Consider the following 72,089-nt stretch of genomic DNA (forward strand, 5'->3'; position numbering starts at 1 on the left):
TATTATTACAGACTGTTCTGTTTTAGACAGATTCTGTTTTTGATGCATAGTTTGCTTGTTTTGATGAAACTACCGATTTATATCAGTGGATTAAGCCATGGAAAAGCTATATTACAGTGGACACAATTCAAAAACAAAATATGAATTGGTTTGCAACAGTACTTAGAGTAGTGATTTGCTTTATTATACTAACGGACCTTACCGAGTTTTCTGTTGAAGTTTTGTGTGGATGAAGTGTTCGATGATCGAGAAGGTCTCGATGTGAGAAGAAGGAAGAGAGGAAAGAGCTCAAGCTTGGGGATGCCCGAGGCACCCCAAGTAAATATTCAAGGAGACTCAAGCGTCTAAGCTTGGGGATGCCCCGGAAGGCATCCCCTCTTTCTTCAACAAGTATCGGTACGTTTTCGGATTCGTTTCATTCATGTGATATGTGCAGATCTTGGAGCGTCTTTTGCATTTAGTTATCATTTTTCTTTTATGCACCATGCTGGTATGAGATAGTCCTTGGTTGATTTATAGAATGCTATTTGCACTTCACTTATATCTTTTGAGTATGGCTTTATAGAATGCTTCATGTGCTTCACTTATATCATTTGAAGTTTGGATTGCCTATTTCTCTTCACATAGAAAACCGCCATTTGTAGAATGCTCTTTTGCTTCACTTATATTTGTTAGAGCGTGGGCATATCTTTTGTAGAAAGAATTAAACTCTCTTGCTTCACTTATATCTATTTAGAGAGTTGACAGGAATTGGTCATTCACATGGTTAGTCATAAAATCCTACATAAAACTTGTAGATCACTGAATATGATATGTTTGATTCCTTGCAATAGTTTTGCGATATAAAGGTGGTGATATTAGAGTCGTGCTAGTTGAGTAATTGTGAAATTGAGAAATACTTGTGTTGAGGATTGTGATTCCCGTAGCATGCACGTATGGTGAACCGTTATGTAACGAAGTTGGAGCATGAGGTATTTATTGATTGTCTTCCTTATGAGTGGCGGTCGGGGACGAGCGATGGTCTTTTCCTACCAATCTATCCCCCTAGGGGCATGCGTAGTAGTACTTTGCTTCGAGGGCTAATAAACTTTTGCAATAAGTATATGAGTTCTTTATGACTAATGTGAGCCCATGGATTATACGCACTCTCACCCTTCCATCATTGCTAGCCTCTTCGGCACCGTGCATTGCCCTTTCTCACCTCGAGAGTTGGTGCAAACTTCGCCGGTGCATCCAAACCCCGTGATACGATACGCTCTGTCACACATAAGCCTCATTCAGTCTTCCTCAAAACAGCCACCATACCTACCTATCATGGCATTTCCATAGCCATTCCGAGATATATTGCCATGCAACTTCCATCATCATCATATACATGACTTGAGCATTCATTGTCATATTGCTTTGCATGATCGTAAGATAGCTAGCATGATGTTTTCATGGCTTGTCCGTTTTTTTATGTCATTGCTACGCTAGATCGTTGCACATTTCGGTACACCGCCAGAGGCATTCATATAGAGACATATCTTTGTTCTAGTATCGAGTTGTAATATTGAGTTGTAAGTAAATAGAAGTGTTATGATCATCATTATTAGAGCATTGCCCCAGTGAGGAAAGGATGATGGAGACTGTGATTCCCCCACAAGTCGGGATGAGACTCCGGACGAAAAAAAAAAAAGAAAGAAAAAAGAAAAAAAAAGAGAAAGGCCAAAAAAAGAGAAGACCCAAAAAAACAAAAAAAGAGAGAAAAAGAGGGAAGGGGCAATGTTACTATCCTTTTACCACACTCGTGCTTCAAAGTAGCACCATGTTCTTCATATAGAGAGTCTCTTGAGTTATCACTTTCATATACTAGTGGGGATTTTCATTATAGAACTTGGCTTGTATATTCCAACGATGGGCTTCCTCAAATGCCCTAGGTCTTCATGAGCAAGCAAGTTGGATGCACACCCACTTAGTTTCAGTTTGAGCTTCCATATACTTATAGCTCTAGTGCATCCGTTGCATGGCAATCCCTACTACTTATATTGACATCAATTGTTGGGCATCTCCATAGCCCGTTGATTAGCCGCGTCGATATGAGACTTTCTCCTTTTTGTCTTCTCCACACAACCTCCATCATCATATTCTATTCCACCCATAGTGCTATGTCCATGGCTCACGCTCATGTATTGCGTGAGGGTTGAAAAGGCTGAAGCGCATTAAAAAGTATGAACCAATTGCTCGGCTTGTCATCGGGGTTGTGCATGATTTGAATGCTTTGTGTGGTGAAGATGGAGCATAGCCAGACTATATGATTCTATAGGGATAAGCTTTCTTTGGCTATGTTATTTCAATAAGACACAATTGCTTGCTTAGTATGCTTGAAGTATTATTGTTTTTATGTCAAAAGATAGACTATTGCTTTGAATCACTCGTGTCTTAATATTCATGCCATGATTAGATATGTGATCAAGATTATGCTAGGTAGCATTCCACATCAAAAATTATCTTTTTTATCATTTACCTACTCGAGGACGAGCAGGAATTAAGCTTGGGGATGCTGATACTTACTACCGTCGTTCTAAGCAAATAAGATGCATAACACGATAAACATCACATGCAATCAAATAGTGACATGATATGGCCAATATCATTTTGCTCCTTGGATCTCCATCTTCGGGGCACCATGATCATCTTTGTCACCGGCATGACACCATGATCTCCATCATCATGATCTCCATCATTGTGTCTTCATGAAGTTGTCACGCCAACGATTACTTCTACTTCTATGGCTAACGCGCTTAGCAATAAAGTAAAGTAATTTACATGGCGTTATTCAATGACACGCAGGTCATACAAAAAATAAAGACAACTCCTATGGCTCCTGCCGGTTGTCATACTCATCGACATGCAAGTCGTGATCCCTATTACAAGAATATGATCAATCTCATACATCACATATATAATTCATCATATCTTCTGGCCATATCATATCACATAGCACATGCTGCAAAAACAAGTTAGACGTCCTCTAATTGTTGTTGCAAGTTTTTACGTGGCTTGTATAGGTTTCTAGCAAGAACGTTTCTTACCTACGTAAAACCACAACGTGATATGCCAATTTCTATTTACCCTTCATAAGGACCCTTTTCATCGAATCCGTTCCGACTAAAGTGGGAGAGACAGACACCCGCTAGCCACCTTATGCAACTAGTGCATGTCAGTCGGTGGAACCTGTCTCACGTAAGTGTACGTGTAAGGTCGGTCCGGGCCGCTTCATCCCACAATGCCGCCGAAACAAGATAAGACTAGTAGCGGCAAGAAGAATTGACAACATCGACGCCCACAACTACTTTGTGTTCTACTCGTGCATAGAAACTACGCATAGACCTAGCTCATGATGCCACTGTTGGGGAACGTAGCAGAAATTCAAAATTTTCTACGCATCACCAAGATCAATCTATGGAGTAATCTAGCAACGAGGGGAAGGGGAGTGAATCTACATACCCTTGTAGATTGCGATGCGGAAGCGTTGCAAGAACGCGGATGAGGGAGTCGTACTCGTAGCGATTCAGATCGCGGTTGATTCCGATCTAAGCACCGAAAGAACGGTGCCTCCGCGTTCAACACACGTGCAGCCCGGTGACGTCTCCCACGCCTTGATCCAGCAAGGAGAGAGGGAGAGGTTGGGGAAGACTCCATCCAGCAGCAACACGACGGCATGGTGGTGGTGGAGGAGCGTGGCAATCCCGCAGGGCTTCGCCAAGCACCGCGGGAGAGGAGGAGGAGGAAGAGGGGTAGGGCTGCGCCAAAAAGAGAGATGTTCTCGTGTGTCTCGGGCAGCCCAAACCTCAACTATATATAGGGGGGGAGGGGGCTGCGCCCCCCTTAGGGTTTCCACCCCCAAGAGGAGGCGGCCAGCCATAGATCCCATCAAGGGGGGCGGCCAAGGGGAGGAGAGGGGGGCGCCCCACTAGATGGGCCCTAAGGCCCATCTGGACCTAGGGTTTGCCCCCTCCCACTCTCCCATGCGCCTTGGGCCTCCCCTCCCACACTTGGCCCACGCAGCCTTCTGGGGCTGGTGGCCCCACTTGGTGGACCCCCGGGACCCTCCCGGTGGTCCCGGTACATTACCGATTTCACCCGAAACTTTTCCGGTGACCAAAACAGGACTTCCCATATATAAATCTTTACCTCCGGACCATTCCGGAACTCCTCGTGACGTCCGAGATCTCATCCGGGACTCCGAACAACATTCGGTAACCACGTACATACTTTCCCTATAACCCTAGCGTCATCGAACCTTAAGCGTGTAGACCCTACGGGTTCGGGAACCATGCAGACACGACCGAGACGTTCTCCGGTCAATAACCAGCAGCGGGATCTGGATACCCATGTTGGCTCCCACATGTTCCACGATGATCTCATCGGATGAACCACGATGTCGGGGATTCAATCAATCCCGTATGCAATTCCCTTTGTCTAACGGTATGTTACTTGCCCGAGATTCGATCGTCGGTATCCCTATACCTTGTTCAATCTCGTTACCGGCAAGTCTCTTTACTCGTTCCGTAACTCACATCATCCCGTGATCAACTCCTTGGTCACACTGTGCACATTATGATGATGTCCTACCGAGTGGGCCCAGAGATACCTCTCCGTTTACACGGAGTGACAAATCCCAGTCTCGATTCGTGCCAACCCAACAGACACTTTCGAAGATACCTGTAGTGCACCTTTATAGTCACCCAGTTACGTTGTGACGTTTGGTACACCCAAAGCATTCCTACGGTATCCGGGAGTTGCACAATCTCATGGTCTAAGGAAGTGATACTTGACATTAGAAAAGCTCTGAGCAAACGAACTACACGATCTTGTGCTAGGCTTAGGATTGGGTCTTGTCCATCACATCATTCTCCTAATGATGTGATCCCGTTATCAACGACATCCAATGTCCATGGTCAGGAAACCGTAACCATCTATTGATCAACGAGCTAGTCAACTAGAGGCTTACTAGGGACATGGTGTTGTCTATGTATCCACACATGTATCTGAGTTTCCTATCAATGCAATTCTAGCATGGATAATAAACGATTATCATGAACAAGGAAATATAATAATAACCTATTTATTATTGCCTCTAGGGCATATTTCCAACACTTATATTGTATATATATGTAGCCAGTAGCGTCGGATAGATATACGAAAACTTGTTGTTCGACCAATCTCTCGGAGAAGGAGAGGTCGACATCACTTCTCTCTGTATGCATATGTTCATGACGATCTTCTGTACTTAATGGTTTCCTTCATTTTCTTACTAGCTAGCGTTTCGAGTCCTCTCTATACATATAGTACATAGCGTTGACCAAGCACGGAGATAAGAGAGGACACTTCTCTCTATTAATTAGCTAGATAACACAATATATGAAACACCTAAATTAACCCCCCAAAACCCACCCGCTTTCAAAAAAAACAAAAACCTCAGCTCCTGCCAGCTGCTGACGTGTGGATGCCTTTTGGTCCCGGTTGGTGCTACCAACCGGGACCAAAGGCCCTCCTGCCTGGGCTCGCCGCAGCGGCCACGTGGAGGCCCATCTGTCCTGGTTGGTGTAAGAACCGGGACTAAAGGTATAGGGCTTTAGTACCGACCCTTTAGTCCCGGTTCCTCAACCGGGACAAATGGGCCTTACGAACCGGGACAAATGGCCCTTTTTCTACTAGTGCCATGATTTCTTTTCAAAAGTCAACGATCGTTCGATCAATGATCAATGATTAACCGGTTAGCCGTGGACCGAGCGAAGGAACAAGGGGCCAGCCAGCGCAACGAACGAACGTTTGACCACCTAGCCAGCTGTCGGAGCTAAAACCGGCGAATCTCGAGTAGGGGGACCCTAGCTGGTAGTCTTGGCTAGATGGTAACAGGACGAACAAGAGACACAATGTTTACCCAGGTTTAGGCCCTCTCGAAGAGGTAAAACCTTATATCCCGCTTGTATTGTATTGCTTTTGGATGGGATATAATGTATTGGAGGCCTAGAATTTAGAAGAGTATTCGCCTTGTGCGCAATGTTTTGTGGAATCTTCCTTGTATATGTCATGAGTTGCCCAAAGAGACCCACTAATTAACCTCCACGGGGGTCCTCAGCCCGGCCCTTCTGGCCGGGAGACGACATGGAGGAGTACCCCTTAGTCCAGGACACCATCACCAATCAACGTACTTTGGGCCGGCCCACGCAAGCGCCACTTAGGAGCTCTCGTGTTAGTGAATCTTATTATGTGTGCCTTGCGCCAAATGTCATGGAAAAGGAAGGTAAAAGTGCTTCGATAGAAACATAACCCCCTCACATTCAAATTGGTCCAATTTGGACCCTCGAGTTAACAAAAAAATGGGTAAATCATGTTCCAAGATGTTTTTTGATTGATTGATGTAGGCAGTTTTGGAAAATACTGGCTCATTATGTTACATCACAGCCGAACCAAGTATAATTGAACAAAAATGTTCTTCTTGTACCTATTCAGCATGTCATGAAACACCTGCCAGACCGAAGAGTTAATCACCGTCGTGAGCTTAACACGAATGGATGAAATTGAGCCACCAAAGGAACGAAAGGAGGAGGGAGAGCCGCGCGGTCGTGGGAGGAGGCCGGACGACGGTGTCACTGTCAGCAATGGAGTGTCGTGGGACACTAGGCCGTCGCGCAGTAATGTACCCGTGTTGTCGTTGGTCGAGTATGACGTGTTGGCACAAGTAGAGACATGTGAGGGGGAGGTGCATGAGGAGGTTGGAGCTATGCAAGGTGGGATGCGAGAGTCTGCACGATGGCGTCGTTAGCGGGAGGCAGTGCCGACGGCATTGTGAGAGGGGGAGCATGTAGGAACGGAAACATCACGAACACAAAATTTTCCCAGGGTACAACCATAGTAATCTCTCTTTCTTTAAATATAAGATTAGACCTTAGCTTTAAAGTGTCGTTAAAATATTAGAGATAGATGAGGGTTTAGGAAATAAGACATGGTTATTTTTACCTCTCCCTTCATATTGCTAGAGTTTTTAAAGGTGTTAGGATTTATGGAATATGCTAGAGTTGCTCTATGTTTTCTTGTTTCCTTTTTTCCTTTATTGTTTATTTCTTCTTCTTCTTCTTCTTCTTCTTCTCTTGCAAATTACATAATTTATTTTTTGTCTCACTACTTTTCGAATTCATTTATTTTATAGATTTTATGAGTTATCTTTTCACATGAATCATTCATTACATTTTTATTCGTCATCACAGATATTCGTGAAACCATGAAGTTTATCGATGTCTTCTGTATTCTTTTTACCATCATATATTTAATCAAATATTCTTTCACAAATAATAATATTGAGAACATATTTTAAACTACCAAAACAGTTTTACGTGCTCAACATGAACACTTTCATTGCAGTAAATGATCATATCCATTAATTAAAATTGATTTTAAAATGAAAATGTCTCATGTATGATACTTTTTATGAACTGTCAATCTGGTCTTTGTGATACACCGAAATGTTTCTAGAAAAACTAGGTTCAAAAGCTTATTTGAAATTGATTAGTACTATTGAATTACTCTACTTTTCATCTGGTAGCTTTATTTTTGCTCATCTAGCAAAAATAACGTTTCGATTTGACCATCCTGAAGTTTTCAGAAACACGCGGAGGCATGGGCCAGAGAAAGCAACGCAACGGGAGAAGAAGAAAGAAAACTCCCGAGAAAGCACCGTTGATGGGCCGTGATCGCCAGCCCACCTGCACGGCCCGACGGCAAAGCCCGCAACGGAGCTCCTTAACCCTAAACCCTGACCCCTCTGGTAGCGCGCCTCCTCCCCGACCCCGACCCAGACGCCCCCTTCTCCCCCTTCTCGTCCCCGCGTCTCTCCGGCGGCCAGCGACCCTCTCCGGCGATGACGGTTCCCCGTAAGCAAGGTGAGCACCTGCCCCTCTCCTCTATCCAGTGGCGGAGGACGAATTATTCTTAAATAAGGTGCGGCGGAGCCTTCACCGGCAACAACAGCGGCGGCGCCGTGCCACCCAGCGCAGCCCACCAGCAGCGCCGTCAGGCCGCCGCTTACGCAAGCGCCTACGCCCGCGGCTGAGCTCTGTCTAGCCTTCGCTTCTCCCGTTGCCCGCCTGCTCGCCGCCCGCGGCGGCCACTAGCACTAGGGTTGGTCGCTCGCTCGCTTCCATGGCGTGCGTGATGGCTGGCTGCATTCTACGCCTCTTCGTTTCGTTCCTGGACAACTACTGTCAATCGATGATGCCTCGTTGCAGACTTGCAGTTCGGTCAATTAACGAATGATGCCCGAGCAAGTATGAGGACAGGTTCATGTAACAAAGCCCAAGCCTGAGCAGCGACCGAGCCCTCTTTTTCTTCTTTTTCTTTTCTTCCTAGCCGTCCAGCGATGTATGCTCGAGAGGAGGAGTCATTCGTATAGTGTACCGCCGCCTTATTTGTGCAGCCGCCAGAGTGGCTAGGCCAAACTGTAATCGAAGCCCCTCTTTTGAACCCGGGGTTGCGCCGTCGCATCCGCTGGAATTTTCTTATATGGTTCTGTGGATTAATATCATGTTTTCTTTGGTACAGCGAAAATGGTGGAGCTTGAAAAAGAAGAGGACCCCTTGGTCCACGACGAACCCATGCTGGATGATGATGATACCGACGAGGACTATGTGGAGTCAGAGGATGACGATTCAGAGGAAGAATTGCAGGCTGAACCTTCAAAGAAGGCCGTGTACAACAAGGAGGGGCTCCTTGAGAAGCTCGAGGACATCGCCTGGCCGGAGAATGTGGACTGGATGCACAAGCTCACCGTCGACCATGACCAAGGGGAGAAGGTCGATGTGAACGACGATCTTACCCGCGAGCTCGCTTTCTACACCCAGGCTTTGGATGGCACGAGGCAGGCCTTTGAGAAGTTGCAGTCCAGGAAGGTCCGGTTCCTCAGGCCGGCAGATTACTACGCGGAGATGGTCAAGACTGACACTCACATGCACAAGATCAAGGGGAAGCTCCTGTTTGAGAAGAAGAAGATTGAGGAGGCTGAGGAGAGGAAGAAGGCGCGAGAGTCGAAGAAGCGATCGAAGGAGGTGCAGGCAGAGAAGCTCAAGGAGAGGGCCAAGGAGAAGAAGGAGAGCATCGAGTCGGTCAAGAAGTGGAGGAAGCAGAGGCAGCAAGGGGGATTTTCCAAGGGGAAGGAGGACGGGCCAAACCTGAACTTTGAAGTTGAAGAGGGACTCAAGCAGCACAAGAAGCAGAGGCCTGGCGTTTCTCCTGGTGACAGGTCTGGTGGTCTTGCTAAGCGGGGTAAACAAGGAAAGAACCATAGGTCAAAGGATTCCAAGTTTGGTCATGGCGGTCGCAAAGGGATGAAGAAGCAAAACACTGCTGAGACGACGAATGACTTCAGAGGATTTAACAACCAGAAGGGCGAGTCAGGAAACAAGAAGAGGAAGATGTTTTGATACAGTGTTGTAAGAGTCTGTCCCTGCTTCCTTGTGACACTATTATATTCTTGTCTTTATGTTATTCCGCTGCAGTACTACTCTATCACTAGATGCAAAAATTAGCTGGATGTATGGAATTTGGGGAGGCAGCCCAAACACAAGACATTTATCTTTAGCTGTGCTATTCTCCATAAGATGCGGTGTCTTTTGCATTTAACTTGTGATTGCCCTTTTGGTTGTCGAATGCAGCTGAACCTTACTATCTATGCAATTATGTCAAACATTACAGTTTACAGCTTCTCTGTATGCCTTCCTGTTGTTTGTACTTTGTTCTGGAGCGTTTTATTGTACCAGCCTGCAAGCTAAAGTGAAAGGAGTAACACTTGGTAACTATGACTGCCAGTACAGTCAAGCCTTGGTTTCTTAAGTTATGTCTTTCTGTATATATCTTGCATTAGCTACAGACCTCAGTGCGTCACATTCGTCCTCCTGTTCTGCTGCTTTGATAGTGAATGGTTTGTTTTTTCGTACTCCATTTAGACTATACAGATTTGGTTGTGATGCATTGTTTTTTCTTATTGCTACACATGGCCAGATGCAGTTGGGATCATTTTCTTTTCTTGCTGATTTGGATCGTTGGAATAACTTTTGCATTAGCTACAGTGTTCTATATGGGCTGCACTGCTTGCGATGAATGCATATGCCTAAATTCTCCCAAGTTGCAGCTTGGCTGGTTATGCCCGTTCATGTTTTGTCGTTTTTATGCGATTGCCTGTTGTGATGTTACACTTTCTCTGGAAAATATGGGCACTATAACTTACAATGCCAGTATTTTCCAGTTTTTGTCTGTCTATATCGTGGTGGCGATGGCCATCCTGGTTGCTGGTACTTCTCCATGGAGTGGATCTAATCAAGGGGCCTGATTATGCTGAAAATACTTGTACAAGTTGGTAAAATAACAAAAAGAATGTGGAAAGATGGATGTTGGGCCAGAGGACACAGGATTGTTATCCCCACCATGGAAGTAAGATGGATGTGGTGGTTTATCGGATTCTAAAGAGAACCCTGCTTTGCTGAACCCCTGTTCAGATTATTTGAGTTCATGGCATCCTCCACAGGGAACCAATTTCCATGAGGTACTGCTGGAAGAGGTGGTGTAGGAGACTGGCCATGTTGTAATATGAGAAACCTTCTCCTTGTGTGTCAGGATCTATCCCAGACTCCACAACTTTGCCCTGTTCTCTAGTTGGAGAAGCTTGCAGTGGATCTAAGAGGCGGCTGAAGATGGAACAAAATTTTGACTAGGAGCTACTGGGAACAGTCCCGTAAGTGTAGCATTTTTGGGCTACTGGCGTCACAGAGTTAGCTATTGTTGGATTCAAAGCACTGCCAGTGCCAGATGCTTTCCTTGAAATAGGAGAGATGAATAAGCAATTAAAAACAGAGCAAAACAGGAAAAACCCAAAAAAAATACCCGCAAAGTAGCATGCAGTTAATTTTAGTTTCCGTTTTCTGTACAGAACGGCTCCATTAAACATGAAGCTACTCATGAATCAAGCTGAAACTTACTGTGCTACAGAACAATGCATGTCCTATGAACACCACCATCATGCCCCCCCACAAAAAATCCCTGGACAAAACAGCTTTACCTTTAGCCAAAATTTTAGCATTATAATTTGGCTATATTAGCAACAGAAATTGTAGAATACAAAAACTAGTCATGCAATGAACATAGTTCTTGTCATGAACTGATAGTTGTTCCAACTCGTCAGAAACATCATCACAGTCTCTTTATTGTTAAACACTGATTCCACCATAGCAGGTATCCTTAAAGGTTAAAAAAAGAGCATATATGTATAAAATTTAATTTGCTGAGTGATCTCATGTTGGAAACATCATCATCCACAGTAGCACAACCACCCTTTAGGCATTATCAAAAGCCAGTGAATCTCCCTTTCAAAAAAAAAAAAAGCCAGTGAATCTCGGTTCCCGTTAACCTATGTGGCCGGACGATTCATTTTGCTATGCCAGTCGCCAGTGCAAGGACAAATCTATAACATTCAGTAGCCATCAGCTAGAATGTTCTGGTTCCACAGTGCATGTATCGTAACTGTTGTCGCTTCGGTGAACTGTTTGATTCCAGTTTGAGCCTGTGCACTTGCGTGCATATGGTTTCTGGGGAATATCTTGCCTGTAGTGGTAACTAGGATGAACTTCGTGGCTGGAGGACAACAGTCGGTCGAGGTCAACAGCGGCGTCCTGCTGCACAGATAGACACAACCACGAAATGCAGAATCAGCTTTGTTGCTTTCTCACTTGGGCTTCATGCTACCTTGCCAAACAAATCTCACCGCTTATAGTATCCATGTGGTCCATTGCAACCAAGTTGGAAAATTGGTTACGCAGTCACACACCACATATGTATGTGGCTGTACATATGTGAATTTGGCTTCTCGCAATTTTCGGGAGCTTAGCAAGGCAGAACAAGCTCCCAAATCAGAGTATACAGTATATACAAATACAAATGACAAAGAAAGGAAGTCAGTAGATTTGTTCGCGAATTAGCAAACAGCGGCTACATATAAGAAAGATATCGTTTTTAGACTTCAGAATCAGCAGGAGCTCTCTCAAGCAAAATTTTACTCAAAGCCAGAGGGCTTCCAAGATACAAGCATCTCTTCACATGATAAGATCTTCTTAAGGAACATTATTCCAGATTGATACAAACTTGTGCCACAGCGAGAAACAACATCAAGAAGACTGCAAGCTTCGGCGGCTATAGTACCCACCCGCAAAACCCGTCACAGCTTCTTTATTGCTAAGCACTGACTGACTCCACCAAAGCATCTAAGGTTGAATGGTCTTGCCATTCGAATTATTCTAATTTACTGAATCTTCTATATAGCACGGAGCAGTAGGTGTGGTGACAAAATGAAAAACTGTGTTGCTAATCACGAGATACGCGGGAAGGCATCAGCTTGTTTTAGAGACACTTTCGTAGAAGAGTATGTAGCCATTGTCGGTGTTACCACTGAACTCCTGTGCTGAGCCGAAGAATGTCTGTACCATGGACTCATCGGTCATCTCAACAGTCTCATCGTCAAAGAACAACCAGTGGTTGTGGCTCTTTACCACACTGATGTAGTGGCCATGATTTGGCCCACTTCCGACGTGTACTAGTACAGCGAAGAGGGAATATTCCAAGTCTGAATTGTCGACCGTGTTCATGAGTTTAAGCTCCAGTGGGAAAACAACTCGGTATGTCAGCTTTTTGTAGCGGCCAAGCTGCTCGATGTACTTGAAGCGCTTGAGATGGATTACCAGGATGTTTGGCTGTTTCTTTATCTTCATTCTTTTCTGTGCTTCTTGTAAACTGAAATTAATGACAACTTCAATCAAGATCCAAGATAAACAGAGATAATCCAAACACACACAAAATGGACAGGCGATGCAACAATTTTGATACCTTGAATATCAGATCAAATTGTGATAGGCGAAATGAAAATGAATGCCCGTGCCATACACATTTTTTGCCAAATAACTGAATTTGGAAGTTTGATATGCTAGTGCATAGTCAATGAATGAACTTAAAGCACATAAGTCAAGCAAGCAGGCAGAGGTGATAAGTAACAACATTTCCACAAGCTCTTATGCTACTCTACCGAATCGTGATGTGGACCACGAGGAAATGGAGATACCAGATATCACATGAGGAAACAACAGGCAATCAAAAGAAATGGAATAACATACCTGCAGCATTTGTCACAGAAGAACTTATCCTCGGCGTTCAAAGTTTCTGTTGAGCTGAAGTTTTTAAGACAGCTGGTGATTGAACTATTTTGTTCTATATCCAGGCTCAAGTCAAGAAATGTTTCATCTCTATCAGTGACGGTTTCACATCTCAGACATTTTGTTTGATTAGTCAATATTCCCTAAAGAAATAAAATACTATGAGGCACATCTCCCAGACTGCAATCAGAGCATGATTCATACACAAACGATATAGGCAGAAATGGATGAAAACTCACCTGGAAGCATTTGTGGACCCATGTAGTCTCTGGTTCTTTATGACTACCATTGGGCTGACCATTAATAGGGCCATTAGAACTCTTATTTGAAGATGAATTTTGAGGAGTTTCTTTATTGGCTTTACATTCTTTCTCGAGAATGTCAACTAGCTCATTCAACAAAAAATTCAGAAATTCATGAGCATCCTGCAAAACAGAACAGTATAGCAGTCATGGTCATTTGGGATGATTGAGACGACATAACACGCTAGTAAATGTGTCATCATCACGTAATTTATTACCTGATGCATATAGCTGCGGAAAAGCTCATTCTGTTTCTTCAATCGTTGTATAAAACGCTTTGGAGCAATAACACCCGTTTTCTTCTTCTGATTGCTGATCTGTGTGCAGAGAAGAACAGGACAATTAGACTTTGCAATGTGCCATTGAGCCATTCATTCCTGCTTCCGTGTAATCCAGCATAGCTACTATTATCAAATCATACAACTGAAACTAGTAAAAGGCCTCCAGATAAAAGGCCCTACCCAAATGAACATTGATGTTCAGACTAAAAGATAAACGAGGAAAGCAATTGACTAGCACCTATGTATCATCTCACTGCTGAGTTAAACACAAACAAACCCTGAAACCATAGAGATCAACCAAGACAATAGCAAGTGTTATCCTGTGAATGTTCTCCATTTAACATGCATTATAGTTATAATCACTTCCAGGTTTATCAATTAATTACAAAGACTCCTGGTGTTGCTCCACAGTCCAAATTCTTGAATTTGGCACTAGCAATACTCCAGGGGGGTTACTAGATACTGCCGAATGCAGAATTCTTCAAGAAACATATGCATTAAACTATAGGCCTCTGATGAGGAACCCCTCAATAAACCAGAGGAAATCCCATGTTATTCAGGGGATATGTGATAAAGTGGCGGTTCAGATATAATATGTGTTACATGTGATTCGTATATGACGCAGCAAATGAAAATTAAGGAAACTGAGGCAGAGGAAACAATTTCAACAATAGATAGCTGCAATGGTACCTGAGAGAAAAGGTCAGCTAAGCAGGTTAACATGTTCTCTTCGCCATCACTGGCGCTTTTATTGTTTGCATAGTACTCCAGTAATTGCTCGCGAAAAGAAACACAGAAGTAAAGTGCCTGTAATAGAATCAGAAAACAATTTAGCCAATCTCATGAGGAGTACAGATATAAATCAAGAAAACATATTATCCTCTCCCTTCTCACAAAGTTTCTGATGAGAACATTAGTCAATTATACAGGTCAAAACAATTGATGAGAACATATTATCCCCCATTGCCAAAATTTAACATTAAAAATGCAACCTCTCGGTTCAAAGTTCGAACACACATAGTCGAAACAGGAACAACATCTCATCATCCATCAGGCCAACCCCAAGAGTGAGTTTCTCCATACAAGGGGCGCTGACTGGACTCTGAACCTCACTCGCTCCGCGGCCTCCGCTCACCACCCCGCACACAAATCTACCCCGACGTCGCAAGATCGAATTCAAGGCCCCGCGATCCGACGGAAAACCGCGCCCCTCCCGGCGCGGGGAACGCATTGAACAGGACGAATCAATCGCGCGCCCGCCCGCGCGCACGCGACGATCTCGGGTTTGGGGGGGCCGTACCTGGAGGACGCTGTTGCAGTAGCAGGTGTTGCCGAAGTTCTCGAGGCCGAAGTAGCGCTCGCCCTCGGGGAACTGCTCGCCCAGCGCCTTCTCCAGCCTCGAGCTCGCCGCGCCCATCACCGCCCAACTCCCATTTGCCCGCCCGCGCTGCACGGCGACGGATCGGCCTCGCCGACGTGACGCGGGCCAGTACCGGCTTGGGGATCGGTGGGCGGGGGGGTTGGAGCAGGAGGAAGAAATGGGACGGACGGATGGATGGATGGTTTGGAGGAAACGGGCGAAATAAAAAGCAGTGCATGTGTGCCGCTGGGGAAGGAGTCGTCAAATCGGTGCGGGCGCCTGCGCTGCGCTGCGCTGGTGGAGGTGGACGCTGCCGGCCGGTCCGGTGCGATATCTGCGACCGACCCATGTCGTCATGGGAGCAAGGGGCTCGTGTCTATCTTAATTGGACGGCCCGGATCGACCCACGAGCGTGGGATCGGCCGCTGCTGGCCGAGACTGCGACAGGCCCCCCCTTGCGCTCCGGAACGGACCGACCGCCACGCCGTTAAAAATCCTTTACGTGACGTTTTGTCCAACTTTCAAGACGTTTTAAATCATTACTAGCACATTCCATCCGCGAACCAACATGTGGTTGAATGGTTAGAAAGACTGTGGTATCCCCAGTCCATCAGGGTTCAGGTCTTGGTGCTCGCATTTATCTTTCGGAGGTGCTCATATGGGTAGGGTGTGTGTCCTTTCATAGGGGTGAGTGTATGTTCGTTGGAAGAAGGAGATTGCATGCATCGATAATCCATTGATCATGTGCATGATGCACATATATAGGTACAGGGTGGACCGGCCTCTACTTGTCTCCCAAGATGTACAAATATACGAGAGGGAGAGAGAGATACAACGGTATAAATACAGACCCAAGTCCTATACACATGCGGTGGACAACGTACGGTCAACACCCCCCCCCCCCCAATTGAAGCGTTGCCGGAGACACAAAGACTGGGCCGGAACTCCTCAAAGACTGAGGTCGATAGTCCCTTAGTCATAACATCGGCAAACTGCTGAGTGGTAGGAACGTGCAGTACACGAACCTTCCCAAGGGCCACCTGCTCGCGAACGAAGGGTGTGTTTGGTTGATGTCACGGACTGGAATGGCATGGGTCCGACCCATTCCTAGGCCTCGTTTTCGCGTTCAGTTGGACTTATGGATCGGAACCCACTCGTTCCCGCGGACCGAATATTCGGCCCAGATGCGGAACGTGGTGAGACCTCGAAAACGGCCGGACCACGCGGAACCGCTCACCCCTCGCTCTCTCGCAGCCCTCGCAGCCCTATCACCTCGCTCTCCCTCCAGGTGCGCCGCCTCTCCCTCCTCTCTCCCCGTCCATGGATCTAGCCGCGCCGGCCGATTCCTTCCTTCCCCGCCGGCCAAATCTTCCCTTCCCCGCCGGCCGACTCCCTCCTTTCCTCGGTGCCCACTAACTCCTCTCATTCCTCTCACGATTTGCTGCAGAACAGAGGGAGCTCGATCTGGATCAGCAGTTGCGGCGGCTTGCAGAGGAATAGCAGCGGGGCGGCGGCTTCTGGCAGGCTGACGGCGGCAGCAGAGGCCCAGCACACCATCCCAATCTCTAGGTACAAACATCAATCCCTTCCCCTTGTATATTCTGCTGCTGGTCATGGATATGCCCAAACGAGAGTGATAGAGAGAGATGGAGTGGTTCTTGTGATGATTCATGGTTGTATTTGTTTCACTTTCATTACTTTATGTTGGTAAAATCAGTGGTCTGTTTTCCTAATTTGTACGAAAATACATGCTGTCCAGTATATTTTTGCAATATATATGTTGATGTATGCATCATTCGTAGCTATATTTTTGATACTATGCATCACTTGTAGATGGTCAAGAAGATGAACAAAAGAAAAAAGATGGTTAGGGGAGCTGTTGTTTTTGTTGCACTAGCTGCAATGGCAATCATTGTTCCGGCTATAATAAGGAAAAGAAGACCACGCATTACCTATGGGCCAATGCATGAAAGAGATCGAATCAGATTTGATTATCTAAACCAAAAAATATGGCAAAGTGATGTGTTGTGCAAAAACATGTTAAGGTTTGAAAGAGCTGCGTTTTTTAATTTGTGTAGCATAATGAGGGATCGCAAGTTGCTAGAAGACAGTCCACATCTTAGTGTGGAGCAACAATTGGCGATGTTTTTGCATACAATTGGGCATAACCTTCGGAATAGGGTTGTGTCAGCCAATTTTTGTAGATCATACGGCACAACCAGCATCTATTTTAGAAAGGTTCTTCATGCCATAGGCGAGCTTCGTAATGATTATATACGGCTGCCATCATTGGAGACCCCCACAAAAATTGCAGGAAATCATCGGTTTGACCCATATTTTAAGGTCATTTCTAAAACTATTCGTTAGGTATGTAGGCTATATGATATGGTATTTACTACTTGTCACTATATAGGATTGTATTGGAACTATCGATGGTACACATGTGCGAGCAGGTGTTACCAAAGATGTGGAGCATTCTTTTCGTGGTAGGAAGGCCTTTACAACCCAAAATGTGATGGCAGCGGTAGATTCTGATCTCTGCTTCACGTATGTGTTGGCTGGTTGGGAAGGGTCAGCACACGATGCAACCGTTTTAGCTGATGCGTTAACGCATGAGAGAGGCTTACAAGTACCACCAGGTAAGAAGTTGGCTTAGATAGAAATTGTCCATATGTTCTTTGCCTCAAGAAACCATTGTCACAATTATTTGTTTCACCTTTTTAGGGAAGTCCTACCTAGTTGATGCCGGTTATGGAGCCAAGCCCGGGTTCTTACCACCTTTTCGTGGTGTGAGGTACCATTTGAATGAGTGGGGCAACAATCCAGTCCAAAATGATAAGGAGCTATTCAACCTTAGGCACTCTTCACTACGGGTGACGGTAGAGAGGGCTTTTGGATCTCTCAAGAGGCGTTTCAAAATTTTAGATGATGCCAAACCATTCTTTACTTTCCCAACACAAGTTGACATGTGTTGTTGAAACCTGTGTTATATGTGTTGTTATGTTGTCTTTCTTGAAAATATATATTGTTATGTTGTCTTTCTTGAAAATACAAATGAAATGCTGCCAAAATTTTGAATTTATGTCATTCCATTTTTCATTCCGTTCTTCCAACCAAACAGCGGAACGGAACCAACCCGTTCCGCTCTTTTGCTCCTACTAAACACAGGAATGGAACGGACCCATTCCTCTGGAATGGAACCATTCCATTCCATGATAGTTGGTTCCCCAATCAAACACACCAGAAGTGAATATCGACCTCAATATGCTTCGTACGACGATGATGGACGGGGTTGGCGGAGAGGTAGACGGCGGAGACGTTGTCGCAGTAGACGATCGTGGTCTTAGGGACCACACAAAGCAACTCCTGGAGCACCTGACGGAGCCAAGAGCACTCAGCAACGGCGTTAGCCACTACCCGGTACTCCGCCTCGGCACTCGGGCGAGAGCCGTGGGCTGTCGCTTGGACGACCACGAAATCAGTGAGGGCCCGAGGTAGACACAATAGCCTGACGTGGAGCGACGTGTGTTCGGGCAGCCAGCCCAGTCAGCGTCGGAGTAGGCGACCATGTCGATGGAGGAGGATGCCGTCAGAGTGAGTCCCAAGGTCATAGTGCCGCGTATGTACCGAAGTATATGCTTCACCAGAGTCCAGTGGGAGTCACGCGGGGAGTGCATGCGAAGGCACACCCCGCTGGACTGCATACTTCAAGTCAGGCCGAGTGAGGGTGAGGTACTGCAGGGCGGCGACGATGAAGCGGTAGAACGCGGCGTCAGGCGCAGGGGAACCCTCCAAAGCAGAGACCTTCCCCTTAGTGTCAACAGGCGTGGGGGCAGGCTTGCAGTTAAGCGTACCCGCGTGCTCAAGAAGCTCGTGAGCGTACTTCTGTTGATGCAGAAAGAACCCATCGGCACGGCGAACCACCTCAATGCTAAGGAAGTAGTGCAGTGCTCCCAGATCCTTGAGGGCAAACTCATCACGAAGACGAGCCGTGAGCTGCTGAAGAAGCCCAGGAGAGGATGCCGTCAGGATGATGTCGTCCACATAGAGCAACAGGTACGCAGTGGCGGTGCCCTGATGATAGACGAAGAGGGAAGCGTCGGAGCGGGTGGTGCGAAACCCAAGCTGCTGCAAGAATCCAGCCATACGCTGGTACCACGCCCGGGGGGCCTGCTTCAGTCCATAGAGAGACCGAGAGAGCAAGCACACGTGATCGGGGCGCTCGGCGTTGACGAAGCCGGTCGGCTGCTCACAGAAGACCCGTTCCGTGAGGTGGCCGTGCAGAAAGGCGTTGGAAATGTCCAACTGATGCACGGGCCAAGCACGGGATATCGCCAGCTGCAGCACTGTGCGGATCATGCCCGGTTTAACAACCGGGGCGAAGGTGTCGGTGAAGTCCACGCCGACGGGCTGGCGGAAACCGCACATGACCCAACGAGCCTTGTAGCGCTCGAGAGAACCGTCAGGGTGGGTCTTGTGGTGAAACACCCGTTTGCCACTGATGACGTTGGCGTGAGAGGGTCGCGGAACAAGATGCCACGTGCGGTTGCGCTGCAATGCATCAAACTCCTCGTGCATCGCAGCTAGCCAATGTGGATCACGAAGGGCTGCGCGTGCGGACGAGGGGATGGGCGGCGGTGGAGAGGACGATGTCGACACCGCGCACGCATACTCATCGGAGGCGTAGCGCATGCTGGGCCGGTGAATACCGGCGCGGGACCGAGTCATCATGTCAGCAGGTGGAGGGTCGGCTGCTGCGAGAGCGATGGACGAGGCTGGTAAAGAGTTCGTCGCAGCTGGTGTTGTAGAGGGCCCGGCCGGGGCAGCGCCTGGCGCAGCCGGGGCAGCACCCGAGGTGGGGGAGCCGAAGGGCCAGCCGGGGCAGCACCCCACACGGGGGGAGCCGAAGAGCCACCCGAGGGGGCCGATGCAGGTGGGGCCGCAGCCGGGGGAGCCGCGCCGAGGCCACGTGGGGCCGCGCCGGGGGCTGCACCAGGGCCGCGTCCGAAACAGCCACGCCCGAAGGGGCTGCTTGTGGATGCGTCGGGGCCAAGGTAGAGGCACCATCGAGAAGCGCCGAATCCTCTGTAGAAGGTGGTACCTGGTGAAAAGGAAATACCCGCTCATCAAAGTACACGTGCCGGGAGGTGTACACACGGTGGGAGACAGGGTCGTAGCACCGGTAACTAATACATCTTCGTCGTATCTATAATTTTTGATTGTTCCATGCCAATATTATACAACTTTCATATACTTTTGGCAACTTTTTATACTATTTTTGGGACTAACATATTGATGCAGTGTCCAGTGCCAGTTCCTGTTTGTTGCATGTTTTTTGCTTCGCAGAAAATCCATATCAAACGGAGTCCAAACGGGATAAAAAATGACAGAGATTTTTTTGGAATATATGTGAATTTTGGGAAGTGGAACCAACGCGAGACGATGCCCGAGGGGGCCACGAGGCAGGGGGCGCACCCCTGACCCTCGTGGACACCCCGTAAGGCGGTTGCTGCCCTTCTTTTGCGCAAGAAAGCTAATATCCGGATAAAAATCGTGTTCAAATTTCAATCCAATCGGAGTTATGGGTCTCCGGGAATATAAGAAACGGTGAAAGGCCAGAATCAGGAGCGCAGAAATAGAGAGAGAGAGAGAGATCCAATCTCGGAGGGGCTCTCGCCCCTCCCATGCCATGGAGACCATGGACCAGAGGGAAACCCTTCTCCCATCTAGGGAGAAGGTCAACGAAGAAGAAGAAGGAGGGGGGCTCTCTCCCCCTCGCTTTCGGTGGCACCGGAGTGCCGCCGGGGCCATCATCATCACCGCCTTCTACACCAAAAACTTCACCGCCGTCATCACCAACTCTCCCCCCTCTATGCAGCGGCGTAACCCCTTTTTTACTCGCTGTAATCTCTACTTAAACATGGTGCTCAACACTATATATTATTTCCCAATGATGTATGGCTATCCTATGATGTTTGAGTAGATCCGTTTTGTCCTATGGGTTAATTGAGGATCGTGATTGGTTTGAGTTGCATGTTTTATTATTGGTGTTGTCCTATGGTGCTCTCCTTGTCGCGCAAGCGTGAGGGATCCCCGTTGTAGGGTTTGCAATATGTTCATGGTTTGCTTATTGTCTGCGTTGCGTGAGTGACTGAAACACAAACACGGATAAGTGGGTCATTGTGTATGGGAATAAAGAGGACTTGATACTTTAATGCTATGGTTGGTTTTTACCTTAATGATCTTTAGTAGTTGCGGATACTTGCTAGAGTTCCAATCATAAGTGCATATGATCCAAGAAGAGAAAGTATGTTAGCTTATGTCTCTCCCTCAAATAAAATTGCAATAATGATTACCGGTCTAGTTATCGATTGCCTAGGGACAAATAACTTTCTTGTGTGACAACAAGCTCTCTACTAAAACTAATTTAGTTGTGTCTTTATCTAAACAGCCCCTACTTTTTATTTACGTGCTCTTTATATTCTTGCAAACCTATCCAAAAACACCTACAAAGTACTTCTAGTTTCATACTTGTTCTAGGTAAAGCGAACGTTAAGCGTGCGTAGAGTTGTATCGGTGGTCGATAGAACTCGAGGGAATATTTGTTCTACCTTTAGCTCCTCGTTGGGTTCGACACTCTTACTTATCGAAAGAGGCTACAATTGATCCCCTATACTTGTGGCTTATCAAGATCTTTTTCTGGCGGCGTTGCCGGGGAGCAATAGCGTGGGGTGAATATTCTCGTGTGTGCTTGTTTTCTTTATCACTAAGTAATTTTTATTTGTTGTTCTAAGTTGTTCTCTATCTTTAGTTATGGATATGGAACACGAAATACCAAAAAAGGTTTACTTGCTACTCATGGAGATGGGGAACCTCCTAAAACCCTCGATGCTCATTATGTGAAAGATATTGATAACCCACAAGTATAGGGGATCGCAACAGTTTTCGATAAGTAAGAGTGTCGAACCCAACGAGGAGCTAAAGGTAGAATAAATATTCCCTCAAGTTCTATCGACCACCGATACAACTCTACGCACGCTTGACGTTCGCTTTACCTAAAACAAGTATGAAACTAGAAGTACTTTGTAGGTGTTGTTGGATAGGTTTGCAAGATAGTAAAGAGCACGTAAATAAAAAGTAGGGGCTGTTTAGATAAAGACACGACTAAATTAGTTTTAGTAGAGAGCTTTTTGTTACGAGAAAGTTATTTGTCCCTAGGCAATCGATAACTAGACCGGTAATCATTATTGCAATTTTATTTGAGGGAGAGGCATAAGCTAACATACTTTCTCTACTTGGATCATATGCACTTATGATTGGAACTCTAGCAAGCATCCGCAACTACTAAAGATCATTAAGGTAAAACCCAACCATAGCATTAAAGCATCAAGTCCTCTTTATCCCATACGCAAACAACCTACTTACTCGGGTCTGTGCTTCTGTCACCCACGCCACCCAACATAAGTGAATCATGAACGTATTGCAACACCCTACACCGGGGATCCCTCACGCTTGCGCGACACGGAGAGCACCATAGGACAGCACCAATAATAAAACATGCAACTCAAACCAATCTTGATCATCAAATAACCCATGGGACAAAACGGATCTACTCAAACATCATAGGATAGCCATACATCATTGGGAAATAATATATAGCGTTGAGCACCATGTTTAAGTAGAGATTATAGCGGGTAAGAGAGAGGTTACACCGCTGCATAGAGGGGGGGAAGAGTTGGTGATGATGGCAGTGAAGTTGTTGGTGAAGATTGCGGTGATGATGATGGCCACGGCAGCGTTCTGGCGCCACCGGAAGAGAAGGGGAGAGGGGGCCCCTTCGTCTTCTTCTTCCTTGACCTCCTCCCTAGATGGGAGAAGGGTTTACCCTCTGGTCCTTGGCCTCCATGGCGTGGGAGGGGCGAGAGCCCCTCCGAGTCTGGATCTGTCTCTCTGTTTCTGCGTTCTCCTATTGTGCCCTTTCACCGTTTCGTATATATATGGAGATCCGTAACTCCGATTGGATTGAAATCTTTGCCGTGATTTTTTCCTAAAAATTAGCTTTCTTGCGGCTGAAGAAGGGCATCAACCGCCTTACGGGGGGCCCTCGAGGGTTAGGGGCACGCCCAGGGGGGTGGGGCGCGCCCCCTTGCCTCGTGCCTCCCTCGGGCACCGTCTCGCGTGGATTTTCCTTCCCATATTCTCCGAATATTCCAAAAATGATCTCCGTTCGTTTTTATCCCGTTTGATATGGATATTCTGCGAAACAAAAACATGCAACAAACAGGAACTGGCACTGGGCACTGGATCAATATGTTAGTCCCCAAAAATAGTATAAAAAGTTGCCAAAAATGTATGAAAGTTGTAGAATATTGGCATGGAACAATAAAAAATTATAGATACGACGGAGACGTATCAGCATCCCCAAGCTTAATTCCTGCTCGTCCTCGAGTAGGTAAATGATAAAAAAGATAAATTTTGATGTGGAATGCTACCTAGCATAATCTTGATCATGTATCTAATCATGGCATGAATATTAAGATACGAGTGATCAAAGCAATAGTCTATCATTTGACATAAAAACAATAATACTTCAAGCCTACTAATAAATCAATCATGTCTTTTCAAAATATCATGGCCAAAGAAAGTTATCCCTACAAAATCATATAGTCTTGCTATCCTCCATCTTCACCACACAAAATATTCAAATCATGCACAACCCCAATGACAAGCCAAGCAATTGTTTCATACTTTTGACGTTCTCAAACCTTTTCAACTTTCACGCAATACATGAGCATGAGCCATGGACATAGCCCTATAGGTGGAATAGAATGGTGGTTGTGGAGAAGACAAAAAGGAGAAGATAGTCTCACATCAACTAGGCGTATCAACGGGCTATGGAGATGCCCATCAATAGATATCAATGTGAGTGAGTAGGGATTGCCATGCAACGGATGCACTAAGAGCTATAAGTGTATGAAAGCTCAGACTGAAAACTAAGTGGGTGTGCATCTAACTTGCTTGCTCATGAAGACCTCGGGCGTTTGTGGAAGCCCATCATCGGAATATACAAGCCAAGTTCTATAATGAAAATTCCCAGTAGTATATGAAAGTGATAACTCAAGAGACTCTCTATATGAAGAACATGGTGCTACTCTGAAGCACAAGTGTGGTCAAAGGATAGTAACATTGCCCCTTCTCTCTTTTTCTCTCATTTTTTGTTTTTTTGGGCCTTCTCTTTTTTTTGCCTTTCTTTTTTATTTTTTTTATTTTTTTCGTCCGGAGTCTCATCCCGACTTGTGGGGAATCATAGTCTCCATCATCCTTTCCTCACTGGGGCAATGCTCTAATAATGATGATCATCACACTTTTATTTACTTACAACTCAATATTACAACTCGATACTAGAACAAAGATATGACTCTATATGAATGCCTCCGGCGTGTACCGGGATGTGCAACGATCTAGCGTAGCAATGACATCAAAAAACGGACAAGCCATGAAAATATCATGCTAGCTATCTTACGATCATGCAAAGCAATATGACAATAAATGCTCAAGTCATGTATATGATGATGATGGGAGTTGCATGGCAATATATCTCGGAATGGCTATGGAAATGCCATAATAGGTAGGTATGGTGGCTGTTTTGAGGAAGATATAAGGAGGTTTGTGTGTGATAGAGCGTATCGTATCACGGGGTTTGGATGCACCGGCGAAGTTTGCACCAACTCTCGAGGTGAGAAAGGGCAACACACGGTACCGAAGAGGCTAGCAATGATGGAAGGGTGAGAGTGCGTACAATCCATGGACTCAACATTAGTCATAAAGAACTCACATACTTATTGCAAAAATCTATTAATCGTCGAAACAAAGTACTACGCGCATGCTCCTAGGGGGATAGATTGGTAGGAAAAGACCATCGCTCGTCCCCGACCGCCGCTTATAAGGAAGACAATCAATAAATAAATCATGCTCCGACTTCATCACATAACGGTTCACCATACGTGCATGCTACGGGAATCACAAACTTCAACACAAGTATTTCTACAATCCACAACTACCCACTAGCATGACTCTAATATCACCATCTTTATATCGCAAAACTATTGCAAGGAATCAAACATATCATATTTAGTGATCTACAAGTTTTATGTAGGATTTTATGACTAACCATGTGAATGACCAATTCCTGTCATCTCTCTAAATAGATATAAGTGAAGCAAGAGAGTTTAATTCTTTCTACAAAAGATATGCCCATGCTCTAACAAATATAAGTGAAGCAAAAGAGCATTCTACAAATGGCGGTTTTCTATGTGAAGAGAAACAGGCAATCCAAACTTCAAATGATATAAGTGAAGCACATGAAGCATTTTATAAAGCCATACTCAAAAGATATAAGTGAAGTGCATAGAGCATTCTATAAATAAACCAAGGACTATCTCATACCAGAATGGTGCATGAAAGAAAAATGAAAACTAAATGCAAAAGACGCTCCAAGATTGCACATATCGCATGAACGAAACGAATCCAAAAACATACCGATACTTGTTGAAGAAAGAGGGGATGCCTTCCGGGGCATCCCCAAGCTTAGACGGTTGAGTCTCCTTGAATATTTACTTGGGGTGCCTCGGGCATCCCCAAGCTTGATCTCTTGCCTCTCTTCCTTCTTCTCACATCGAGACCTTCTCGATCATCGAACACTTCATCCACACAAAACTTCAACAGAGAAGGTAAGATCCGTTAGTATAATAAAGCAATTCACTACTCTAAGTACTGTTGCAAACCAATTCATATTTTGTTTTTGCATTGTGTATACTGTAATATAGCTTTTTCATGGCTTAATCCACCGATATAAATTGATAGTTTCATCAAAACAAGCAAACTATGCATCAAAAGCAGAATCTGTCTAAAACAGAACAGTCTGTAATAATCTGAACATTCACCATACTTATGGTACTTCAAAAATTCTGCCAAAATTAGGAAAAATAAACAATCTGTATAGAAAGACAGTGCAAAATGAATCAGAACCGTTTGACGTTCCATTAAAAAATTAAAAATCGCTCTCTACAGCCAAAGTTTCTGTCCTGCACCGTACAAACCAACAAGCATTGTAAACATCCTAAAGGCAAACCTTGGCACATTATTTTTATAATACAATGGAATTGTACAAGGGGATAATTATTTTTATTGAAAAGTTTCTGTAATCAAGATTCACAAAGTTTCCGTGAGCATGAACAAAGTTCAAGGCTAGCTCCCACTTTAACAATGCTTGTCTTTCTCACTTTTGCTTTTCTTTTTGAAAAAGTTTTAGGTTCCGCTCTTTATTTTTTTTGTTTTTAAACTATATAAAAGCACTCAACAGAAATAAACGACTCTCTAAAACTTTCGGGTTGTCTCCCTGGCAGCGCTTTCTTTAAAGCCATTAAGCTAGGCATATAGTGCTCAAGTAGTGAATCCACCCGGATCCCAAGGTATATCAAAGCCAATTTTAATTAACAATGATTTGTGATTTAGTAGTGAGCACAAAGTAACATATATCATGCAAAAACGAAGTCTAACTCTCTTCCTATGCATCGGCATGTCATAAAAGAACAATTCATGCACACAAAGTAAAGGCCAATGCATAGTATAAACAGTTTCTTGCAATTTTACCGTGTTGGAAACATAGAGAGGTGGAGATATAGTTCCTCTCTCATAATAATTGCAAGTAGGAGCAGCAAGCACATGCATATTATATCTATCAAAATCATCATGTGTAATAGTAAAACGCAACCCATCAATATAATCCTTAATAAGTGCAAACTTCTCCGATATAGTGTAGTTGGGAGAATTCAAAAACATAATAGGACTATCATGTGTGGGTGCAATAGCAACAATTTCATGTTTGATATAAGGAACAATAGCAAGTTCATCTCCATAAGCATAGTTCATATTGGCATCTTGGCCACAAGCATAGCAAGCATCATCAAAAAGGGATATTTCAAGAGAATCAACGGGATCATAATAGTCATCATAGCAATCATCCTTCGGTAAGCACGAAGGGAAATTAAACAATGTATGAGTTGAAGAGTTACTATCATTAAAAGGTGGGCACGGGTAGCTAATCCGCTCTTCCTCCTTTTGTTCTTCGCTCTCCTCCTCATCTTTTTCATCCAATGAGCTCACAGTTTCATCAATTTCTTCTTCCATAGACTCTTGCAAAATATTAGTCTCTTCTTGGACAGCGGAGTAGTCCTCAATATATGGTTCAGTATCGGAATTGAATTCATAATTCTCATAGCAATATTTAAGGATAGCTAAATTTTCAGGTCTATAAACAGCATCATAAAGATTTTCAAACTCTTTAAACATAGATTCAATTTCATAAGCACCCATAAAAGCAACAAATTCTTCTATTTGTTCCACATCATAGTAATCATATATACCATTACCATAAGAAGCTAAGGTTTTATTATCATTAAATTCGCATGAAAAGGGAAGGTGCAGAGACTTCATCCTAGAGCAACAACTATAATCATATCTCAAGCATAGTTTCCTAGCATACCACTTCAACATATGAATTTGATCCCATAATAGTTTCCCTTTTTGAGTCAAGCGATAATCCCTAAAGTATTCATGTTGATCCAATGTGTCTCCCATTACATAATTGAATGGGGTTTTCTCAGGATTATCAAAGTTGCGATCCCCTATACTTGTGGGTTATCAATATCTTTCACAAAATGAGCATCGAGGGTTTTAGGAGGTTCCCCATCTCCATGAGTAGCAAGTACACCTAATATTTTTGATATTTCGTGTTCCATATCCATAACTAAAGATAAAGAACAACTAAGAACAACAAATAAAAATTACTTAGTGATAAAGCAAACAAGCACACACGAGAATATTTACCCCACGCTATTGCTCCCCGGCAACGGCGCCAGAAAAAGGTCTTGATAACCCACAAGTATAGGGGATCGCAACAGTTTTCGATAAGTAAGGGTGTCGAACCCAATGAGGAGCTAAAGGTAGAATAAATATTCCCTCAAGTTCTATCGACCACCGATACAACTCTACGCACGCTTGACGTTCGCTTTACCTAAAACAAGTATGAAACTAGAAGTACTTTGTAGGTGTTGTTGGATAGGTTTGCAAGATAGTAAATAGCACGTAAATAAAAAGTAGGGGCTGTTTAGATAAAGACACGACTAAATTAGTTTTAGTAGAGAGCTTTTTGTTACGAGAAAGTTATTTGTCCCTAGGCAATCGATAACTAGACCGGTAATCATTATTGCAATTTTATTTGAGGGAGAGGCATAAGCTAACATACTTTCTCTACTTGGATCATATGCACTTATGATTGGAACTCTAGCAAGCATCCGCAACTACTAAAGATCATTAAGGTAAAACCCAACCATAGCATTTGCATCAAGTCCTCTTTATCCCCTACGCAAACAACCTACTTACTCGGGTCTGTGCTTCTGTCACTCACGCCACCCACCATAAGCGAATCATGAACGTATTGCAACACCCTACAGCGGGGATCCCTCACGCTTGCGCGACACGGAGAGCACCATAGGACAACACCAATAATAAAACATGCAACTCAAACCAATCTTGATCATCAAATAACCCATGGGACAAAACGGATCTACTCAAACATCATAGGATAACCATACATCATTGGGAAATAATATATAGCATTGAGCACCATGTTTAAGTAGAGATTATAGCGGGTAAGAGAGAGGTTACACCGCTGCATAGAGGGGGGAAGAGTTGGTGATGATGGCGGTGAAGTTGTTGGTGAAGATTGCGGTGATGATGATGGCCACGACAGCGTTCCGGTGCCACCGGAAGAGAAGGGGAGAGGGGGCCCCTTCGTCTTCTTCTTCCTTGACCTCCTCCCTAGATGGGAGAAGGGTTTACCCTCTGGTCCTTGGCCTCCATGGCATGGGAGGGGCTCTCGCCCCTCCGAGATTGGATTTGTCTTTCTGTTTCTGTGTTCTCCTGTTGTGCCCTTTCACCGTTTCGTATATATATGGAGATCCGTAACTCCGATTGGATTGAAATCTTCACCGTGATTTTTTCCTAAAAATTAGCTTTCTTGCGATCAAAGAAGGGTATCAACCGCCTTACGGGGGACCCACGAGGGTCAGGGGCGTGCCCAGGGGGGTGGGGCGCGCCCCCCTGCCTCGTGCCTCCCTCGGGCACCGTCTCGCGTGGATTTTCCTTCCCATATTCTCTGAATATTCCAAAAATAATCTCCGTCCGTTTTTATCCCGTTTGGACTCCCTTTGATATGGATATTATGCGAAACAAAAACATGCAACAAACAGGAACTGGCACTGGGCACTGGATCAATATGTTAGTCCCCAAAAATAGTATAAAAGTTGCCAAAAATATATGAAAGTTGTAGAATATTGGCATGGAACAATAAAAAATTATAGATACGACGGAGACGTATCAGATATCATGTACTACTTTGATAATCCTGAGAAAACCCTATTCAACTTTGTAATGGGAGACACGTTGGATCAACATGAATACTTTAGGGATTATCGCTTGACTCAAAAGGGGAAACTATTATGGGATCAAATTTGTATGTTGCATTGGTATGCTCGGCTACTATGCTTGAGATATGATTATACTTGTTGCTCTAGGATGAAGGCTCCACACCTTCCCTTTTCATGCAAATTTAATGATGATAAAACCTTGGCTTCTTATGCTAATGGTATATATGATTACTATGATGTGGAACAAATAGAAGAGTTCGTTGCTTTTATGGGTGCTTATGAAATTGAATCTTTGTTTAAAGAGTTTGAAGATTTGATGATTCAGTTTATAGACCTGAAAATTTTGCTATACTTAAATATTGCTATGAGAATTATGAATTCAATTCCGATATTGATGATTTTATTGAGAGAGTCTCCGCTGTCCAAGAAGAGACTAATATTTTGCAGGAGTATATGGAAGAAGATATTAATGACATTGAGAGCTCATTGGATGAAAAAGATGAGGAGGAGAGCGAAGAACAAAAGGAGGAAGAGCGGATTGATCACCCGTGCCCACCTTCTAATGAGAGTAACTCTTCAACTCATACATTGTTTAATTTCCCTTCGTGCTTACCGGAGGATGATTGCTATGATGACTGTTATGATCCCGTTGATTGTTTTGAAATATCCCTTTTTGATGATGCTTGCTATGCTTGTGGCCAAGATGCCAATATGAATTATGCTTATGGAGATGAACTTGCTATAGTTCCTTATGTTAAACATGAAATTGTTGCTATTGCACCCATGCATGATAGTCCTATTATCTTTTTAAATTCTCCCTACTACACTATATCAGAGAAGTTTGCACTTATTAAGGATTATATTGATGGGTTGCCTTTTACCGCTACACATGATGATTTTGATAGATATAATATGCATGTGCTTGCTGCTCCTACTTGCAATTATTATGAGAGAGGAACTACATCTCCGCCTCTCCATGTTTCCAATACGATAAAATTGCAAGAAACTGTTTATACTATGCATTGGCCTTTACTATGTGTGCATGAATTGTTCTTTTATGACATGCCGATGCATAGGAAGAGAGTTAGACTTCGTTGTTGCATGATATATGTTACTTTGTTCTCACTACTAAATCACAAATCATTGTTAATTAAAATTGGCTTTGATATACCTTGGGATCCAGGTGGATCCATTACATGAGCACTATATGCCTAGCTTAATGGCTTTAAAGAAAGCGCTGCCAGGGAGACAACCCGGAAGTTTTAGAGAGTCATTTATTTCTGTTGAGTGCTTTTATATAGTTTAAAAACAAAAAAATAAAGAGGGGAACCCAAAACTTTTCAAAAAGGAAAGTGAAAGTGAGAGAGACAAGCATTGTTAAGTGGGGGAGCTCCTTGAACTTTGTTCATGCTCACGGAAACTTTGTGAATCTTGATTACAGAAACTTTTCAACAAAAATAATTATCCCCTTGTACAATTCCATTGTATTATAAAAATAATGTGCCAAGATTTGCCTTTAGGATGTTTACATTTCTTGTTGGTTTGTGCGGTGCAGAACATAAACTTTGGCTGTAGTGTGCGATTTTACATTTTTTTACTGGAACGTCGAACGGTTCTGAAACTTTTTGCACTCTATTTCTATACAAATTGTTTATTTTTCCTAATTTTTGCAGAATTTTTGGAGTACCGGAAGTATGGTGAATTTTTGTGTGGATGAAGATTTTGAGATCTAGGGAGACCATGATATGAGAGGAATTAAGGAGACACAAATGTTCAAGCTTGGGGATGCCCAAGTCATCCCAAGATAATATTTCAAGAAGTCTCAAGCGTCTATGCTTGGGGATGCCCCGGTTGGCATCCCACCTTTCTTCTTCGACAACTATCGGTTAGTATCGGTTGATCCTAAGTTTTTGCTTCTTCACATGATGTTTGCTATTCTTAGATGTCATTTTATTTTGTTTTGCTTGCTGTTTGAATAAAGTATCAAGATCTGAAATTATTAAATGAGAGAGTCTTCACATAGCTAAATAACTATTTAACTACTCATTGATCTTCACTTATATCTTTTTGGAGTAGTTTGTCATCTACTCGTGTGCTTCACTTATATCCTATGAGTAAATAGTTGAATGAGCGAATATCATAAATCTGAAATTATATATGTTTCATATGCCTATCCCATGGGGAGTAATGACTTCACATATAAGAAGTAGAGGTGGTAAATTTATTGAAGGTTAGCAAACATTGTATTGGTCACTTGAACAATTCATGAAAGAATATTGAGGGAATAGAGATTTCACATATAAATATACTATCTTGGACATCTTTTGTAATTGTGAGCACTCATTAAAATATGACATGCTAAAAGGTTGATGTTGGACAAGGAAGACAACGTAATGGGTTATGTTTTCTTATATCTGAAATAAAGTATATTGTCATGGATCATCCAACATGTTGAGCTTGCCTTTCTCCCTCATGCTAGCCAATTCTTTGCACCAAGTAGAGATACTACTTGTGCTTCCAAACATCCCTTAAACCAGTATTGCCATGAGAGTCCACCATACCTACCTATGGATTGAGTAAGATCCTTGAAGTAAGTTGTCATCAGTGCATGCAATAAAAATTGCTCTCTAAATATGTATGATCTATTAGTGTGGAGAAAATAAGCTTTATACGATCTTGTGATGTGGAAGCAATAAAAGCGACGGACTGCATAATAAAGGTCCCTATCACAAGTGGCAATATAAAGTGGCGTTCTTTCGCATTAAGATTTTGTGCATCCAACTATAAAAGCGCATGACAACCTCTGCTTCCCTCTACGAAGGGCCTATCTTTTATTCTTGTCTTATACCTTATGCAAGAGTCATGGTGATCTTCACCTTTCCTTTTTACATTTTATCCTTTGGCAAGCACATTGTGCTGGAAAGATCCTGATATATATATCCAATTGGATGTAAGGCATCATGAACTATTATTGTTGACATTACCCTTGAGGTAAAAGGTTGGGAGGCGAATCTACAAGCCCCTATCTTTCTCTGTGTCTGATTAAAACTTTGAACCCATCAATATCGCGTGAGTGTTAGCAATTGTGAAAGACTAAATGATAGTTGAGTATGTGAAGTTTGCTGAATCAAAGCTTTGACATAGACTCTTCCTGAAAATAAGATGAATTGTAATTGTTTGATGACTAATAACACGGTTTGTTAGTTTTCAAGAAAGTTTATGATCTATACTTTAATATGTGAATAGTTTGTTACTTGATCATGAAAAGTTTTATGAGATGAGCTACTGTTATGACATATGATGATGCTAGAAAAGGTGATTGAAATTATCATTGATCAAACTTGTGCACCTGCTAGCATTCACACTTCATAAATTATTTCTTTTATCATTTACCTACTCGAGGACGAGCAGGAATTAAGCTTGGGGATGCTGATACGTCTCCAACGTATTTATAATTTATGAAGTATTCATGCTATTATATTATCTGTTTTGGATGTTTATGGGATTTACTAAACACTTTTATATTATTTTTGGGACTAACCTATTAACCGGAGGCCCAGCCCAAATTGCTGTTTTCTTGCCTATTTCAGTGTTTCGAAGAAAAGGAATATCAAACGGAGTCCAAACGGAATGAAACCTTCGGGAGAGTTATTTTTGGAACGGAAGCAATCCAGGAGACTTGGAGTAGACGTCAGGGAAGCTTCGAGGAAGCCACGAGGCAGGGAGGCGCGCCCTACCCCCTGGGAGCGCCCCCACCCTCATGGCTCCCCTAACGACTTCTTTTGCCTATATATACATCCATGTACCCTAAAAACATCGGGGAACAGAATAGATCGGGAGTTCCGCCGCCGCAAGCCTCTGTAGCCACCAAAAACCAATCGGGGCCCTGTTCCGGCACCCTGCCGGAGGGGGGATCCCTCACCGGTGGCCATATTCATCATCCCGGCGCTTTCCATGACGAGAAGGGAGTAGTTCACCCTCGGGGCTGAGGGTATGTACCAGTAGCTATGTGTTTGATCTCTCTCTCTCTCTCTCGTGTTCTTGAGGTGGTACGATCTTGATGTATCACGAGCTTTGCTATTATAGTTGGATCTTGTGATATTTCTCCCCCTCTACTCTCTTGTAATGGATTGAGTTTTCCCTTTGAAGTTATCTTATCGGATTGAGTCTTTAAGGATTTGACAACACTTGATGTATGTCTTGCATGTGCTTATCTGTGGTGACAATGGGATATCACGTGATTCACTTGATGTATGTTTTGGTGATCAACTTGCGGGTTTTGTGACCTCGTGAACTTATGGATAGGGGTTGGCACACGTTTTTGTCTTGACTCTCCGATATAATCTTTGGGGCACTCTTTGAAGTTCTATGTGTTGGTTGAATAGATGAATCTGAGATTGTTTGATGCATATCGTATAATCATACACACGGATACTTGAGGTGACATTGGAGTATCTAGGTGACATTAGGGTTTTGGTTGATTTGTGTCTTAAGGTGTTATTCTAGTACGAACTCTATGATAGATCGATCCGAAAGAATAACTTTGAGGTGGTTTCGTACCCTACAATAATCTCTTCGTTTGTTTTCCGCTATTAGTGATTTTGGAGTGACTCTTTGTTGCATGTTGAGGGATAGTTATATGATCCAATTATGTTATTATTGTTGAGAGAACTTGCACTAGTGAAAGTATGAACCCTAGGCCTTGTTTCAACGCATTGCAATACCGTTTACGCTCTTTTTTATCGCTTGAACCTTGCTGTTTTTATATTTTCAGATTACAAAAACCTACATCTACCATCCATATTGCACTTGTATCACCATCTCTTCGCCGAACTAGTGCACCTATACAATTTACCATTGTATTGGGTGTGTTGGGGACACAAGGGACTCTTTGTTATTTGGTTGCAGGGTTGTTTGAGAGAGACCATCTTCATCCTACACCTCCCACGGATTGATAAACCTTAGGTCATCCACTTGAGGGAAATTTGCTACTGTCCTACAAACCTCTGCACTTGGAGGCCCAACAACGTCTACAATAAGAAGGTTGGATAGTAGACATCACTCTTCACATAGAAAACCGCCATTTGTAGAATGCTCTTTTGCTTCACTTATATTTGTTAGAGCGTGGGCATATCTTTTGTAGAAAGAATTAAACTCTCTTGCTTCCCTTATATCTATTTAGAGAGATGACAGGAATTGGTCATTCACATGGTTAGTCATAAAATCCTACATAAAACTTGTAGATCACTGAATATGATATGTTTGATTCCTTGCAATAGTTTTGTGATATAAAGGTGGTGATATTAGAGTTGTGCTAGTGAGTAGTTGTGGATTAGTAGAAATACTTGTGTTGAGGTTTGTGATTCCCGAAGCATGCATGTATGGTGAACCGTTATGTAACGAAGTCGGAGCATGATTTATTTTTTGATTGTCATCCTTTGTGCGGAGGTCGGGATCGCGCGATGGTTAACTCCTACCAACCCTTCCCCTAGGAGCATGCATCTAATACTTGGTTTCGATAGCTTCTAAATTTTTGCAATAAGTATGTGAGTTCTTTATGACTAATGTTGAGTCCATGGATTATACGCACTCTCACCCTTCCATCATTTTTAGCCTCTTCGGTACCGTGCATTGCCCTTTCTCACCCCGAGAGTTGGTGCAAACTTCGCCGGTGCATCCAGACCCCGTGATACGATACGCTCTATCACACATAAGCCTCCTTATATCTTCCTCAAAACAGCCACCATACCTTCCTATTATGGCATTTCCATAGCCATTCCGAGATATATTGCCATGCAACTTCCATCATCATCATATACATGACCTGAGCATTCATTGTGATATTGCTTTGCATGATCGTAAGACAGCTAGCATGATATTTTCATGGCTTGTCCGTTTTTTGATATCTTTGCTATGCTAGATCATTGCACATCCTGGTACACCGCCGGAGGCATTCATATAGTCATATCTTTGTTCTAGTATCGAGTTGTAATATCGAGTTGTAAGTAAATAAAAGTGTGATGATCATCATTATTAGAACATTGTCCCATGTGAGGTTATCAAAATAAAAGTGGCCAAAGAATCCCCCAAAAAAATAGAGAGGCCAAGGAAGCCTACAAAAAAAAGAAAAAAAAGAAGAAAAAAGAAGAAAAAAATGAGAGAAAAGAGAGAAGGGACAATGTTACTATCCTTTTACCACACTTGTGCTTCAGAGTAGCACCATGTTCTTCATATAGAGAGTCTCTTGAGTTATCACTTTCATATACTAGTGGGAATTTTCATTATAGAACTTGGCTTGTATATTCCGATGATGGGCTTCCTCAAATGCCCGAGGTCTTCATGAGCAAGCAAGTTGGATGCACCCCACTTAGTTTTCAGTTTGAGCTTTCATATATTTATAGCTCTAGTGCATCCGTTGCATGGCAATCCCTACTCCTTGCATTGACATCAATTGATGGGCATCTCCATAGCCCGTTGATTAGCCGCGTCAATGTGAGACTTTCTCCTTTTTTGTCTTCTCCACACAACCTCCACCATCATATTCTATTCCACCTATAGTGCTATATCCATGGCTCACACTCATGTATTGCGTGAAAGTTGAAAAGGTTTGATAATACTAAAGTATGAAATAATTTCTTGGCTAAAACCGGGGTTGTGCATGATTTAAATACTTTGTGTGGTGAAGATGGAGCATAGCCAGACCATATGATTTTGTAGGGATGACTTTCTTTGGCCATGTTATTTTGAAAAGACATGATTGCTTTATTAGTATGCTTGAAGTATTATTGTCTTAATGTCAAATGATAGACTATTGCTTTGAATCACTCGTGTCTTAATATTCATGCCATGATTAGATTACATGATTAAGATTATGCTAGGTAGCATTCCACATCAAAAATTATCTTTTTTTATCATTTACCTACTCGAGGACGAGCAGGAATTAAGCTTGGGGATGCTGATACGTCTCCGTCGTATCTATAATTTTTGATTGTTCCATGCCAATATTATACAACTTTCATATACTTTTGGCAACTTTTTATACTATTTTTGGGACTAACATATTGATCCACTGCCCAGTGCAAGTTCCTGTTTGTTGCATGTTTTTTGTTTCGCAGAAAATCCATATCAGACGGAGTCCAAACAGGATAAAAATAGACGGAGATTTTTTTTGGAATATATGTGAATTTTGGGAAGTGGAATCAACGCGAGACAATGCCCGAGGGGGCCACGAGGCAGGGGGCGCGCCCCTGACCCTCGTGGACACCCCGTAAGGCGGTTGCTGCCCTTCTTTCGCCGCAAGAAAGCTAATATCCGGATAAAAATCGTGTTCAAATTTCAATCCAATCGGAGTTATGGGTCTCCGGGAATATAAGAAACGGTGAAAGGCCAGAATCGGGAGCGCAGAAACAGAGAAAGACAGAGAGACAGATCCAATCTCGGAGGGGCTCTCGCCCCTCCCACGCCATGGAGACCATGGACCAGAGGGGAAACCCTTCTCCCATCTAGGGAGAAGGTGAAGGAAGAAGAAGAAGGAGGGGGGCTCTCTCCCCCTCGCTTCCGGTGGCACCGGAGTGCCGCCGGGGCCATCATCATCACCACAATCTACACCAACAAATTCACACCGTCATCACCAACTCTTCCCCCCTCTATGCAGTGGTGTAAACCATCTTTTACTCGCTGTAATCTCTACTTAAACATGGTGCCCAATGCTATATATTATTTCCCAATGATGTATGGCTATCCTATGATGTTTGAGTAGATCCGTTTTGTCCTATGGGTTAATTGATGATCATGATTGGTTTGAGTTGCATGTTTTATTATTGGTGCTGTCCTATGGTGCTCTCCGTGTCGCGCAAGCGCGAGGGATCCCCGCTGTAGGGTTTGCAATATGTTCATGGTTTGCTTTGTCTATGTTGCGTGAGTGACTGAAACACAAACACGGATAAGTGGGTCATGGTGTATTGGAATAAAGAGGACTTGATACTTTAATGCTATGGTTGGGTTTTACCTTAATGATCTTTAGTAGTTGCGGATGCTTGCTAGAGTTCCAATCATAAGTGCATATGATCCAAGAAGAGAAAGTATGTTAGCTTATGCCTCTCCTTCAAATAAAATTGCAATAATGATTACCGGTCTAGTTATCGATTGCCTAGGGACAAATAACTTTCTTGTGTGACAACAAGCTCTCTACTAAAACTAATTTAGTTGTGTCTTTATCTAAACAGCCCCTACTTTTTATTTACGTGCTCTTTATATTCTTGCAAACCTATCCAAAAACACTTACAAAGTACTTCTAGTTTCATACTTGTTCTAGGTAAAGCGAACGTTAAGCGTGCGTAGAGTTGTATCGGTGGTCGATAGAACTTGAGGGAATATTTGTTCTACCTTTAGCTCCTCGTTGGGTTCGACACTCTTACTTATCGAAAGAGGCTACAATTGATCCCCTATACTTGTGGGTTATCAGTAACCTTTGGTGTTAGGGGGATATCCTAGAAAGATACACACTACGGAGCGAAGAGCGAGTTTGTGTGGCGTGGTGGAAGCGGTGCTAGGATAACACAAGCAACCGAAGATGCGGAGACCATCATAAGATGGAGGTGAACCGAAGAGAAGGTGATGTGGAGTGTAGTTCCAACGGGGACGGCATGGCCTAGTGTTAAGAAGAAGTGTGGCGGTGGCGAGAGCATCGGGCCAAAACCGAGGGGGCACGTTGGAGTGAAACAACAACGTGCAGACACAGTCGTTAAGAGTGCGAAGAATGTGCTCGGCGCGGCCGTTCTGCTGGGATGTGTAGGGGCATGTGAGGCGAAAGGTGGTGCCGTAGGAAGCGAGAAGTTGGCGAGTGGCCGCGTTGTCAAATTCTTTTCCGTTCTCAGTTTGTAAGGCGAGAATAGGGCGCCCGAACTGGGTGGTGATGTAGGAGTAAAACGCCGTGAGAGTGGCGAGGACATCGGACTTGCGACGAAGCGGAAACGTCCATGCAAAGTGAGAAAAATCATCAAGTAAAACAAGATAATATAGGAAGCCCGTGTTGCTCGCAACGGGAGATGTCCATACAACACTATGAAGTAACTGAACGGAAAAGTAGAAATAGTGTTTGACGCGCTAAAGGGTCGACGAACATGTTTACCGAGACGGCAAGCATGACAAGTGTGCTCGTCGAATTTATTACGTAAAAAGGAAAAACTCTTGAGAATATGACGAAGGACGGTGGAGTTGGGATGACCCAAACGTGCATGCCAAAGATCGACACCGGCGGAGAGGGCAACCGGGGAGGCGGTGGTGGAGGCGGAGTGCACCAGGTACAAGTCATTGGGGCTGTCCCATCGGTGGAGACCCATCCGTGTACGGGTGTCCTTCACAAAGAAACCAAGATCATCAAATTCAAGAGTGAGAGGATTGTCACGTGCAAGACGACGAATGGAGACAAGATTTTTAACTAGGTCAGGTGAAACAAGAACATTAGTCATATTAATCGGCATGGAATTAGAAGGAAAGAAACTATGACCGACATGAGTAATGGGCATGGAAGAACCGTCACCAAGGGTGATGCGGTTCGAGGTGGTGACCGGAAAGGAGGAAGCAAGGTTACCGTGGTGCGACATCATGTGGGTGGTAGCCCCCGTGTCCATGTACCAATCGCCGCCGCCTCCGTAGTTAGAGGGAGACGGCGCTGACTGCAGCGCGGCAAGTAGTGCGGGATCCCACGGGGCCGGCGGGAGCGGGTAGCCTCCGGGCTGAAATGGTGCAGGGGGCAACACGTAGCCGCTGCTACCTCTTGAGCACTGCGTTGGTTTTTCCTTGGAGAGGAAAGGGTGATGCAGCAAAGTACCGTAAGTATTTCCCTCAGTTTTTGAGAACCAAGGTATCAATCCAGTAGGAGGCTACGCGCAAGTCCCTCGTACCTACACAAAACAAATAACTCCTCGCAACCAACGCGATAAGGGGTTGTCAATCCCTTCACGGTCACATACGAGAGTGAGATATGATAGATATGATAGGATAATATTTTTGGTATTTTTGTGATAAAGATGCAAAGTAAAATAGTGTTGGGAGATTAATATGATGAAGATAGACCCGGGGGCCATAGGTTTCACTAGTGGCTCCTCTCAAGAGCATAAATATTTTACGGTGGGTGAACGAATTACTGTTGAGCAATTGACAGAATTGAGCATAGTTATGAGAATATCTAGGTATGATCATGTATATAGGCATCACGTCCGAGACAAGTAGACCGACTCCTGCCTGCATCTACTACTATTACTCCACTCATCGACCGCTATCCAGCATGCATCTAGAGTATTAGTTCATGAAAACAGAGTAACGCCTTAAGCAAGATGACATGATGTAGAGGGATAAATTCATGCAATATAATAAAAAAACCATCTTGTTATCCTCGATGGCAACAATACAATACGTGCCTTGCTGCCCCTACTGTCACTGGGAAAGGACACCGCAAGATTGAACCCAAAGCTAAGCACTTCTCCCATTGCAAGAAAGATCAATCTAGTAGGCCAAACCAAACTGAAAATTCGAAGAGACTTGCAAAGATAACCAATCATACATAAAAGAATTTAGAGAAGATTCAAATATTGTTCATAGATAATCTTGATCATAAACCCACAATTCATCGGTCTCAACAAACACAACGCAAAAAGAAGATTACATCGAATAGATCTCCACGAGAGAGGGGGAGAACATTGTATTGAGATCCAAAAAGAGAGAAGAAGCCATCTAGCTACTAACTATGGACCCGAAGGTCTGAGGTAAACTACTCACACTTCATCGGAGAGGCTATGGTGTTGATGTAGAAGCCCTCCGTGATGGATGCCCCCTCCGGCGGAGCTCCGGAACAGGCCCCAAGATGGGATCTCATGGGTACAGAAGGTTGCGGTGGGGAATTAGGTTTTTGGCTCCGTATTTGATCGTTTGGGGGTACGTAGGTATATATAGGAGGAAGGAGTACGTCGGTGGAGCAACAGGGGGCCCACGAGGGTGGAGGGCGCGCCCCCTACCTCGTGGCCTCCTCTTTTGTTTCTTGACGTAGGGTCCAAGTCTCCTGGATCATATTCTTCCTAAAAATCAAGTTCCCAAAGGTTTCATTCTGTTTGGACTCCGTTTGATATTCCTTTTCTGCGAAACTCTGAAATAGGCAAAAAACAGCAATTCTGGGCTGGGCCTCCGGTTAATAGGTTAGTCCCAAAAATAATATAAAAGTGGATAATAAAGCCCAATAATGTCCAAAACAGTAGATAATATAGCATGGAGCAATAAAAAATTATAGATACGTTGGAGACGTAACAGGCATCCCCAAGCTTAATTCCTGCTCGTCCTCGAGTAGGTAAATGATAAAAACAGAATTTTTGATGCAGAGTGCTACTTGGCATAATTTTAATGTAATTCTTCTTAATTGTGGTATGAATATTCAGATCCGAAAGATTCAAGACAAAAGTTTAATATTGACATAAAAATAATAATACTTCAAGCATACTAACAAAGCAATCATGTCTTCTCAAAATAACATGGCCAAAGAAAGTTATCCCTACAAAATCATATAGTCTGGCTATGCTCTATCTTCATCACACAAAGTATTTAAATCATGCACAACCCCGATGACAATCCAAGCAATTGTTTCATAATTTTGACATTCTCAAACTTTTTCAATCTTCACGCAATACATGAGCGTGAGCCATGGATATAGCACTATATGTGGAATAGAATGGTGGTTGTGGAGAAGACAAAAAAAGGAGAAGATAGTCTCACATCAACTAGGCGTATCAACAGGCTATGGAGATGCCCATCAATAGATATCAATGTGAGTGAGTAGGGATTGCCATGCAACGGATGCACTAGAGCTATAAGCATATGAAAGCTTAACAAAAGAAACTAAGCGGGTGTGCATCCAACTCGCTTGCTCACGAAGACCTAGGGCATTTTGAGGAAGCCCATCATTGGAATATACAAGCCAAGTTCTATAATGAAAAATTCCCACTAGTATATGAAAGTGACAAAATGAGAGACTCTCTATCATGAAGATCATGGTGCTACTTTGAAGCACAAGTGTGGTAAAAGGATAGTAACATTGTCCCTTCTCTCTTTTTCTCTCATTTTTTATTTTGGGCCTTTTCTCTTTTTTTATGGCCTCTTTTTTTCGTCCGGAGTCTCATCCCGACTTGTGGGGGAATCATAGTCTCCATCATCCTTTTCCTCACTTGGGACAATGCTCTAAAAATGAAGATCATCACACTTTTATTTTCTTACAACTCAACAATTACAACTCGATACTTAGAAAAAAATATGACTCTATATGAATGCCTCCGGTGGTGTACCGGGATATGCAATGAATCAAGAGTGACATGTATGAAATAATTATGAATGGTGGCTTTGCCACAAATACGATGTCAACTACATGATCATGCTAAGCAATATGAAAATGATGAAGCGTGTCATAATAAACGGAACGGTGGAAAGTTGCATGGCAATATATCTCGGAATGGCTATGGAAATGCCATGATAGGTAGGTATGGTGGCTGTTTTGAGGAAGGTATATGGTGGGTGTATGATACCGGCGAAAAGTGCGCGGTATTAGAGAGGCTAGCAATGGTGGAAGGAAGAAAAGTGCGTATAATCCATGGACTCAACATTAGTCATAAAGAACTCATATACTTATTGCAAAAATCTACAAGTTATAAAAGCAAAGTATTACGCGCATGCTCCTAGGGGGATAGATTGGTAGGAAAAGACCATTGCTCGTCCCCGACCGCCACTCATAAGGAAGACAATCAATAAATAAATCATGCTCCGACTTCATCACATAACGGTTCACCATACGTGCATGCTACGGGAATCACAAACTTTAACACAAGTATTTCTCAAATTCACAACTACTCAACTAGCATGACTCTAATATCACCATCTTCATATCTCAAAACAATTATCAAGCATCAAACTTCTCATAGTATTCATCACACTCATAAGAAAGTTTTTACTATTCTTGAATACCAAGCATATTAGGATTATTTAAGAAAATTACCATGCTATTTAAGACTCTCAAAATAATCTAAGTGAAGCATGAGAGATCAATAGTTTCTATAAAACAAAACCACCACCGTGCTCTAAAAGATATAAGTGAAGTACTAGAGCAAAACTATATAACTCAAAAGATATAAGCGAAGCACATAGAGTATTCTAACAAATTCCGAATCATGTATGGCTCTCTCAAAAGGTGTGTACAGCAAGGATGATTGTGGTAAACTAAAAGACAAAGACTCAAATCATACAAGATGCTCCAAGCAAAACACATATCATGTGGTGAATAAAAATATAGCTCCAAGTAAAGTTACCGATGGAAGTAGACGAAAGAGGGGATGCCTTCCGGGGCATCCCCAAGCTTTGGCTTTATGGTGTCCTTAGATTATCTTGGGGGTGCCAATGGCATCCCCAAGCTTAGGATCTTGCCACTCCTTGTTCTACAATCCATCAAAAAATTTCACCCAAAACTTGAAAACTTCAGAACACAAAACTCAACAGAAATCTCGTGAGCTCCGTTAGCGAAACAAAACAAAAGACCACTTCAAGGTACTGTAATGAACTCATCATTTATTTATATTGGTGTTAAACCTACTGTATTCCAACTTCTCTATGGTTTATAAACTATTTTACTAGCCATAGATTCATCAAAATAAGCAAACAACACACGAAAAACAGAATCTGTCAAAAACAGAACAGTCTGTAGTAATCTGTAACTAACGCAAACTTCTGGAACTCCAAAAAATCAGCCAAAATAGGAAGACCTAGGAAATTTGTTTATTGATCAGAAGCAATTGGAATCAGTATTTTATCACGTTCTGGTGATTTTTAACAATTGTTTTCGTGAACAGAAAGTTTCTGGAAATTACAGCAAGATCAAATAATTATCATCCAAGAAGATCCTATAGGTTTAACTTGGCACAAACACTAATTAAAACATAAAAACACATCTAACCAAAGGCTAGAACAAATATTTATTCCTAAACAGAAGCAAAAGCAAAAAAACTAAAAATAAAATTGGGTTGCCTCCCAACAAGCACTATCGTTTAACGCCCCTAGCTAGGCATAAAAGCAAGGATAGATCTAGGTATTGCCATCTTTGGTAGGCAATCCATAAGTGGCTCTCATGATAGATTCATATGGTAATTTTATTTTCTTCCTAGGGAAGTGTTCCATGCTTTTCTTTAATGGAAATTGGAATCTAATATTCCCTTCCTTCATATCAATAATTGCACCAACCGTTCTAAGGAAAGGTCTACCAAGAATAATAGGACATGAAGGATTGCAATCTATATCAAGAACGATAAAATCTATGGGCACATAGTTCCTATTTGCAACAATAAGAACATCATTAATTCTTTCCATAGGTTTCTTAATAGTGGAATCCGCAAGGTGCAAGTTTAGAGAGCAATCATCAAAATCATGGAAATCTAGCAAATCGCACAAAGTTTTGGGAATAGTGGAAACACTAGCACCCAAATCACATAAGGCATAGAATTCATGATCCTTAATCTTAATTTTAATAGTTGGTTCCCACTCATCATAAAGTTTTCTAGGGATAGAAACTTCCAACTCAAGCTTTTCTTCATAAGATTGCATCAAGGCATCAACGATATGTTTAGTAAACGCTTTATTTTGACTATAAGCATGAGGAGAATTTAGCACGGATTGCAACAAGGAAATACAATCAATCAAATAACAATTTTAATAATTAAATTCCTTGAAATCCAAAATAGTGGGTTTACTAACATCTAGGGTTTTGATTTCTTCAATCCCACTTTTATCAATTTTAGCATCAAGATCTAAAAACTCCGAATTTTTGGAACGCCTTTTAGGTAAAGGTGGATCATATTCAGTCCCATCATTATCAAGATTCATATTGCAAAAAAAAGATTTAATAGGGGACGCATCAATAACTTTTAGATCTTCATCTTTATTTTCATAGAAATTGGAAGAACACGCTTTTATAAAGCAATCTTTCTTAGCACGCATCCTACCGGTTCTTTCTTTGCACTCATCAATGGAAATTCTCATGGCTTTGAGAGACTCATTGATATCATGCTTAGGAGGAATAGATCTAAGCTTTAAAGAATCAACATCAAGAGAAATTCTATCAACGTTCCTAGCCAATTCATCAACTTTAAGCAATTTCTCTTCAAGCAAAGCATTGAAATTCTTTTGCGGATTCATAAACTCTTTAACACTAGTCTCAAATTCAGAGGGCATCTTATTAAAATTTCCATAAGAGTTGTTGTAGGAATTTCCATAATTATTAGAGGAATTACTAGGATAAGGCCTAGGATTAAAGTTTCCTCTATACGCGTTGTTACCAAAATTATTCCTACCAACAAAATTCACATCCATAGATTCATTAGTATTCTCAATCAAAGTAGACAAAGGCATATAATTAGGACTAGAAGAAACACTCTTAGTAGCAAATAATTTCATAAGTTCATCCATCTTTCCACTCAAAACATTAATTTCTTCTATCGCATGCACTTTTTTATTAGTAGATCTTTCAGTGTGACATTGAGAATAATTAACCATAATATTATCTAGGAGTTTAGTAGCTTCTCCTAAAGTGATTTCCATAAAAGTGCGTCCCGTGGCCGAATCTAAAAGATTTCTAGAAGCAAAATTCAATCCGGCATAAATTTTTTGTATAATCATCCACAAATTCAAACCATGAGTAGGGTAATTACGTATCATTAATTTCATCCTCTCCCAAGCTTGTGCAACATGTTCATGATCAAGTTGCTTAAAATTCAGAATATCGTTTCTAAGAGAGATGATCTTAGCGGGAGGAAAATACTTAGAGATAAAAGCATCTTTGCACTTGTTCCAAGAATCAATACTATTTTTAGGCAAAGACGAAAACCAAGCTTTAGCACTATCTCTAAGCGAAAAAGGAAATAGCTTCAATTTAACAATATCATTATCAGTATCTTTCTTCTTTTGCATATCACACAAATCAACGAAGCTATTTAGATGAGTAGCGGCATCTTCACTAGGAAGGCCGGCGAATTGATCTTTCATGACAAGATTCAACAAAGCAGCATTGATTTCACAAGATTCAGTATCGGTAAGAGGAGCAATCGGAGTGCTAAGGAAATCATTATTGTTGGTATTGGTAAAGTCACACAATTTGGTATTATCTTGAGCCATCGTGACAAGCAAGCAATCCAACACACGAGCAAACAAAAAGCAAGCAAAAAAGAGGCGAACGAAAAAGAGAGGGCGAATAAAATGGCAAGGGTGAAGTGGGGGAGAGGAAAACGAGAGGCAAATGGCAAATAATGTAATGCGGGAGATAAGGGATTTGTGACGGGTACTTGGTATGTTGACTTTTGCGTAGACTCCCCAGCAACGGCGCCAGAAATCTTCTTGATACCTCTTGAGCACTGTGTTGGTTTTTCCTTGAAGAGGAAAGGGTGATGCAGCAAAGTAGCGTAAGTATTTCCCTCAGTTTTTGAGAACCAAGGTATCAATCCAGTAGGTGGCTACGCGCGAGTCCCTCGTACCTACACAAAACAAATAACTCCTCGCAACCAACGCGATAAGGGGTTGTCAATCCCTTCAAGGTCACTTACGAGAGTGAGATCTGATAGATATGATAGGATAATATTTTTGGTATTTTTGTGATAAAGATGCAAAGTAAAATAAAATCAAAGTAAAAAGCAAAGGAAATAACTAAGTGTTGGGAGATTAATAAGATGAAGATAGATCCGGGGGCCATAGGTTTCACTAGTGGCTTCTCTCAAGAGCATAAATATTTTACGGTGGGTGAACGAATTACTGTTGAGCAATTGACAGAATTGAGCATAGTTATGAGAATATCCAGGTATGATCATGTATATAGGCATCACGTCCGAGACAAGTAGACCGACTCTTGCCTGCATCTACGACTATTACTCCACTCATCGACCGCTATCCAGCATGCATCTAGAGTATTAGGTTCATGAAAACAGAGTAACGCCTTAAGCAAGATGACATGATGTAGAGGGATAAATTCATGCAATATGATAAAAAACCCCATCTTGTTATCCTCGATGGCAACAATACAATACGTGCCTTGCTGCCCCTACTGTCACTGGGAAAGGACACCGCAAGATTGAACCCAAAGCTAAGCACTTCTCCCATTGCAAGAAAGATCAATCTAGTAGGCCAAACCAAACTAAAAATTCGAAGAGACTTGCAAAGATAACCAATCATACATAAAAGAATTCAGAGAAGATTCAAATATTGTTCATAGATAATCTTGATCATAAACCCACAATTCATCGGTCTCAACAAACACACCGCAAAAAGAAGATTACATTGAATAAATCTCCACGAGAGAGGGGGAGAACATTGTATTGAGATCCAAAAAGAGAGAAGAAGCCATCTAGCTACTAAGAAATAAATAAATAACGGAATTCTTTTCCAAGAATATAATACCGTAGAACACAACATTGGTTCAGAACTGTAGCAGTTGTGAAAGCACTTACCAGCTCTTTGTCGCAATTTCTTGTTATCCTTAGCAATAGACATTTTCTGCTTTGTTAGCTTACAAATTAAGGAGGTTACCTAGAAAGGATAATTTTGAACGACAATGCATTTATCAAAACATAAAAGTCAAAAAGCATTTGAGATATAGACTGGCAACTAAGAAACCATGTGTTTTAGTTTTTTGTGACAGATAACTTTTACAATGGCAAAAACATACATACTGTAGCCAATACCATCATGAACACATTAGTGTTCACGTTTTTGCTACAATTCACCCTATTCAGTTCAAGAAATAGGTAAAGCCATGTAAATTGCAAATCCATCTTCTCCCAGGGCTAATCAGGAGTGCTAGAGATACCAAATTTGTGAAAGTAGAATAAAAATTGCATTATATGCAACTTGGCATGCCACTGTTGTGACTTGCACATGGCAACATGGCTAGGCATTATGTCAAACCGATACATTCAAAATCATGCTGATAAGTGATAACATGCCTAACCTTCTCTCCGATGATCATCGTGATAGATGCTCTCTCGGCAGGTGTCAAAGGTAGCTGGACATGATCATCTATGTTATAATCATAATTTTACACAGTAAGTACTCCCTTCCCTCTTAATAGTATTTTGGCAAAGCTCCTGCTCGGTTCTTCAGAAAACAAAGTAACTTGCAAAACATAATAAGTAAACATGGATATGCTCTTACTTAATGTTCCAAGTTGCATGGTTTCTCTCCTGTTGGTGAACTGACACATAGCAAACTGAAACAACTTTTGTTGTCGAAATTGAAGTACAGTAGTAGTCAAAAATATTGGGATAAGATTTTTGTACAAAATTGATGTGTATGGTTTTCAATAAAGGATTGAACCCAGGTAGAATGAAAAAAAAGCCCAGCAAATTCATTCAATCTCCAATCCTCCCTGACCTGGATCAAGCCCAAGGCGAGAACTTTCCTCTCGCCTCTCGGCATTAATGCAATTAGATTTCATTGCTGCATGCCTATGGCTCAAACCCAAGAATAGCCATGCATCCAAAATGAAGAATAACCATGAAATCAACAATGCAACACACTCATCAACAAATTCATTTAGAAGGACTGGTTGCATGCCCTTCATTCAGAATTCGCAAACACCAAGATTCAGATCAGGGTTCATAAGGTTCACAGCTTCAGATAGACATCACTTAGCTAGCAAAGTAGTAGAAACTAACAACAGAAGAAAAAGCAAACTAAATTGATGGATGGACGATCATGGCTGGCTATCAATTTTCCTTATGCTATAGCATCCAACCCATGAGTGGCGTTAACATCCTAATATATGTGATATACTGAACCGTGAAGAAATTATAAATGTATGATCAATGAGGATGACTTGCATAATGTGTGGCAAGAAAGGTTTTGTGCTATGGAGAGAGGTGGAACTGCATCATGGACCTGCAATTGAAAAGCACGTAGGTGTATCAAGTAACAACCCTTAACCAAAACTAGAAATAAATAAATTATAAATACAATCTGTACCAGGCCTCGCAATGTCATAATCATCGTTTAAACAACACACACATTGTATACAAAAAAGAGCTAGAACAAAAATTAATATCTGAAACAAAATTCAAAACCAGAACCTTTGTATGGCAGGCAATGAATAATTTATAAAGCAAGATCTAGCAAGCAATCTAGCTACACACGTACAGAGTTTAACATCAAGTGGTTCACTTAGGAAGATCTAGCCATCAATCTAGTCCCTGCACGTGAACTGGGAAGAAGATAAAAACAAAAAAGAGCGAGTGTCAATCTTTACATGAACATATCAACCAACCTCAGATCCCAGCCAGCCCCAGCAAGCCTTCGCCGGGAACACACACGGGCCCCGCCGCTCGGTCCCCAGCCCGCACGGCCGCGTAGGACTCCAGCACCGGCGGCAGCCCCGAGGGGCCTCCAAGCCGATGCGCGATCCATGGAGGAGGGGCTGGCCCCGAGGAGCGGGGACCCGACGAGTCCGTCCGCCGGTCAGGAGCTGGGCGACGCCCTTCATTATGGCCGCCGTTTGGGGAGGGAAACGATCATCGGCCACGGTGAGCGGGACGGGCGCGGCGGCGGGATTCGGACAGCGGAGCATGGATACGGGGGACGTCGGCGCAGGAGCGGTGACGGCGGGCGGCGCACGACGGGGCGGGGCAGGAGGTGGCGGCGGGTTGGATGTCGAGATGGGATCGAGTAGGCAAGGTCGTGCGGGACTGCGGGTGGCTGCGCAATTCTTTTTTCTTTTGTCTCCTTCGTACTGGTTCGGGGATGACTTATGACGAGGATTGCGGGTTAATTTCTCAGAAACGCGGGGACTTTTTTGCAAAACTGCCACGACGGACAACCAGAAGCAACGGCTGGTTTATTAGTAGGTAAAGATTAGTTAAATCAAAGGTCAAAACTTGGCGCAAAATGCAAAGGGGACCAATAAACCAGTAAACATCAAAGTTCTCTCGTTTGGCCCCAACTAGAGGTCCGGTGAGATGACTATACTGCACCGGCATGGGAGGGGACGCAGCTTCATTGACTTACTGCACCTGCCTTTGGCTGTATGACACGTGGGCCCAACAGGTGGCTGGCCCGCCTGTCATACAGCCAAAGGCAGGTGCAGTAGAGGGCCGAGGAGTAGATGGCCAACACGCACGTGAATTCAACGCAGTCTGCACTTCTCATATAAAGGCTCCCCGCCAGTCCAATCTACGAAATCCTACGCACCTACGCACCCTAACCAAGGGCAAGAGTGATCACTCCAATCGCAAGATCAGTTGACTACAAGCTAGAGCCATGGAGGCAATGAGCGCGAGCATCAGCCGGCTGTGCCAGATGGTCCACGACGCCGGCCTGCGGCCCGGCACGAGGAACGTCTCCAGGTCATGCTTGAGGCCGCCAGGGTGAGAGGCCGCTTGGACGACAGCTTCGTCTCCTTGTTCGACAAGGTCCTCGTCGGCTTCCTCGACAAGTTCACCGTCGTCAAGAAGCTCGCGGATGACCTTGACGTACGCCTCCAGCCCACGCGGATCTGCGATGCCCGCCACCCACAACGACCTCTATGGTGACAACCTCTTTGGTGCACTGGTGGCCCTGCGACTGCCCGCCGTCGCGTCGGAGAATGTCCACCTCGAGGTCGTGCTCGTCGCGCAGCGCCCGGCGCAGCAAGACACCATCGACATAATCACCCACGTCTACGCGCAAATCATCCACAAGGACTACTACGTGCCAGAGGAGGATGATAGGTCGCTGGCCTTCTTGACCCGCAGGGCAACCTTGGACAGCATTGTTCAGAAGCACGTTGAGCTCGCCGCCAACACCGCTGCTGCTCACACGTCGGTTGGTGACCCGACGCACTAGGGCGCGAGGATGTCGTTGATGGATCCGCATGTATCTTTATCTTTCCGTCAAATTCGTATATGGTACTACCAGTAATTATCTTACCTTTCACATCAACTTCATAATTTTTGTACATACTCCATGCATGAACCGCGCCAGAACCTAACTTCTCATTACTCTAGGGAAAATCATTATTTCTATCTATCGGTCGCGCCATGGAGCAGAACCAAATTTTACAAGTTACAAGTTCAAAAGGAAAAGCTAGCTTGCCGTGTTCGCGTCGCACCCCGCTACCCACACGGTTGGTCCGGCACGCCGCTCAAGGGGGAATGCGTGTTGTGTTGCATTTTCACTTACAAGTTGGACCGTAGTTGAGCAAACCGACTATCGGCAAACCCCCACCCCGCCCAGCGCGCCATGGCTGAGAAAACAGGAGGGAGAAGAGATGGTTGTAGCACTGACTCCAAGAAAATTGGTGTCGGATGGGACTCGTGTGGGTGGCGTGTGTCGTACTACTAGACGTGAATGCTAGTTATGGCCCATGCCACCGCACTATATCGAGCCTATATCGAGGTGCTGGTTACGTACAACAAATTTCCCGGAGTCCGTGCTCAGCCCTCCTCTATGTCTCTTCTCAGCCAGCCAACAGACGCGCGGAGCCCATAGTTTGTTTGCTCACATGCGGTCCCACATGTCAGTGAAAACGCAAGAGGACCCACTGAACCTGCACATCTTTCGCCTCGACATGCTGGTGATGAAAAACAAATCCAATAAAGATCTTCGGTGGCCGCTTTTGGAGTTACTCAAGAGTAGTAAGATTCTATTTACAGTTTGACCCAAGATGCACATCATGTGGCTTCCACTACCACTCCATTTTCTTGCATGACACGACCTGGATGCTGGATGTCCCACGTGTCGGCAAAAGGAGGCAGATCGGAGGAGTAGGAAACACGGCAAGCCCTGTGCGTACATCATACTACGTACAAGCCCACCTCACGCAGTCACGCTATCACCATATTTCTCGGCCTCCGTGTGACACCTAACTATTGGTTGGCTCTATGTGATGTGGCAACTTCATACTACTACGGATGCTGGCTATACTACTACGGCACTAACACTCCAAGAAGTGAGTCGAAAACCATTTATAAATTGAGTTTATGACATGCATATGCAAATGTACCATTCATTACATACAACAAGTCATCAACACACAACGACAACGAGGATACATGTTGGATTATAGATTAGTTCCAACAAAACATTCTAGTAAATACTAAAGTTTTCATCACACAACAAATAACAAGCAATGAAATGAACTTCAGCTCAACCACTCGTCGGCGTTGGAAACACTTGCGTTGAACCAGAAGAGTTTGTCTCGGAAGGGCCAGCTACTGTCAATCTCGAGACTAACGCAGGACTGATCATCCAGGCTGAAGCGGCCTATTTCATGACCCATATTGTGATAGCCACGGTAGGGAAGCATAGCAATATCCGAGGTATAGATACAATTGCTTCTCATAAATGGTAGTAATGTTGTGTCAACAACAGCTGGATCGGGACCACATGTCAACGAAGAGGCTAGTGGGGAGCGGACGGTTGCCACAGAGGTCACACACTGACGACAAGGCCGTCCTGTTAGACCTAGCACCCGTGCGGGATGGCTTCCGTCCCCCACATGAGCGAAGCCACTTGGCACCCCCACACGGTTGGTCCGCCACGCCGCTAGGCCAACTCCAGCGTGTGCAGATCGGACACGCGCTCACTCAGCCCCCTTTCCCTCGACGCCTCGGAGCTACCCAACCATGACTACGTGTTTTGCGCACCCGGTGGCCGGATTTGGAGCGGATCTGGTCGGGCTTGAGCTCGCCCGGTTGTGGGAGGCCGCGCCGCGCCATGGACTGGTCGGGCACCGGGCCGGAAGGCCCCGGCAAGGCCGCAAGGCCGCATGCAGGTACTGACTCCTCCTCTAGCCGCTCGGATCTACACCGTCGGCGGTCTGCCGGCAGATAAATGAATGGCGGTCGGCCGGGCTCGGTGCTGGCCCAAAAGCTCGTCGGCGCACCGTTGCCACTCATTACGTGCGACGACTGCCCAAAGAAGGTCTTGCACCGCGTGTCTACAACGCCGGAACATCCCGGATGGGTGTTCATCAAGTGCTCAACCGATGGGGTATGTGCTAATTTAGCTTCGGTTGTGCTCTCGGATTATAATTGTTGTGCTAACTTAAAATTTTATTGTGTATAATGGATGCAAGTTTTGGTATTGGGAAGAAGAGTACATCGATATATTGATAGAGCGCAATTTAGTAGATGTTGTAGCACTTTTAGCTAGAATAGAGGCTAGAGATGAGACTGGTGCACTTGTTGATAGAATAGAGGCTAGACATGAGACTAGATGCGAGGAAGCAACGTCTACTTCTTTACACTCGAAGAACAAAGAAGCACGCAAGATCGAGCCTCCGCAGATCAACAATGAATGCATCGAGAAGGCACTAATCCAACTTACAGGAGCAGTTATGGAAGTTGGATATCTTCTAAAATGTATTCTTGTGGTTCTTGTTTTCTTTGGTCTTGCTTTTCTAGTCAAATTTTGGTGATGTATTTCCATGTACCAAAAATCAATGATGAAAAAAAGATATGTGTTTGCAAAGAAAAATGTACGCGGCCGGGATGCGTCCGCGTGTTGGGCGCACGGCCACCGCATCCGAGAAATGGCCCGGACACGACCCCATTGCCCTACCCAAATGGACAGAATCCGGGCAAAACGGAGGTCCGTTTGGGGTCGTGCGTTGGAGTTAGCCTTACAAGTGGGACCGCAGTTGAGGAAACCGACTATCGGCAAACCCCCACCTCGCCCGCCGCGCGATGGCTGAGTTAGAGAAACGACGAGGTTGAAGAGATAGCTGTAGCATGGACTCCAAGAAATATGGTGTCAGATGGAAGTCGTGCTGGTGGCGTGTGCCATACTCCTGGACATGAATGCTTGTTCTGGCCCATGCCACCCTACTAGTACTCCAAGTAGTAGTATATAATAGTAGTAGTATCAAGGATTTGAGGTGCTGGTTACGTACAGCGAACACATTAACATATGGCCCACCTCACACTTTGGCCAAATTTCCTGGAGTCTGTGCTAGGTTAAAAAGTGTACTTTGTGAGGGTGGGTGGTTGGTCTCAAGTTTAAAACTTTTTGTATTACGTACATAGACGTAGAGATAGTGCAGCATGTGAAGCTAGTACAAATAGTGTACTATTGTTGATTGGCCTCATCCGATAACCTGTTGCAATGCACATACAATTATGTATTCGGAAAATATATTTTTGCCTCGTCGCAGCACCCACTTAGAGAAGCGACTCTAAAGTCATTCATAAATTTAGTTAGTTTATCACAGGCATATCATTTTATTACATACAACAGGTCATCAACCCACAACAACAAGGAGGATACATTATAAATACTAAAGTTTTCATCACACAACAAATAACAAGCAATGAAATGAACTTCAACTCAACCAATCCTCGGCGTTGGAAACACTTGCTTTGAACCACAAGTGATTCTCTGGGAAGGGCCAGCTACTGTCAACCTTGAGACCAACGCAGGACTGATCATCCAGGCTGAAGCGGCCTACTATATCACGACCAGGGTAGGGAACCACCGCAATGTCCGAGGTATAGATACAGTTGCTTCTCATAAATGGTAGTAACGTTGTGTCAACAACAGTTGGATCGCCTTTCACCATCATTGGATAGTTTTGTCCAAGGAAGAGCGAGTTTTCTCCAAGACTATCAATACTATATCAGGGAGAAGGTGTTGGCGCTAGCACACTAGTATCCATCCCGAATACCATGCAACGGGTGTTGGAATAGGTCCGAAGTGCGACCATGGGAGACAACGCCTGCTTCCTTAGTAGTAACATCAGCAGTGGGCTGTATACAGACAAGAAGGGGTGATCCATCGGAATAAGTTGCCAGGTGCCACTGAGTATATGGGCCCTCCTTATCCTCATGCTCGTGATCATCACCATCGTCATCTCTGTCGGTGTCAAAACCGGCGGATCTCGGGTAGGGGGTCCCGAACTGTGCGTCTAGGTTCGATGGTAACAGGAGACGGGGGACACGATGTTTACCCAGGTTTGGGCCCTCTCTATGGAGGTAATACCCTACTTCCTGCTTGATTGATCTTGATGAATATGGGTGTTACAAGAGTTGATCTACCACGAGACTGTAATGGCTAAACCCTAGAAGTCTAGCCTCTGTGAATATGGTAATGAATATCTATCCTATCCGGACTATGCTCTCCGGTTTATATAGACATCTGAGAGATCTAGGGTTACATGAGGTCGGTTACATAGGAGGAAATCTTCATAATAGGTCGCCTAGCTTGCCTTCCACGCCAAGTAGAGTCCAATCCGGACACGGGCATAGTCTTCGGTCTTCATGTCTTCATGGCCCATCAATCCGGCCCATGGATAACAGGCCGGACGCCCGAGGACCCCTTAGTCCAGGACTCCCTCAGTAGCCCCTGAACCTGGCTTTCAATGACGAGGAGTCCGGCGCGGAGATTGTCTTCGGCATTGTAAGGCGGGTTCCCCTTTCTCCGAACTCCAAGATAGTCTCCGGATGTGTTGATTGTATCCGGACCTGTTACACACACCATTGTAACGCCCCAAGACCGACGCTTCAAAAGACTTCCATATTTTTTTCGTGATCTCCGTATGTTTCTTTTGTGCTTGCTCTTTTATTTTTCATTGCATCATGTCATCATGCCATCATGTCATTAATTTTTTAAAACTCAACTAAGTAAATTGCATGGATCTTCGATCCATTTAAATCGAGGGAAATGCACATGGTGATTTCTCTTTATAACATATATCATCCCAATATTATTCGGGAGCTATATTAAAATATTCCATTAGTTGGAGTTCACCATAACACACTTGCAAATATCCCAATGCCTTTGTTATCTTAATTCTTGGTCTCCAACCTTGCCATTTATTTTTTCATCTTATTCCGGAGCTCCACCAAAAATCCGAACATTTTTGGACCTTACCAACCCTCACTTCCTATTCAAATCATTTGAATTAAATTCAAATGCATTTGAATTTATATTTTTCAATCTGGCCTTTTCTATTTTCTCGGAACAAGCACATTTTTATGAGCCCGGGAAAATTGTCCGCATGCGCAAATCCTTTCCCTAACCCTCTCTTTCTTTTCTTCTCTCTAATTCTTTTCTGCTAAAGAATATGAGGGGGAGAGGGAAGAAGCCCAGCAGCCGCATGCCACTAGGCCAGGCCTCTGTTCAACATTTCCCTCTCCACTGGGCCGGCCTCTAAGGCCCAGCCCGCGCCCCTGTCTTAACCTAGCCCGATCCCCATCTCTCTCGCTCTTCTCTCGGTCTCCATCCTCTCCCCTTCATCCTCCTGCGCCGCCACACGCAGAGGAGCAGGGCCCTCGCGCCGCGCGCCTCGCCCGCCCCTGCTCCCGGTCACCCTCGCCGTACCTCCGCCGCCCGGCGACCTTCTGCATCCACCTCCAGTAGCTCTCCCTGCGACCTCCTCTTCATCACCGCCTCGTGCCGTCCCTACCGACTCCGACCAGGGAGCCCCACCGCTCGCCTGAGCGTGGCATCCGCCTCCTGTTCGTGCTGCATCGTCTCGTTCGCGGGCACTTCCTTGCCACAAGTGCTCCTGACTGAGACCCTCAAGTCATCTACCCGGAGCCCAAGTCCGAAGACTACCGTGGACGTGTGCCTTGTGTCACCTGGATCGTCAAGTACCGTCTCCGGGATTCACCAAGTACCACGACGTCGGTGTCCCTCCAAGTGTGATGTTGGAACATGCACAACTGCCGTCGCCGAAGACCCGGGTAGCGTAAATGCCAAGTTCCTCTCCGCCGTGAACCACTACTTCCACAACATGTCATGTACGACTACCGTCGCTCGGATTCGACAAGACAACGTGTACCACGACACTGGCGACATGAACATCTACGAAATGTGTACGACTACACGATGTGATGCCAAGTACCACGACGACCGTGCACCACTACCGTCGCCCCGTAGATGTTGGGTTCATCAAGTCCCTCTCCTAACGTGTACGACTACTTCCACTACGGCCCATGTACCTTTACTTCCTTCGACGAACTGGATTCGTTTCGAAATTGCACGCTTCAAAGGTATAATCGCCGAGATGACCTTTCGAGAACGAATGTTTGCGATGCATGAGATGCCCGCGTTTGCACCATGTTCGAAATTGTCGCTTGCGCGTTCCTTGTTTCCATGCCACCGACATGTGGGACACCCGGTAATCGGGATCACCCCACCATCTTTTGCATGTTTCGCACATCCGCACACTTGCTCTTTTGCACCGGTATCTCAATGAGTTATCGGATCATCGGAAAGTTGCCGTGGCACCATTTTCGTTATCGTTGCCGTGACACCCTTTTTGTTCCACCACGGTAACAAATGCTTCATAACATGCTCATGTCCACGTTTTCATAATATTGCTTAAAACTTGCATATGTCATTCGCATCATGATAACAACATTTAAATGTTTACAATTGATGTTTGCATTAAAATTGCAGATTGACATGAGGATTTTCCGGAATTATTGTTTGTTGTTCCGGCCTCATTTAAGCTTGCCTAAATAGTCAGTTTACTTATGCTTCCCCTCTTGCCATGTTAATCAACATTTAATATTGTTGGGTACATAACCGAGAGAGAACTAAATAATTGAGGTGGTGTTTCGTCAATATGCAACTCGTTGCATATTGAGCTCCACTTAACTTGTAGTTTCGTTTGTGCACTTTGCCATGCCATGCCTCTTTAAACCGGACACGCATCATACTTGATTGTGCATCATGCCATGTTTATGATTGTGTGTTTACTATGTTGTTTGTTTCTTTCCGGGTTGCTTCTCTCGTTAGCTTCGGTTTCTTTCCGGAGTTGTGAGGATTCGTTCGACTCCGTCTGTGTGTCTTCTTCATGGACTCGTTCTTCTTCCTAGCAGGATTTCAGGCAAGATGACCATACCCTCGAAATCACTTCTATCTTTGCTTGCTAGTTGTTCGCTCTATTGCTATGTCGTGCTACCTACCACTTGCTTATCACGCCTCACAAATTGCCATGAACCTCTAACCTTTGTCACCCTTCCTAGCAAACCGTTGTTTGGCTATGTTACCGCTTTTGCTCAGCCCCTCTTATAGCGTTGCTAGTTGCAGGTGAAGATGAAGTTTGTTCCTTGTTGGAACATGGATATGTTGGGATATCACAATATCTCTACCTTTGGTGTTGCCGGCCTTCTTGTCCGCTAAGTATTTGGGGCAGTTCCGCTTCCAGTGACCACTTCCCTTGCAATAAAAGCACTCAGTCTCAGGCTTGGGTCCATTCTTTGGCTTCTTCCCGGCAACTGGCTTACCGGGCGCGGCAACTCCCTTGCCGTCCTTCTTGAAGTTCTTCTTACCCTTGCCTTTCTTGAACTTAGTGGTTTTATTCACCATCAACACTTGATGTTCCTTTCTGATCTCCACCTCCGCTGACTTCAGCATTGAATATACCTCAGGAATGGTCTTTTCCATCCCCTGCATATTGAAGTTCATCACAAAGCTCTTGTAGCTCGGTGGAAGCGACTGAAGGATTCTGTCAATGACCGCGTCATCCGGGAGATTAACTCCCAGCTGAGACAAGCGGTTGTGTAACCCAGACATTTTGAGTATGTGCTCACTGACAGAACTATTTTCCTCCATTTTACACCTGAAGAACTTGTCGGAGACTTCATATCTCTCGACTCGGGCATGAGCTTGGAAAACCATTTTCAGCTCTTCGAACATCTCATATGCTCCGTGTTTCTCAAAACGCTTTTGGAGCCCCGGTTCTAAGCTGTAAAGCATGCCGCACTGAACGAGGGAGTAATCATCAGCACGTGACTGCCAAGCGTTCATAACGTCTTGGTTCTCTGGGATGGGTGCTTCACCTAGCGGTGCTTCTAGGACATAATCTTTCTTGGCAGCTATGAGGATGATCCTCAGGTTCCAGACCCAGTCCGTATAGTTGCTGCCATCATCTTTCAGCTTGGTTTTCTCTAGGAACGCGTTGAAGTTGAGGGCAACGTGGGCCATTTGATCTACAAGACATATTGTAAAGATTTTAGACTAAGTTCATGATAATTAAGTTCATCTAATCAAATTATACAATGAACTCCCACTCAGATAGACATCCCTCTAGTCATCTAAGTGAAACATGATCCGAGTTAACTAGGCCGTGTCCGATCATCACGTGAGACGGATTAGTCAACATCGGTGAACATCTTCATGTTGATCGTATCTTCTATACGACTCATGCTCGACCTTTCGGTCTTCCGTGTTCCGAGGCCATGTCTGTACATGCTAGGCTTGTCAAGTCAACCTAAGTGTATTGCGTGTGTTCCGAGGCCATGTCTGTACATGCTAGGCTCGTCGACACCCGTTGTATGCGAACGTTAGAATCTATCACACCCGATCATCACGTGGTGCTTCGAAACAACGAACCTTCGCAACGGTGCACAGTTAGGGGGAACACTTTCTTGAAATTATTGCGAGGGGTCATCTTATTTAAGCTACCGTCGTTCTAAGCAAATAAGATGTAAAACATGATAAACATCACATGCAATCAAATAGTGACATGATATGGCCAATATCATTTTGCTCCTTTAATCTCCATCTTCGGGGCGCCATGATCATCTTCGTCACCGGCATGACACCATGATCTCCATCATCGTGTCTTCATGAAGTTGTCACGCCAACGATTACTTCTACTTCAATGGCTAACGTGTTTAGCAATAAAATAAAGTAAAGTAATTTACATGGCGTTATTCAATGACACGCAGGTCATACCAAAAATAAAGACGACTCCTATGGCTCCTGCCGGTTGTCATACTCATCGACATGCAAGTCGTGATTCCTATTACAAGAACATGATCAATCTCATACATCACATATATCTCATTCATCACATCCTTTTGGCCATATCACATCACAAGGCATATGCTGCAAAAACAAGTTAGACGTCCTCTAATTGTTGTTGCATGTTTTTACGTGGCTGCTATAGGTTTCTAGCAAGAACGTTTCTTACCTACGTAAAACCACAACGTGATATGGCAATTTCTATTTACCCTTCATAAGGACCCTTTTCATCGAATCCGTTCCGACTAAAGTGGCAGAGACAGACACCCGCTAGCCACCTTATGCAACTAGTGCATGTCAGTCGGTGGAACCTGTCTCACGTAAGCGTACGTGTAAGGTCGGTCCGGGCCGCTTCATCCCACAATACCGCCGAAACGAGATAAGACTAGTAGTGGCAAGAAAAATTGACAACATCTACGCCCACAACAAGTTTGTGTTCTACTCGTGCATAGAAACTACGCATAGGCCTGGCTCATGATGCCACTGTTGGGGATCGTAGCAAAAATTTAAAATTTTCTACGCATCACCAAGATCCATCTATGGAGTTTACTAGCAACGAGAAGCAAGGAGTGCATCTACATACCCTTGTAGATCGCGAGCGGAAGCGTTCAAGTGAACGGGGTTGATGGAGTCGTACTCGTCGTGATCCAAATCACCGATGACCGAGCGCCGAAGGGACGGCACCTCCGCGTTCAACACATGTACGGTTGGGGAAGATGTCTCCTCCTTCTTGATCCAGCAAGGGGGAAGGAGAGGTTGATGGAGATCCAGCAGCACGACGGCGTGGTGGTGGAAGTAGCGGGGATCCCGGCAGGGCTTCGCCAAGCGCAAGCGGGAGGGAGAGGTGTCACGGGAGGCGCCAGGGACTAGGGTACTGCTGCCCTCCCTCCCCCCACTATATATAGGCCCCCTGGGGGGGCGCCGGCCCTGGGGATCCCATCTACATGGGGGGGCGGTGGCCAGGGGGGGAACTTGCCCCCCAAGTCAGGTGGGGCGCCCCCACCCCCAGGGTTTCCAACCCTAGGCGCAGGGGGAGGCCCATGGGGGGCGCACCAGCCCACCAGGGGCTGGTTCCCCTCCCACTTCAGCCCATGGAGCCCTCCGGGATAGGTGGCCCCACCCGGTGGACCCCCGGGACCCTTCCGGTGGTCCCGGTACAATACCGATAACCCCCAAAACTTTCCCGGTGGCCGAAACTGGACTTCCTATATATAATTCTTCACCTCCGGACCATTCTGGAACTCCTCGTGACGTCCGGGATCTCATCCGGAACTCTGAACAACTTTTGGATTTCCGCATACTAATATCTCTACAACCCTAGCGTCACCGAACCTTAAGTGTGTAGACCCTACGGGTTCGGGAGACATGCAGACATGACCGAGACGACTCTCCGGTCAATAACCAACAGCGGGATCTGGATACCCATGTTGGCTCCCACATGTTCCTCGATGATCTCATCAGATGAACCACGATGTCGAGGATTTAATCAATCCTGTATACAATTCCCATTGTCAATCGGTACGTTACTTGCCCGAGATTCGATCGTCGGTATCCCAATACCTTGTTCAATCTCGTTACCGGCAAGTCACTTTACTCGTACCGTAATGCATGATCCCGTGACCAAACACTTGGTCACATTGAGCTCATTATGATGATGCATTACCGAGTGGGCCCAGAGATACCTCTCCGTCATACGGAGTGACAAATCCCAGTCTCGATCCGTGCCAACCCAACAGACACTTTCGGAGATACCTGTAGTGCACCTTTATAGTCACCCAGTTACGTTCTGACGTTTGGTACACCCAAAGCACTCCTACGGCATCCGGGAGTTGCACGATCTCATGGTCTAAGGAAATGATACTTGACATTGGAAAAGCTCTAGCAAACGAACTACGCGATCTTTTGTGCTATGCTTAGGATTGGGTCTTGTCCATCACATCATTCTCCTAATGATGTGATACCGTTATCAATGACAGCCAATGTCCATAGTCAGGAAACCATAACTATCTGTTGATCAACGAGCTAGTCAACTAGAGGCTCACTAGGGACATGTTGTGGTTTATGTATTCACACATGTATTACAATTTCCGGATAACACAATTATAGCATGAACAATAGACAATTATCATGAACAAGGAAATATAATAATAACCATTTTATTATTGCCTCTAGGGCATATTTCCCACACCTCCCTTGCTGGGCGGGCGAGCCCGGCAAGGGGCCAGGCCACCACCAGAAGCAAGCAACCAAGACTCCCCGGCAGCGCCTGCCGGGGCTTGCAGGGCCTGAACCACCCCGCCAACCGTGCAAGTACGACCCACGTTGTCAATCAGTGCGGTGTCAAGCTGCAAGATGATTAAGTGGCAGCATTTGCCACATGGCAGCCAACTCCTACAAAAGAAACCCATAGGTGACACCCGTCCAGCGACGTGTCAAGAGAACAGATGCGGAGCTAGCAATATAAGCCCGGCAGGCCTTGTCGGGCAGCCAGTGATGTGACACTGAGCGGTGCATTTAATGCACCCTGCCAGCCTGCAGAGTTAGGTATGATAGCACTATTTGCTATCATATCAGTGGGTAATGACTGTTTTGCCACTGTGGTGACCCCTTAATCTTAAAAGGAGGCACATGGCAATCGTAGGAGGGGGTTAGAGGGTTGGAAACTTGACAAACCCTAGCCACCATACGCTTGTGGTCACTATAGCCCAGAGGCAGGCCTTGCCGGGCAAGTGTATCACGCACCACCACATTCATTTCCACCATCAATCCACCAAAGCAGGAGTAGGGTCTTACGCCTCGTGGCATCCCGAACCTGGGTAAATTGCTTGTGTGCTCTCTATCGTACTGCCGCGCGCTGGTCTGCTCTTTGTACAACGCGACGTCCCCCGCCGAACCAGCAAGGGGCCGCCCGGTCCCATAGGTGGCCGCGGATATCCCGCGACAGAGGACAAGCATACTGAAGAAAAAACATAGTCCGGAAGGTGTCCTAGGTTGAATTCTTAGAGTTCTAAGTAGTTTGAATGCTCAATATAGCCTCTATGCATGCTTATGAGTAGTTGCTATTAGTCTTGTGAAGTTTTGTTGACAAAAAAATTGTGGACTAAAAGTTTTCATAATTTTATCTATAGGAATAAGATGAGTTGGGAAGTTTGCCTCCAAGAAAAGTGCCAAGGGAGTTATTGGGGAATCATCGGACAATGACCTCCATACTCGGAGAAGGGCGGAGGTGCGGTCATGCGAATGGCCGCATAACCCCTTCATGGATGGATCCGTCAAGAGTTCGGACAATTTGCTGCTAATGTTGGCCTCACCGACTTCATCGCAACTGAGTGTGAACAATACTATCTCCTTACAAATTCCTTTGTGTAAAATTTTCATTTTCTGAGTAGGAATAACCCCCCTGAGGTGCAGTTTAATTTATATGCTAAAACCCGTCAGATACCACTTACTGAATTTTGTGATATATGCTTGATCCCTTCTGACGAGGAAATAAGAGAGCCTAGGTTTGCAGAGTTTGAGGACTTTTATCATACTCTATCAGTGGGGGATGAGAGAGGGGTGTCGTGTGTTACCGCCACTAGCTTGCAGTTTCCTTATGTGCATTGTTTTGCTCTATTTATTGCGAAGTGTTTACTTGCTAGAGAGAAGGTTGGTGCACTTAGTGCCCCTGATTTCGCTATCTTACGCCGAGCACTATACGGCGATAACACCTTTAGCCTCGGGGCTATTATTGCACGTCGTCTACACCTTAACAAGACCAATGGTAAAATTCATGGCGCTATTTACGCTAGTCGCTTAGCGAGTCACTTTAATATTCAGATATGCCAACATGATCATTGTTTGCCCAAGGTTTACTTAGATCGTCAGGCGATGGCAGCTCATCAGTTTATTGATGGCGAGGACACTATTAATAATACTCCTTACAACCTGGTTTTCAGTGTAGATACTCGTGATATTATTCCGTTACCTGCACCTGCTTTGTTTGATCCTATTGCCAGGGGCGGATGCAGGATCATGCCAAATGACATCATTGCCTACCGGAACGCCCATGCAGTTGCGGAGGAGGAGCCTCAAGAGTGGGACGCTCAGGTGCCCGCTCCACAGCACTTCAACGTGGGACCGGATGGCTACCATGAGTGGTGATTACCAAGCTAGGCCAAAAGCCTATGCTTGGGGGAGTACGTATTCCCACCGACATTACATTCATGTTCACACATTTCATTCCAGTTGTGAGTGTTCACACTTTTTCATTGTATCATCCATGTTAAATTTATTTTCTCGCTTTCTTCTTGTGTGTTTGAAAAACTTTGAGAAAACCCAAAAAGATTTCTCGATTCTCCTTTTTCTTGTTGCTAGCTCTCCCGTGTAAATAGTTTTCTCATTTTTGTTTTCCCTTCTTTAATTTGCTTTCTTCTATAAAAACTAAAAACTCCGAAAATATTTCAGTGTGTTTCTCCGAAATTATTTTTTGTTTATTGAGTCATACCAAGGAGAAGACCACGATGAAAATGTTGAGTGGCTCTCATATGCATTGCTATTAATCTAACGAAGAACCCAAATTACCTTGTCTTCTCCTTTTGAATAAAATGTTTGCAGATTCCAGCTTAGTCCACGACACTCTTGCACTATTATTATTTTCATACCATTTTGTCGTGCAAGTGAAAGGAAATAATGACGATATTTGGTGAACTGGCTATATGGTTGAGAGAAACGGGTATGAACTCGACTTGTTCTATTTTTGTAAATATGTTTAACCTAGTATCCATGATTTAGGATATTATGATCAAACATGTTTGCAATGACAATTAGAGATTATAGTTTCTCATGCCATGCTTAAGTAGCTAGGAGTGGATAATGATTTATCTTGGATGTCAACATTGCGTAAAATGATTGTGATGTAGTATGATAATATGGTATCCTCCTCTGAATGTTTCGAGTGGCTTGACTTGGCACATGTTCACACATGTAGTTGAATCAGAACCAACATAGCCTCAATGGTATTTATGTTCATGGTGTTCATATCCTACTCATGCTAGTATCCAATGTTCATTATGCATAATGCATGTTCATGACCGTTTTCACTCTCTAGGTGGCCTTCGCCTGTACTAAGCAGAATTACTGCTTGTGCATCAAAATCCTAAAACACAAGTTATTCCAGATGAGGACACCTTACCTACCTATATGCGGTATTACCCTGCCATTCTAAGTAAATTTGCACGTGCCACCTCTAAAAACTTCAAATAAATATATGTTTTTGTGTGCCTGGATTGTTCATAGAGCGACATGGGTAGTTAGTATCTTCCATGCTAAGCAGCTTATTCTCATGATGAGTGTTTATTCACTCGTCCTTGCACGAGAGGGGCGGTAATAGGGATTCCCAGTCCCGATGACATGATGTAGAGGAATAAACTCAAGCAATATGATGTAAACCCCATATTTTACCCTCGATGGCAACAATACAATACGTGCCTTGCTGCCCCGACTATCACTGGGAAAGGACACCGCAAGATTGAACCCAAAGCTAAGCACTTCTCCCATTGCAAGAAAAACTAATCTAGTTGGCCAAACCAAACCGATAGTTCGAAGAGAATTACAAAGATATCAAACATGCATAAAAGAATTCTGAGAAGATTCAAATAATTTTCATAGATAAGCTGATCATAAATCCACAATTCATCGGATCTCGACAAACACACCGCAAAAGAAGATTACATCGAATAGATCTCCAAGAACATCGAGGAGAACATGGTATTGAGAATCAAAGAGAGAGAAGAAGTCATCTAGGTACTAGCTATGGACACGTAGGTCTGAGGTAAACTATTCACGCTTCATCGGAAGGGCAATAGAGTTGATGTAGAAGCCCTCCGTGATCGAATCCCCCTCCGGCAGGATGCAGAAAAAGGCCCCAAGATGGGATCTCATGGGAACAGAAGGTTGCGATGGTGGAAAAGTGTTTTCGTGGATGCTTCTGATGGTTTGGGAATATATGTGAATATATAGGAGGCAGAACTAGGGCAGGGGAGTCACGAGGAGCCCACAAGGCAGGGAGCGCGCCCTACCCCTGGGCCCGCCCTCCCCCCTTGTCGCCGCCTCGTGGCTCTTCTGACTTGAACTCCAAGTCTCTGGGGTGTCTTCTGGTCCAAGAAAATTCATCGCGAAAGTTTTATTTCGTTTGGACTCCGTTTAGTATTCCTTTTCTGCGAAACTCAGAAACAAGGAAAAAACCGAAACTGGCACTCGGCTCTAGGTCAATAGGTTAGTCCCAAAAATAATATAAGTAGCATATTAATGCATATAAAACATCCAAAACAGATAATATAATAGCATGGAACAATAAAAAATTATAGATACATTGGAGACGTATCTGTTGGGGAACGTAGTAATTCAAAAAAAAATCCTACGATCACGCAAGATCTCTCTAGGAGAAGCATAGCAACGAGCGGGGAGAGTGTGTCCATGTACCCTCGTAGACCGAAAGCAGAAGCGTTTAGTTAATGCGGTTGATGTAGTCGAACGTCTTCACGATCCAACTGATCCAAGTACCGACCATACGGCACCTCCGTGTTCAGCACACGTTCAGCTTGATGACGTCCCTCGAGATCTTGATCCAGCAGAGGGTCAAAGGAGATTTCCGTTAGCACGACGGCGTGGTGATGGTGTTGGTGTTGTGATCCGCGCAGGGCTTCGCCGAAGCACTACGACAATATGACCGAGGTGGTAAACTGTGGAGGGGGGCACCGCACACGGCTAAGAAACAACTGTTGTGCCTTTGGGGTGCCCCCGCCCCCTTATGTATAGGAGAGGGGGAGGAGGCCGGCGGCCTAGGAGGGGCACGCCAAGGGGGGGTCCTACTTGGACTCCCGGTCCAAGTAGGATTCGTCCCCCTTCCTTCCAACGGAGAGGGGAAAGAGGAAAGGGGAGAGAGGGAGAAGGAAATGGGGCCTGTGCCCCCACCCCTTGTCCAATTCAGTCTGGGTAGGGGGAGGCGCGCGCCACCTCCTGTGGCAGCCTTCCCTCTCTCCACTATGGCCCATGAGGCCCATTAACTTTCCTCGGGGGTCTGGTAACCTCCCGGTACTCCAAAAAATCCCCGATCTCCTTCGAAACCATTCCGGTTTCCATATATAACCTTACAATATATGAATCTTTACCTCTCGGCCATTTAGAGACTCCTCGTCATGTCCGTGATCTCATCTAGGACTCCGAACAAACTTCGGTCACCAAAACAGATAACTCATAATGCAAATCTTCATCGAACGTTAAGCGTGTGGACCCTACGGGTTCGAGAACTATGTAGACATGACCGAGACACATCTTCGGTCAATAACCAATAGCGGAACATGGATGCTCATATTGGCTCCTACATATTCTACAAAGATCTGTATCGGTCAAACTGCACAACAACATACGTCATTCCCTTTGTCATCGGTATGTTACTTGCCCGACATTCGATCGTCGGTATCATCATACCTAGTTCAATCTCGTTACCGGCAAGTCTCTTTACTCGTTCCGTAATGCATCATCCTGCAACTAACTCATTAGTTACATTGCTTGCAAGGCTTTTAGTGATGTGCATTACCGAGAGGGCCCAGAGATACCTCTCTGATACTCGGAGTGACAGATCCTAATCTTGATCTATGCCAACTCAACAAACACCATCGGAGACACCTGTAGAGCATCTTTATAATCACCCAATTACGTTGTGACGTTTGATAGCACACAAAGTGTTCCTCCGGTATTCAGGAGTTGCATAATCTCATAGTTAGAGGAATATGTATAAGTCATGAAGAAAGCAATAACAATAAAACTAAAGGATCATTATGCTAAGCTAACGGATGGGTCTTGTCCATACATCATTCTCCTAATGATGTGACCCCGTTCATCAAATGACAACACATGTCTATGGTTAGGAAACTTAACCATCTTTGATTAACGAGCTAGTCAAGTAGAGGCATACTAGGGACACTTTGTTTTGTCTATGTATTCACACATGTATCAAGTTTCCGGTTAATACAATTTTAGCATGAATAATAAACATTTATCATGATATAAGGAAATATAAATAACATCTTTATTATCGCCTCTAGGGCATATTTCCTTCAGTATCAAGCATCCCCAAGCTTAATTCCTGCTCGTCCACGAGTAGGTAAATGATAAAAACAAAATTTTTGATGTGGAATGCTACCTAACATATCTATACATGTAATTTTCTTTATTGTGGCATGGATACTCAGATCAATAAAATTCAAAACAAAAGTTTAATATTGACATAAAAACAATAATTCTTCAAGCATACTAACAAGGCAATTATGTCTTCTCAAAATAACATGGCCAAAGAAAGATTATCCCTACAAAATCATATAGTCTGGCTATGCTCCATCTTCATCACACAAAATATTCAAATCATGCACAACCCCGACGACAAGCCAAGCAATTGTTTCATACTTTTGATGTTCTCAAACCATTTCAACTTTCACGCAATACATGAGCGTGAGCCATGGACATAGCATTATAGGTGAAATAGAATATGGTGGTTGTGGAGAAGAAAAAAACAAGGAGATAGTCTCACATCAACTAGGCGTATCAACGGGCTATGGAGATGCCCATCAATAGATATCAATGTGAGTGAGTAGGGATTTCCATCCTGTTTGTTCATCCTTTTTTTCTCAGGTTGGTACGGTCCTAAGGCCTTCATCCATATTAGTTTGCTGTCATCTCTATATGTATCATGCTACTGTCATGAGAAACTCCTTTATCTTTGCACGTTAAAGTTTTGCAACCTATGATAAATGGCAATGCTTTGAGTGTTGAGTTGAGCTAATTGGCACTGATTAAATAAACTAATACCTCTCTTTAAGCAAGACTACTATGTTGCTAACTTTACCCATTAAGATAATGAGGGTGCTTCTATTTGTTAGTGTATGTTTCATCAACTAGTCCCACTATTACAGTAATCTCACTCTCTCAATATATGTGCCAACAGGGATGCTCGATTTTGGTGGAACTGCACAAAAACTTTGGGTGCTTCATTGCCTCGACAGCTTCCGTCCTTTCCTGTCAGTCGCTAATCTCCGGTTGCTTTCTTCCTTTGTTGTCAGACGCTTGGCTTATCTCGGCTTCCAGTCAAAGGAAATAGTAATTGATATGCTACCTCACACAGGTTGGTACTGGTATTTATCCTGATTATTGTGCATGTCATATGTATTGGTAATTTGGTATTGTGCTACTGTTTGCCGATTTCATAAAGGAGTAATTTGGAGCCTGAACTCGCAGGAAAATCATTACATCGGGTGATTTCAGTAGAACTGCACAAAATGATCAGATGGACAGGTACTTATGCTGCTGCTATGTACTCCAAAGTTCACTCAGACAAGCATCAATGTTGACAAGAAGTGCCTCTATTCATTCGAGTATCAACCGGCATCAACCAATTGTCAAACTCCAAGTATTAGGAGAGTGAACGCCAAAAATATTGCTTGGTGCATAGCCCAGAAAAACGCAGTCCAGTCTTTGGTCCCAACTTGTGCCTTTTGGTTATCGGCACATATGGTAGCGAACTATATGGCATGGAGTCTAAAGATTCCAGACAAGTTGGTTGACGCGTATATTCATCTCGCACTTAATCAGTCTGCACGCCAAGGATGCTCCATTTCAGTTGAACTGCACAAAAAATTTGGGTGGTTCATTTTCTCAACCGCCTCCTTTCTCGTCTGCAATGTAGAATTTTGGCGAGATACAGGACCAAGATGAGCCAGTAAACTAGTTGGATGAAAGTAGTGGCCAAGTTGCTCAAACCTCCCTCGGCACGAGGCCACTATTTGAGGATAAACCTACAAGCAAAGTTCAGCTTGTCTGTGCTACCTCTTATGTACTCGAAAGTTTACTCGTACAAGAACTAATTTTAGCAAGAAGTACCTCCGATTGAACACCATTTACCAGTCTGTACCCAAGGTAATTAAAGTTCGTCCATGGATCATATTGGCTGTGATCTCAATCATTTGGATGCATAAACATACTGAACATGTGTATATCTGAATCTTTTTGTGAATTATGTATGAATATTGTCGTGTGATCTATCAATCATTTGGATGCATAGATATGCTGAGCTTGCGTATATATGAATCTTTTGAGTTGTTGATAGTGAATGTTGGCTATGAATATGAACGTGTCCTGTGAACCTGAGTTTGATATGAATGTTTACCTTTTCTGTTGTATTTGTGTGTGAACTTGTTAGTATGCCTACTGTGGGGTATAAAACGCAGATCTCCTATAAAAGTAATGCTGTGTCCAATTTATGTTTTCCCTTCTAACCACATTATATATATTTATATTATTACTATTATCGTATATTTTATAGAGACTTATATATACATTACAAAAACATCCCACATGTTATTAACTTATAAAAGTAAATGTTTAATGGAAGTTGGCAAGGAAAATCCTGGTTGTTTTTGACTCACAGGCAAGGAAAATCCTGGTGATTGCGTACAAAAGCTTGCGAAGATTTTAAGGACCAATTTAATAATAACGCACTCATTTTTATTTTGAGCAATAACGCGCTAATTTCTTAATTATGTATATATATAAAATGTGCCTCTCCGGTTTATTCTTTGATATTAATTGCTCCTTCTAACATAACATTATATATATAATGAGCCCACCAAATACGTGTATTTCAAGGAAGTGCAAATGGGCTGGGATTTCTTAGAAAATATAAATGGGCCTGATTGACGCGAAATTATTTGTTCACCCAGCCCAGCAAATGGACTGTACATTCTAGAAAACATGGATTAAATATATGCCACATTTTTGCAGGCTGACATGTGGGCCAATAGGTTGAAGCCTAGGCAGGGCGTTGTCAACTTGGTCAACAAATGATTGTCTCATCCACAACCATTGGATTTATATCCAACGGCCGGCATGCACCTTCAATCTCTCGTCTTCTTCCTCCAGCGTCGCCGGGACCGCCTGGTCCGGCCTCCGGCGGCTAGCGGCTCTGCTTAGCACGCATCGCTGCGAAGCGCTACCCCACCGCCGGCCAGGCTATCCCTCCACCCCTCGACACCTCCTGTTATTCTCCACAGACTACAGCCCCACGCCGCAACAGAACCAGTTATAACCCTTCTCCTCCTCTCAATCTGCGACTCCACTGCTGCGTTTTCCCATCTCCGAGTCGTTCCCGTCCGGGGCCTCACCGTCGTCCACCGCCTCGCTGCGTTCGGTGCGGCGTGGTCAACAAACGAGAGTCATCGGAAGAGGACTGTAGGTGGAGAGCCTGACGGCTGGGACCCACGAGGTCCATGGTCGCACACAAGGAAAGTTCCTCCTTATTAAGCTGAAAAAAATGTTTCCTCCACCTGACAGCTCGGACCCACCGGCTGTATCTTCGCACGGAAGGAAGTGCCTCCTTGTTTTGCGAAAAAAATTATTCATCCCGTTGATAGCTGGGACCCGTCAGATTTGGTGACTGACTTGTGGGCCTACTAAGCGGACGTGTACGCACGGCTTTGTCAACTTAATCAACAAATGATTCTAACAGCTGGACCGTTGGATGTTAATCCAACAGCCGTGCTCCTTCTTCAACCTCTGTTCTTGCTCCTGTCTCCCGTGGACGGCACCGCGGCTGTGCTGCCGCGCACCCGAACCAGTGAAGTTTCCCACTCCTCTCCATCTGCGACTCCACTGCCCCCGTCTTCTCCATCTCCGGGTCGTTCCAGTCTGGGTGCCCTCGGCACGGTGTGGTCAACGTGGTCAACAACCGAGAGTCATCGGAAGATGACTGTACGTGAGAGGCTGACAATGGGGACGCACCACGCCCATGGACGCATGCATGCAACGGAACGCGGCAAGGTCAACGTGGTCAAGGAATGACTTCCATCGGAAGTATACTGTACGTGGAGAGTCTCAGCTGGGTCCACGGCCGCAGCAAGTAAGTGCCTCCTTATTACGCGGAAAATAATGATTCCTCCAACTGACAGCAGGGACCCACTGGACGGGCCACCGTATTTTGCGAAAAACGTTTGCCCCCTGACTGCTGGGACCCACCTGACGGGCCACCGTATTTCGCAAAAAAAATGTTCCCCCCGCTCTCAGCTCGGACCCACCGGAAGTGCCTCCTTATTACGCACAAAAAAAAAGAATACTCCCCCGGCTAGCTGGGACCCACCTTGGTGGGAGGCTGACTTGTGGGCCTACTAAGTTGACAGGGACGAAGGGCTTTGTCAACTTAGTCAATATGAACGATTCTAGCTCCAGTGACCGAACGATGTCCATCCAACGGCCGTAGTGCTTCTTCAACCTCTGGTCTTATTGCTCCAGCCGCCCAAAGCAGCGTCGGTCGTGCCGCATGCTCCTGCCTCCCGTGGCCGACTGTGCTGCCACGGAGGCCTCACCGCCCCCTACTATTCCCACCGCTGGCCAGGCCCTGCGGCGACGGCAGCCTCACACCGCAGCCGAACCAGTGAACCCTCGTACTCCTCTCCACGCGGGCTTCCACTGTCGCGTCTTCCCCGGCTCCGCGTCGTCCCCTTCCTAGGCCTCGCCGTCGTCCACCGCCGTGGTGCTCTCCGTGCGGCGTGGTCAACGTGGTCAAGGAACGACTTCCATCGGAAGAGTATTGTACGTGGAGA

General features: G+C 44.3%; 2 protein-coding genes and 1 long non-coding RNA gene across 4 annotated transcripts; 1 reads left to right on the forward strand and 2 right to left on the reverse strand.

Annotated features, from left to right (window-relative positions):
* The first annotated feature begins 7,811 nt into the window (after positions 1–7,811).
* On the forward strand, positions 7,812–9,663 carry LOC109755310 (probable rRNA-processing protein EBP2 homolog). Its single transcript, XM_020314223.3, has 2 exons — positions 7,812–7,928; positions 8,587–9,663. Exons 1-2 carry the CDS (start codon positions 7,907–7,909, stop codon positions 9,462–9,464), a joined length of 900 nt encoding a protein of 299 aa, XP_020169812.1. The 5' UTR covers positions 7,812–7,906; the 3' UTR covers positions 9,465–9,663.
* Positions 9,664–12,058: 2,395 nt separating this feature from the next.
* On the reverse strand, positions 12,059–15,533 carry LOC109755302 (ubiquitin carboxyl-terminal hydrolase 3). 2 transcript variants are annotated; one of them, XM_020314214.3, is made up of 6 exons: positions 15,119–15,533; positions 14,509–14,625; positions 13,756–13,854; positions 13,475–13,660; positions 13,197–13,378; positions 12,059–12,819 (listed from the first exon to the last, which is right to left on the reverse strand). In XM_020314214.3, the coding sequence occupies exons 1-6, from the start codon at positions 15,233–15,235 to the stop codon at positions 12,420–12,422; spliced, it is 1,101 nt and encodes a 366-aa protein (XP_020169803.1). In that variant the 5' UTR covers positions 15,236–15,533; the 3' UTR covers positions 12,059–12,419. The 2 variants fall into 2 exon arrangements, with proteins under 2 accessions (XP_020169803.1, XP_020169804.1); XM_020314215.2 differs by having other exon boundaries at positions 13,756–13,914; positions 15,119–15,412.
* Positions 15,534–40,257: 24,724 nt separating this feature from the next.
* Positions 40,258–49,333, reverse strand: LOC141027100 (uncharacterized). The gene is made up of 2 exons (XR_012189117.1): positions 48,977–49,333; positions 40,258–48,612 (listed from the first exon to the last, which is right to left on the reverse strand). It is a non-coding gene; the product is annotated as an uncharacterized lncRNA (long non-coding RNA).
* Positions 49,334–72,089: the final 22,756 nt, after the last annotated feature.

The sequence above is a fragment of the Aegilops tauschii genome, chromosome 7 (genome assembly GCF_002575655.3).
Source record: "Aegilops tauschii subsp. strangulata cultivar AL8/78 chromosome 7, Aet v6.0, whole genome shotgun sequence".
Lineage (NCBI taxonomy): Eukaryota > Viridiplantae > Streptophyta > Magnoliopsida > Poales > Poaceae > Aegilops > Aegilops tauschii.

Excerpts from the sequence above, each read along its gene's own strand:
- LOC109755310 (XM_020314223.3), top strand. The coding sequence starts at position 7,907 with ATGACGGTTCCCCGTAAGCAAG. Across the intron at positions 7,929-8,586 it reads GACGGTTCCCCGTAAGCAAG|CGAAAATGGTGGAGCTTGAA; the intron begins GTGAGCACCTGC and ends TCTTTGGTACAG.
- LOC109755302 (XM_020314214.3), bottom strand. The coding sequence starts at position 15,235 with ATGGGCGCGGCGAGCTCGAGGCTGGAGAAGGCGCTGGGCGAGCAGTTC. Across the intron at positions 13,661-13,755 it reads TCCGCAGCTATATGCATCAG|GATGCTCATGAATTTCTGAA; the intron begins GTAATAAATTAC and ends TCTGTTTTGCAG. Across the intron at positions 12,820-13,196 it reads TTCTGTGACAAATGCTGCAG|TTTACAAGAAGCACAGAAAA; the intron begins GTATGTTATTCC and ends CATTAATTTCAG.